Source organism: Papaver somniferum, chromosome 9, assembly GCF_003573695.1.
Source record: "Papaver somniferum cultivar HN1 chromosome 9, ASM357369v1, whole genome shotgun sequence".
NCBI classification, from domain to species: Eukaryota; Viridiplantae; Streptophyta; class Magnoliopsida; order Ranunculales; family Papaveraceae; genus Papaver; species Papaver somniferum.
The window spans coordinates 199562587-199634675 of record NC_039366.1 but is presented as its reverse complement, the minus strand read 5'-3'; the positions used below and the strand labels follow the sequence as shown (position 1 = coordinate 199634675).

The following is a 72089-nucleotide window of genomic DNA, read 5'->3' as shown; positions in this document are numbered from 1 at the left end:
AACCATGAAAAAAACAGATTACATACAAACATGCAGTCTTACTTGTTTGTAGATTATGAAAACAAATTGATCACTAAATCCATTCCGATGAAATTTGTGAATCAAAATCAGTAACCATAGGAGTAATGAAACAACAGATGCAAATTTAAAAAAATAAAATGAATCACATACACAACAAAAAATGAACAAAAGTAGTTGTTAGCATCATTAACATATAACGAAATCAAGCTAAAAGCTACTTACAAGAATTAATACCTGTAAAAAAATCTTAAGATGGATCAAGTCGAGATAGAAAACAAATCGAGCTGAATTAGAAAAATCAAAATAACTCTTTGAGACTGAATGGGATCCAAATCTCTATGTTTAACACCTAAACCAGAAGCAATAGCTTCATCTTGTGGCAAGTTGATTACAAAATTACAACCAACACCATTTTATCTAGAAACCCAATTTGATTATCCCCAATTCTTACCCTAGAATTTGGATCCCAAATAATACCAACCAACCACCACCACCACACATGCTACTGCACCATCACCACCATAATGAAAATCAAGTAAAAAAATAATAATTAATCAAGTCAATACAGATGAAAATACGGAATTGAAGAAGAAGATGATCAATTACCTGAAACAGTTACCGATCCAGAGAAGAATAACATCCAAAATTAGGGTTTATAAAAGGAATCAAGTTAACGTTTATTGATTGTTAATATTAGGTATTGAAGATTACTTCTTCGTTGGTTCATCACTAGATTTAAATTTTGTTGTTGCATCAGGTGAAAAAAAGATCTAAATCGATTGTTGAGGAGGTGGTAGTGGTGTTGTTTATGGTGGATTTGGTGGAAGCACATGAGGTGACACTGGAACTGATGGCAGAGCTGGAGATGGTGGCGGAATTAGAGATGGTGTTGGAGTGGAGGTGGTGGCGACGATGAAGATGGTTGCGGTGAGGTTTATTGATTTTTCTTTCTAGAAATGATGATGAAGAAGTATCGAGTACCAGATCTGGGAGGGTATATTTGGTAGTAATGATAAAATAAATTTCCCTTTTAAAATGTGAAGGATATAATTAAAGTTGATAAGGATAATACCGCCTCCCAATTTCCACTATCCATCATACAGCCTCCCAATCTGTGTTATCTGGGTTAGGTACTTTAGTGCTGTGATGAAAGAGTTACCCCTTACCTTTGATTTGTCTGCACGTGATGCTTCTCCGTGGCAATGTTACAGGACTAAACATGCGCAAGGCTACTTGCTGGCTGTTCCAGTTGACGGTCTTAATAAGAAGATAAGTCCAAGACAATTCAGCGTGGTTATGTGTTATAGACTGGGTATACTACTTTTTGAGGATGGGAGTACTTGTCCTTGTTCTGGTAGAGACATGGATATTTTTGGAGATCACGCTCTACATTGTGTCAAGGAGGTTGGGCTTAAGTTTCGTCATGATCTCGTTCGTGACTTGTTGGCTGACATGTGTTACCGTGCAGGTGTTCCATCCAGAAAGGAAGTCGACTTGGGTCTCCTCTCCAATAATGGCTTGGACTTAAGACCCGCGGAAATTTTAGTTTTTAACTGGATTGATAGGCGTGATGTGTGCATGGACGTGACATGTGTCTCTCCCTTTACGGGTAATGAAGTATATGCTTTTACCCCACGGCAGGCCCTTGCCAATGTTGTTGATCGCAAAAATGTTAAATATCTTGAGAAATGCACGAAATGTGGGCTTGGTTTAGGAGTCTTTACCTTCATTACTTTAGGTGAGGTCGGTGAAGACACTATCAAATTCCTAAAGAGACTTCGTAATTATACGGCTACTAATGATGCAAATGTCAAAGTTGAAGATTTTATTTTCCATAGACTAGTGTCATCCAAAAAACGGTTGGGACTCAGTTTGTTGCTAGACTCCCTTCCAATTTCTTGTTAATTGATAATATATCTAACAGTATAAGCCTGCATAGGCATTAAGAAAAGGGAAATGCTATTCTAAGTCCCACTCACCGCCCTACTCAGCGCCCAAAGGACATTTTTCTTCGCCTCACGTTTTAAAAACACTTTAAATAAGAAATTCTGCAAGACGAAACGAAACGAAACCTAACACTTTCAGAAAAAAGAAATTTTAGGGGAAAACCAAACCATCAAGAAGAATTAGGGTAAAAGCATGGAGATGAAGACTAAGGATTATTCCGAACACGATCTAGATCACGCTTTTGATCCTAATGATTCCGAGGTAAGCATAATATTAAAATTCATACTTGTCTTTTACATTTTCTTATCTCTTTCTTTTGATTTTATACCATTTTTTTTTTTTTTTTGGTTTTTATAGGATATCACTAGATGGGAAGTATTATTATTGAAATTAACACAATTTCAACCTGACGCCGAATCGAAGACCAATGCCATATTAGGTATATAACTTTTTTTTGATGGAGTTATACAAGCACGAACAGTCTCTCAACATTGAATTGAGTCAAACTGATAGTTTTTTACATTGTTTGATTTTGTATAATTACTATGATTTTGTAGCGGCTATATCCAAACTTGAGCAATCACTGGTTAAAGATCCATTTAACCCCAATACAGTATGGTGGTTGGGTAACGCGTATAAGGAGCGTGGATTAATGACTCCTTACTACAATGTAGCTGCAATTTATTTTGATAGAGCGATTGAATTTTATGAACTAGCATTAATGGAGGTATCAATTGTTTATCTTTATCAGTGCATAGTTTTAATGTTATTGCGAGTGTGCTTTGAGAAAATTGAGTTGTTGTGTGTTTTATTTTGTAGTAACCAGAGGATCAAATATATCTCAAGTCTTTGGAATCAACTGCTGAGGTAAAGACATGTTTAGCCCAACAGGCAGCAGGAGCAGAAAACTCTTCCACTTCATATGAAGAGGTATAACTTCAGTAACTTCAAGAACAAATAAGCCTCACTTGATATTGATTACGGATTCACCTTTTGAACTATAGCTAGAATGCCTATTTGTTGGATTGCATCTGTTTTCAATATTATTAGTGCAGCTTTCAGATATGCCCATGCATTCAGCTTGCTTAGATATCATTAAACATCACTCAATATGGGAAGTTAAGAATGGTCAATCTATAAGTGCACGTAATGATAACTGGATTCAAAATGCTTCTTCTCCTTTATGGATATCCTATCCTAACCCTGATCATAATGTTGATTTCTTTATAGACCAGCACAACATGAGCTGGAATTCCAGCCTCATTGAGTCTTTCTTTACTAGAAAAAATAGTCAAAAAATTATGAACATGCGAATCCCTGAAACAGGAAAGGACAGACTAGTCTGGCCTTGTAGTAATTCTGTAATTCTGTCAACAGCTCCCTTGTGCCAATTTACAACTCTATCCGGAATACTCATGTTTTACCTCAGATTCAAATCTTTAGAAGTGTTTTGAAAATATAATATCATTCGAGTGTTTACTAGTTAGATTTATTCCTAATCAGAACAAACTCTGCATGCAGCATGTGTAATGATATAACCTAGATGAATCTATTGAGCATATCATCTTACATTGTGGTTTTTCAACATCTGTTTGGTATATGGTTCAGCATGGTTCTTCAAGACTCCGGTAGCAATATCTCTATAAAAGATTGGATTACTAAATGGTTAACTAATGGCAGTAGCTCAGAACAAATAGGTACTCTTATTTTTACAACTGCTTGGTTTATATGGAAGGGGAGGTGTTCTAATATTTTTCAAGATAAACAAGTAAACTATGTATCTGTGGCCAGAAATGCTATTAGAATGCACTCTTGATTTTACAACCGTCTTATCTTCTGAGATTTCTCACTCTCATCAGACTATTAACGCAGAAAATGAAACTCAAGATCATCTTCCTTCTGATTGTTCCATTGTCTATTGTGATGCATCTTTTGACCCAACTACTAATAAATCTGGGATTGGTATTGTCATGAATGATATAACAGGAAACTACAAAGGTTGCAGAATAGTATCCGGACAAGTAAGAGAAGCAGAGGAAGTGGAAAGTCTTGCGTTTTTTGAAGCTGTGAGATGGATCAAAACTCAAGGCCTTTCAACTGTCTGCTTAAGAGGAGATGCAAAAAAAAGTAGTTTCTTCTTTGACCTTCTTTAAACTAATGACCAGATTAGCTGGTTTAATGAAACAGTTCTAGATGATTGTCTGTCGTTATTAGTCTTTGTCTTTCTTTAAAGTTGCTTTTATTGGTAGGGATCTTAATGGTGTAGCTGTTTAGTAGGAAGTTCAATGTCACAGGTGGATGGGTCAAGTCTGTACCCCCATTTCATACCGTAAACTCTTTTATTTTGGAATCTCCCAGTTATGCCCGTGCATTATTTTTTTAGTTTGAATTGTTCTTCATATAGAAATCATGCATGGGTTGTATTTTCAAGAAATCAGGTTTCTCTATCCTCGGGAATCAGGAAGAATGATTTGCAAGGCCGTCAGATTAATTGGTGTTAGAAATATATAATGTGACTCAGCCGGGGATCACCCTTTGGCCTTTTCCCTTTTTTTTTGTTTTTTTTGTTGTTGTATGGTTCGTTATACACCTATTTTTTTCCTTTTGTTTGGATTTTAACACTTGTCCTTATAAAGATGTCAACTTCGCCGATATATTAGCATCATCATGTTTACACCTTCATTGAATTTTTTATCCAATAAATAAGCTTCAAATATTTTACCGTCATTTGATAATGTATAAGTTACAAAAAAAATATTATTTCTTGTTTATGTCATCCAATGAAAATATTTTTAATATACGTTATAGGAAATAGATTTTTATTATAACTTTTTTTAATTGCATGGGTTTATATTGATAGTGATTACTGATAGTGATTATTGTTTGTTTTCCTTAAATTTGCATAGTATAAGTTTTCTAATTTCTTATAAAATCCCAAATACGGTGGATTGATAAAATATTTTATTTTATTATCTTGGCGCAATTTTATTTGGGAAATTTATTTTTAGATCAGATATATGGTCAAAGTATTGCCATTCGGATTATCATGGACGCTACAACTTGGAAGGTCGTTTCTTTCATCGGTCTTTATTTTTATCGTAAGTATAAGTAGAGGTGGAATTGTGACAAGTATCAATTGAATTGCTGGTGAGCAATAAACGAATGGGAATCTGACGACTAATATTATCGGTGAAACAATGAAAGTTTCCCATGAATGAAAATGCGGCAAGACTAACAATTGTTACAATTATGCATGTGAAACTTGCAAGGATCGTTTCCTTTTGGCCTTCCTTTGCAATAGGAAAAACTTATGATGATGGTTGAGAAATTGATTTGACACCATGTTATGCAGGTATCATCCTGGTCAACGACCTGGAAGTTGTGCCTATAGGTTAGACGGTGTGAGATCCCGTGTTTCTAGATCATGGATTGTCGAACATCAAATCCAACTCGTATGATGTTGCATGCATATTTCTGATTTTGGGTATTTATAAGTAAATCTAAAGTTATGGTGTGTTTGGATGCAGAAATTACATTTTATAGGGATTTATAATCGCATGGTATTTGGAACTCTGGGATTTAAACAAATTCCATGCGTGTTTGGTAACCAAATAAAAAATCCTGGAAATATGATAAATCCCCTATTTGAAAATCCCTGTCTTGTTTGGCATCTCATTTAAAATCCTAGGATTACGAGAAAATTCTAGTTTTGAATCCTTCGTGTTGTTTGGTTAATTTTTTCGTATAAAAAAATCAAAAACTGATGAAATAGAGACTAGAGCCGATCTCGATCTAAATGAAGCTTCAAACAGAAACTCCCTAGCTAGATGAAAGTAACATCTCAATCGTAGCTCATCATACAAAGAAGTTAAAAAAGATAAGTCATGATCATAGTATGACATAAAATTGCAAATTAGAGAACAAAATTTTAACCAAAACGAAAAGATAATTATGAGAAAATATTATCATCGAATAATCAAAATCTTAATCCATAAATTCAAGACAAAATAAATAATCAAAATCTTAATCCATAAGTTCAAAACAAAATAAATAGTAGCATAAGTGACTAAAGAATAAATGATGTACGACTTATTTTCTATCCAACCTTTTCGTCGTAACATTCCTAATAGAAAGAAGCTAATAAGAGATCAATTTGTCTTTGTAGATATCTTTATAGATGAAAGTAGCATCTCAACCACTAAAAATTGCTTGCCGGAACATTCAAATTCATCTGTAGCCATGTTTTCGATCATCAAAACTCAAAGCCAAGAAGTTTCTTGTTTCAATGTCCAGTAGCAACCAGTTGATTGCATCTAATCTGGTATAGGTATTCAAGTTAAGTTCTTCCAATGCCTTCTTGCATTCTTCCAATCATGATTTAACCATTTTATTTCTCTTATCCATAGCACTTGAAACACATCCAATTTATTTATGTAATCCATTTATTTCTTGGCCCAAAGTTGCAGCAATCGAACGCGTGCGCTGTTTATTAAGATATTCAAAATTGTTACCTGGTTGGCTTGACAAGAACGCATATTGCCTGGTTTAGCTATGTCCATTCCTCCTGCTGACATATATCGGCCAAAAATTATTCCTCTACCCATTCCTCCAGCAGATGTAGCTCCTCCTACTGGCGTATATGGACTTTTATCATGTCCGTCGTCATCAAAATCATCCAAGTTAAATGATGCATGGGTAAAGGTTCATTATCTTCAGTCAGCATTCTAGTGATAGTTTCCTTCATGCCCATAGAAGGTTCATCTCCCAATACTTCAACCATCTCATTATACAAGTCCACTAACTTGTTCTTCAAATGTTCCAAATTTGGTCTCACCTGCATTCAGTGAATAATTTATATGGACAGTCGATCAAACAAATAATTATATGCAAAATAAAAACTAGCAACAAAATTAATAACACTGGACCAATAGAGTAATACCAAATGGAAACAGATATGGTGGACACACCTGAACACACCATTATGAAATAGAGCATTTTATCTACGTTACTTACACAATGAATTTACATAGAGATGTGTCCCTAAACAAGGATTTCGTCTTCTCAGATTGACACAATGATTCAATACCAAGGCGATCAAAGTGTAACCGAACTACAATCGATAAGTCTTCACTATCACCATAAAAAGACTTCGGAAGAAGATGCAACCTCATTCATCCATGGTGGGAACAAACTCCTTCAACATATATATTTCTGCTAAGCAGATGAACACCCCTGGGATACACTTGGGGACTTGATCTTGCTGGAAAGATCAATTCATATCGATTTCAATAAATGTGATCCGCATAACAAGTCAATCTAACCTGATGTGATGCCATGAAACGTCATCGACGGAACCTCTCTACATCACAAACCTTGAACGGAACCTCTCTACATCACAAACCTTGCACGACTAAGGAACTTACTCTCCTCACCGATCACATCCAGAATCGATACTGCCGCTGCTATCTGGTGCAACAACATCGATTCCCTGACAAAGCCACTTTACAGTAAAGTTATATTGTTCAAGAGAATTTGGGTTGAACTCCCAGTACACCTTCTTCTTCACAAGGCTCAATCCACCAACTAATTCGTGAATGATCATTGAATGGAGGATCAAAGGCTACGTCGATTACCATGGTTTAGCTTTTCTGGTCTCTGGAGCAACTCCATCCATGGTCTCAGCATCAACAAGGATCTCTGGAGTGAAATCAATTGTGCTTTCAACATCGACAACGGTCTTAAGAGCAATATCCTCAACCGGCTTCATTAATTTTCCATTCACTACGAAATATTACTAGATGGATCATACTTCTCCCAGCACCAATGATTTATACCAAGATGGGTAGACGCGAAAACATGAGACTCTTCCCAAATATTTCATGGCAGAAAGGCACAAGCCAAAGTCTTCTACAAGATATTCTCATCACCTCTACAGATTTGATACAACACACTTCAGGTCATTGATGCAGAAAAAAGTACCAATGGTTTAGGATTAGGGAAATGCTTCCATAACGAAAGATGTTCTTCTATATCTCTTCTACAACATACCAAAAGGGTGCATCAATCGTACATACGAGCTGAGAGATATGGCCTCTACACTCAATATCCAAAGTTGATGGCGTGCAAGCAGAAATTTCTAGATGAGATTCATAACACTCATAGTCGCTCGACGACCACTTAGTAAGCTCATCTATCGATATTTTATTCTACCTTGCGCAAAGCAGCAACTTGGAGCAATTGATGAAGAATCTAAGAACGGGTCATATGTCGTTCTCTCTGTATGTACGTTCGCTTCAACTTATTCAAGATTCAGGATAAACAAGCTAAACTTTTCCTGAAGAAGAATCATGATGGTTAAGGCATATGGACGTTCGTACACTTTATTCAACAAGAGACAAGCAAAATTTCCAATATTCATAAAACCGAAATACTAGAATAATTTACACCTACAAAAAATCAAAATATGTTCAACTACTACAAGATTGGTAAAACTTAATTTTCAGAATCGTCATCATCTTCACGATCGGAACCTTCTTCAAGTTATTCTTCAGAATCATATTCAGAGTTTTCCTCAGAAATCTTTTCGAGATGATCTTCAGGATACTCATATGATGCATCTAAGTAGTCATCCTCCTCACATTCATCTTGGAAATCGATATCGGCCAATCATTCAGCCATTATACCAGGTGGATATGGCTCGACTCTACGTCCAACGGGTTCGTAAACGCGTTCAATGACCGTTGTCGTATGCATCAAAAATAATTACACTTTCTCACTCACAAAATGTATAATGAAGTACTAGGTAAGAAAGGATCGTTCCCACAGAGAGGTTATTGTTGTTTTTATGTTTTCAGATTCTTAAGTAACCAAGGGAGGTTTTTATGAAAGCAATAATAATTAAATAAAAACAAAGTCAAATAATAGAGAATAATCAAAAGTTCAGAATATTGGTCAAAGAATTCATCTTCAATCTTAAACAAATGCTTGCATATATGATTAGTATTACAATTTAATCTTTTTTTTATCAAAAGCCCTTGAGTACTAATAGAGCAAGATACTCCATCAAATTCATAAGTTCATCAACATCCACATTAGCGCTGCGGACGTGAATTCTACCTAAAGAATAACCTAACGCCTTGCACTAATTAATTTCAATTCCTATGAGCGTTAAGTTTTAGAAAAAGGAAAATCAATGCAATTGTCATACATTGCGCATAAAAATTCGGACAAAGGTTAAACACTACATATGATCACAAGAGTGTATCACTACAAACCGTAATCATATCATGCTACTCGTATTTAGGGTTATCGTTTGATGAAAACCCTAAAATAACAATGGATAAATATGTGAGTCCAATTAATTGGCCACTCAATTAAACAAACATATAAATCCTATCACAACACATCAATCATGTGATTATTAAAATAGTAGAAGTTTAAACGATAACCGAGAGAGAAATCTAATGCATAAATCAAACACAAATTGTAGATATAAGACTACATCCTTAACCAATAATTATAAAATTATCTACTCATAGCTATGGAGTTTATCAACATCAACATATTAATAACATTAATCAATAAAGAAAAAGAAAAATAAAAATAAACCAACGCAAACCCTAGAATATCCGACTCTCTCCAAGTAGAATAGAATATGTGTTATGTTATAAGAGTTGTAGAAGTCTTCTCTTTTATAGCTCTTCTTGTTTCCAAAATTAGGTCTAACAACTTGTTTGTTTGCAGCTGACTCAGCGTCTGGATCTGAGTCAACCCCTGACTCGGGCCGAGTCAGCAGCCAGACCGTTTGTTTTGCATTTTGAGTCAGATCTGACTCGACCTCTGACTCAGACATAACCCCTGACTCGGACCCATTTGAGTCAGGTAACAAAATACCCTTGACTCACGGGACCAAACCATTAACTCATGTTTTTTGAGTCAGATGAGTCAGATCTCACTCAAAACAAACATATCGAGTCAGATCCAGATGAGTCAGATGATTTCACTCAGATACAGATGACTCAGATCCAGACGACTCAGATGAGTAAGGACTAAACAAACATGATGTAAGTCTCCAAAAGCCCATACCAAAGTAGTCCACCAATCCCATGCGTGAGAAAAACCCATGTAAAAATTCTGTCCCAAAAACAACACCGGAAGTCCCAAAAAATTGGCCGGAAAGGTGGTCGGAAAACAGCTTCAGGTGACCAGCAAAGTCCACCAATCACCGGTCAAACTAGTAATATCATTGAGTCAACTCAGACAATCTGACTGAGTCAGTGCCGAGTCAACTGGTTTAATCAGTCATGAGTCAGTTAGCTGTTAGTCAGATAGATAATGTCTGAGTCAGATGCTAAATCGGGACTTGGTCCAAATCTGTCCAAGGCCATTGCACAGGTTGTACTGAATCTTGCACTATGATTGCGCAACACAGCTTGGGTTCGGCCATGATTACGCAACATCACTTCCATCATCTTCTTCTCAACACTTCCATCATTCAAACTGCAACATCACTTCAGCTTAGCCGTTCTCAGCTTCTACAACAGAAACCACCTGCAATTTGTAGCTCCATTCCACCAATACGAATTCCTTCATTCCTATCTCATCTGCAATATCATTTCAAACCTTTAATGCAATTCCCATACACACCGTCACATCTCAGTCATCAGCAGCACCAGTCTCTGTCAGTCCCAATCCATATCGTAATCTGCAATTCAACTCAAGCATTCTGAGATCATCAGTTTCAGATCTCAGTTTAAGTTTCCCTGTACCTAGCATATATCTAATGCAGTACTCACTTCTCTACCAGCTCAACCTGCAATGCCTTTTTAAGTTCTCACTACAACACATTATCAATCATTCAGCTGCTCCATACTGTCAAAGTCATTTGAAACTCTGACCAGCACAACCAACCAATCACAAGTACACAACCTCTTCCCCTGCATCACAATCAACCACAGTAGATCGACCGAATCTACCACTATTGAACCAGAGCCCATCCAAAGACCAACATAGGCTCAACAAACCATCCAACAGACTGCAGCAACAAACTTCCTCTTTGTAGCTCATAGAATCACCACAAATTCCGACTGCAGCTGCAACTAAACTTGAGCTACAACCTCAGGCTGTTTTAATAATAGCAATATTAATTAGATGATTTGTTGGAAACATTATTGGTATTATGAACTCGTGCATTGAAATCTAAATTGGATGATTTGTTGGAAACATTGTTTGCATTGTGAGATTATTTGTTGAATATGCTATTCCTCAAACTCATGTTGTATTCTCTTGTCGTATGTTCTCTTTTATTTATTGATTATCTTCTGTATATTTTGAGAATGAGAATGCATTATAGTGAATTGTCATCCCACCCCAATTCACATTCTTGCTGATTTCTCGGAAGTTGGAAATAAGAAGTTAGCTCATTGATTGTTTTATTCTAGTATTGCTTTAAATGTAATTTGATTTAAAATGTTTGGTTGAAAATATTATTAAGGATGATTAGTGTATTTATATGAATAAATCCATCTTCTTTAAAATCTATGCATCTGTCTCGTTCCGACCCGTAACGCCTTGAGTTCGGATATCCATATGGTTTTGACCCTGGTCTGGAACTTGAAGTGTTACATGGTGACTGGAGGCATGGATGGAAGACTGGTTTCCAGTAGTTTCCGACTGTGACCGAATATATGGTTGTCAGTCGTGCCAGCCGGTAAACATGGATGTCTGTCAAGGCTGATGGTAGTGGAGGGGGGTCATGGACGCCGATTAATTTAGATGGTAGTATGTCGACCGGGCCAAATGAAACAAATTTGTAAATCGGGCCGATGAACCAGGTATGATAGAATGGGCCGACAAACTGGGTCTGACATAATGGAACAAAGAACTGGACCCAACAGATTGGGCCAACATACTTGGATGGCAGCAAGATGGCGGTTCGGACATCAATCTAGCCCAACATGGGGCTATTTTACACATGGTGCAAACAAACACAATAAAAATCGCCTAGTTGTTCTCCAAAATCCCATGACAAAAGGACATTTGGTGGCAGCTTAGACGATAATAGATTATAAATGAAAGAAAATTCATTGTTGTCCGCAATAAGCTTGTTGTAAAGCTTCTTAGAGGTGAAATTGTCATTGAAAGAATCTACGTCATTCGACAAATTATAAGTTCCTGATATCATGCTTCAATTCTAATAAGTCTGTGATTTCTGTTGGATTTATTCTTCTTTGAAATTCAAACTTCCACCCCTCGTCTGTCACCAGGTTCTTAACAGAAGTACTTTTTGTGGCTACTAATTTTGAATAGCTGTGGGAATTTCAGCCTTAACGGTTAGTTAAAAAAGCCACTGGTCGTGCCAAAATATTTTTGTATCACCGTTGTTTTCATTCAAGGTGACAAGCAACTAAAAATCCCTTTTGATTTTCAAGATAGACAACCAGATACTTCTTTCAATAAGTATAGTCAAGTGACCCAAGTCTCATGTGATTATGAATAAAGGATCAGTGTGTGTTTTCTCTTGAATGATTCTCTCCCACAATGCATTTTTTTCCTTTGCATATATCCAAAGCCATTTGGATAACAAAGATTTATTAACTGCCGATGAGGAAAAGTTTTTCAACGACAGGTTTGTTAAGAAGGGCTTTTTAATAAAGGGATCATGTTTTTGTAATATATTTCAGAAATTGGTCGTTATTTTGAATCTTTATATAAAGTGGCCGAGATTGACATTTTCCATCCTGTTTTTTTCTTTCAAAAAATAGGTAACAACCATTATATGCGCACGTGTCAGTTAACCTGCTTAGTAAAAGATAAGTTAACCCTCAACTGAGTAACTCACATAATTACTCGACTGAGCAAACAAACAAGAACTCAAACTGGCACTGGTATTTATTAACTAACACAAAATTTACAACAACAACAACCAGTGCCTGAAAACTGGTAATAAAAGAAAAACTGAGTGGAAGCTAAAAAAAAAACATCATAGTGTGCCACACACAAAAAGAACTCAAATACAGTGACACATAATCATTATGCAAATCATTGATAGTGTGTCGTGGTGCCATTTGGTGAGCTCCAAATTCAGACATACTCCGCATGGATGCATAAATGATTTATCATAATTAACGAAACCCATGAACCAAAAATCATGACTGTCGACCGTGTTAATATGGATGTACCTCTTTGATGCTTTTAGGTTCACTGGATTCACAATACTCACCATCGCTAATGGTACATTACCTGTTCGATCTATACCAAAATAAATCAAAACAAAAATAAGCGTCACTGAAGTTCACCAATACCAAGTATATAAATAAAAGTGAAATGATATTAGATTTTTCATTATGTACCTAGCGTAAGTAATCTGTATTTTGTGAGACTAATTTCTTAAAACCGAGACATTCAATCTAAGATATAACTGAGCTTCTGGAAAAGTTAGATGGTCTGCTTATCCCTGCCTAAAAATTACAAATTTTCCTACATACCACAATTGATTTTAGCACATCCTCTTGTGTTTAAACTGGAGCGTGAAATTCTGAAACTAACATTGAAACATAAGTATCCCAAATATACCCTAGTTAACCAATAATTGATAAAACAAATAATTAATCACAAAAATTACACCCTAATGAAACAAATAGCATCTGAGTTTCAATTAAACCCTAATTACAAAAGGGGAAAAACCGAAACCCAAATAAATACCCCACAAAAATTAAAATTGAAACTTAAATAACCCAAATAAACCCTAATTACAAAAGGGGAAAAAATAGAAACCCTAGAAATACAAACCAATCGATCAATTAACTATCAAAACATTGATTTTCATCATATATTAAGTCACGGGTTGGGTTAACTTCACCTGGATTGAGAATATTTTGTTCCTCATCTCCACTTTATCAAAACTGTCTCTGAAACCCTAAATATCCAGAATTTGTCTTCACTAACATTTACGTCTTCACTTTGGTTCTTCACTAACATCTACGTCTTCAACAAAAACGACTTCTTCTCTAATAATCAGTTGCTCTAGTTTCAACAGAACAAAGAAAAAGTTTGAAAGAGAAAGAAAGAACAAGAGACTGAAAAAAATGAAAAGAGACTGAAAAATATGAGAGAGATTGTCTTTGAAGTGGGTACGGTTATGATGGTAATTTCCCCGACTGAGTTTGACTTATTCAACACCTCTGAACAATCTGGTGGGTCCAAGTTTGAAATCTAACAGAAATTTCATTTTATAAAAGAATTTAAAATTTTTGTCGGTTTATTAATTATATGGTAGGAATTTGGTCGCTTTGTAAACTTTCCCTTGTTCCAAAGACCCTATTGGGATATTAACTCATTAACTTATTGAGGAACATATTCAATATTACTATCGGATTGCTGAATATTATAAATGTTAGGGATCCAATAAATCGAACCATATGTTAGTAGATTTACCTTCTTTTGTTTGCCATATATAATTGTCTTTTATCAATTCTAAGCATTTTTTTATGCTAGTCCAAATCTAGGATAAATTAGATTTTGTTGGTGAATCAAATAGATGGGTATTGTGAAAATATTTTGCTTTTAAAAGTTTAACCCATAAACTATTTGGTTTTAGAAGGAGTCTACTAGCAAGCTTGGTTAACAAAGATATGTTAAAATTATGAGGTTTTTTATTCCCAAATCTCCTTGAGATTTTGGTTTACAAACGTTTTCCCAAGCTTAAGTAAAAAAAAATTCCTTGTTTTTTTATCCTTGTTTCACCAAAAATTTCGTTGAATATGATCTAATTTATCCAAAATTGTTTTCGGTAAAGCAACACATTACATTTGATATGAAGGGTAGGATTGTAAAATGGATTGGATAAGAAGTGCTCTACCTGCCTGAGAAAGAAGTTTGGATTTCCAACCTCAAAGAGAATTATAGTATTTTTAAAAAAGGGATTCAAAATCTTTTCTCTTTTACCAAAGAATAAAGGGGTACCAAGATTTTTATCATTTTTCGTTAATAAGGGGACCTTTAGAATTTTAGCAATTATTTTACTGTGTTTATCGTGGATCCTGGGACTGAGATAAATACCAGATTTTTTTAAGATTAACCATTTGACACCTTATTTGCCCAAAAATATTAAGAATTTCAAGGATATTTTTTGTATCTCTTAAGTCAACTCTAGTGAAAAGAAAACAATCATCGGTAAAAAATAGATGAAAATATTTGTTGTATTTTTATTAATTTTTAATACCAGACAATTTGCGTTGCTTAATTACTTTCTTTATAAGTCTAGAAAGAATTTTCATGCAGATTAGGAAGAGATAAGGCGCGAGAGGGTTACCCTGCCTAATTCCTCTGGAAAATAGTAAATTTAAGACCATGAGAGCCGTTAAGGAGAATAAAAAATGAGGGGGTAGAGACGCATTGCATTATAAAACGTACCCAAAATTGGTTAAAACCAATGCAAGTAAAGCATTTTCTAAAATTTCCACTCCAAATGATCAAAAGATTAAAAAGGGTCTAATAATTAAAGTTAATAATTCTTTTATTGCTTTTGAGGTTTTCGTAGAGTGAATAAGTTCATGGCCGATTATAATGTTATCGGTGATTTATCTACCTGAAAGAAAGGCATATTGATTTGGAGATATAAATATTAGGAAAGGTTTTAATCTATTAGCTAATATTTTATAGATAACATTTTAAGCTAATAGGTATATAATCCGTCATAGTTTGAGGAGTATGTGTTTTGGGGATTAACGTTATATAAGTAGAGTGAAGCTCTTGGGAAAGGTTACCAAGTTTTAAAAAATCTTGGACTTGGTTAGTAATATCTGTACCAAATATTTTCTTATTAGCTTATAAAAAACGGGTTGAAAGCCATCAGGTCCCGAAGCACCCCAAGGATTCATGTTTTATATAGTATTCCAAATTTCCTCTTTCTTTGAGATTTGAATAATTGTATCATTTTCAGCTTGTGTTATACATGGTTTGATAAATTCAGAAATGTTAATATTATTACCAGAAAATTCAGAAGTACCAATATTAGAGAAAGAAGGGAATTAATTTGATCTCTCATGAAGCCAGAGTCTCGAAGGGTCTCTAAGAGAATCTATTGAGTTAACTCTTTTTCAATTTGAAGTTGTGGCATGAAAATATTCTGTATTTTTGTCAAATTCCATAAAACATTTATCCTGGATAATTGACGGTAGTAATTATCTGTTTTATTTTATACCATTTAGCTAATTCATCTCGAATCTCCTTTAATTTTTTTTATCCAAAACACGTTTTGGGGTTATGCATTTTATGCAAATATCTATGTGCTTAACAGCTTAACCGCGCACGAGCTCTTCGTACGTGTTGATAACGTGCAACAATTTCTCGCTTTCTTGCTATTTAAACCGTTAGTATCATATAACGAAATAAAACATAAAATTATTACTAAATAATTGCAATTCTCACATTTCTCATACTTACCAACAAATACAATTTAACATAAGTATTCTGCTAACATATACACCTTAATTGGTATAAGGTTCAATTTAATTGCATAAATTGAAACTATATCATTTTATGATGTCGTTTTTTTCCGCAAATTCATCAATTAAAATCGACTATAATAACACTTAACCGCACATGAGCTTTTCGGCTGTTAACGTGTTGTATTTTTTACATCAAATATCCATGTAGTTAACCATTTGTATTACCAATTAACGTTACAGGAATATACATAGGTGTGCATAGTATACTGAAAAAAGAAGTATGAGGAGAAAATGAGTTTTTTTTATTTCCCTTTAACATTTTCTTGTCTTCCAAACAGAGAAATACAAAAGCTATATATATATATATACAATAATTATATTCAACCCACTTTAAATCCCACAGTCAATCATAAACCTCCAGAAAAATTGTTTCTAGAAGACACAGAATCCAAAGCACTTCCAAGCACTCATTCTTCTCTGAATAAACAATCTTATACGCTTTCTACTGAACTTGTTGTTTCTACGAAGTTGTTGATCTTCAAACCCCAAAAATAATCAAAGCGATATATGAGTCGAAGTCTTTAATATCAACATTTTGGGATCTAGAGTCTGATTAATTTATGAGATGTAAATTTGGTGTAAAAAAATAAAAAAATTCAAAACCATTGTGAAATTGACGGTAGCCATTTGATGTAAGGTGGCTAAAAATAATTATAGGCATATGTCACTGTTGTATAGTGGTGAAGTCGTCGGGTGATGATACCAGTGATCTGAGTTTGAAACTCGTCCGCATCAGGGTGTGGGGATTTTTCTTTCTTTATTTCTTTTTCTAACTACCCAGGCTTGTAGGTAGTAAACTTTCATACAACCTTTGGAATTTAACCCAATTTTTTAAGGTGCAATAACGTATTGAGTTACATGTCAATCATTAAGAGTCCAATTTTGTGCGCACTCCTTTAAAAAGTGTGCACGTAACAAAACAATTTGATTGGTCTTCAAAACAAACGATTATCTCAATCTTACTAAATCAGATATTATTTTATTTTTATTTAATTCAAACCGAAGAAAGGAAATATTAGCAAATCTGTATGAAGTTTTCAGAAAAGGAAATGGAGTAATCAGTATTAGGGGAAGGATACATAATTAACCAGTCGTGGCGTGTATTACATCTCATTTATCCTTCTTCCATGGTGTTTGTGGGGAAAACCGATCTGAAGGTTATTTTGGGAAAGTCAGTGAACAAAGGCTTCAGACGTCAATCATTAAAATATTTGTGTTGTACAAGTACTTTTAGATTCAAGAGATTAATCTATACAAGGCCTGGATTAAACCAAGCTATGGTCGTTCCAGTCTTGCTTCAGTCACAAAATTGGGAAGGAGAAAGGTTGGTCTTCAGGGAGGAAGTGAGAGGAGTATGATGTTTGAGTGACTAACTATGGTGATAATGTTCGAGTTTCAATAAATTCAAAATTGTTATGTTCCGTTGTTGTTGTTTTTTTGGGTTGAAAACTTTTATATTCCCATAAACTTATCTCTGTTCAATTGATGAACTTGTCATTTTATACCATAGCTATTGTAACTACTCGACTCTTTGATTTGGAAGAAATTGTCGATGATTGAGTAGTGTTGTAGTGGAAAAGTTGGAAAAGGTGTTGCAACCGCTCTCTACTTCGACTGAGGTTGAATGGTTAGTTGCCCAACCTCCCGCTCTTCTAATCTACTGCATCTCGACATTTCCAGAAACTTCTCTTAAGTGGGAAACTGCTGCACCACATGTCATAGACCGTCATACCAATACCCTAATGTTATCCCCCCATTTGTGACAGTTGATGTCTTATGTAATATAGTGTTGAATAACACTAAATACTATGTCGAGTCACCTGCTTGAATAAGTATATTGACTGCAGACTTATTTTATATTTGACTTGCTAATGGGTCTAACAAAATAAATATTGTCGTGACTTTCTTGACTAGCTAAGGAGTCAAGTCGGACTGAAATAGAATGAATATGTCATGCTCGACTAACTTATGAGTCTTCCAGGTTAGAATAACATTAATATGAATATTATTTGTATATGAGTGTTAGTGTGGCTACTTGTGTCAACCTTGCGTTGACATGTTTTTTTTATGAAAATCTATGTGTATGCTGCCGAATATAAAATATTATGTTTTAAAACCCTATTCATAAATATGAGTGATGGAGTCCTAGTTTAGTTAGGATTTTAATAAAACCTAATAGATATTCACGTGACCATATATGGGAGTTTGTGTCAATTTGATAAAAAGATTGGAAATGGTCACTATTAAAAAACCAAAAATGTCATTGCCTTTTATTCTAATTATTATAACTCCTTATGTATCCTATTTTTCAGGGGTATAATTGGTCACCAAACCAGAATATAACATATCTAAAAATCTGTGTCTTGGAATTTTACAAATTTTATCTCGTTGGAAAGATTATAGAAAAATCTACACAATGAGTACAAACAACAATATCAAATTTAGAGTTTTTACGAAAAATTCGGAGGTGTTATATCCTTTCAGGCACAATTTTCTAAAATTGAATGGATATCCATTATGCAAACCACCACAAAGGATGAATAACACATTATTGCGGCCATATTTTATTTTATGCATCAACTAATTTTTCGTTGCAACTAATAAAACGATGTACTCCCTCCATTTCAAGAAAAGTTATACTTTCACTTTAGGCATAATTTTTGAAAATTGTGCCTAAAGTCATTATGCAAATTACCACCAAAGGATGCATAACACATTATGCCGCCATATTTTGGTTTATGCATCAACTAATTTTCCGTTGCAACTAATAATACGATGTACTCCTTTCGTAAATATGAATGGTTTTAATCATAAATATGAATGGTTTTTGGGAGTTCAGCTCGTGGAGTTTTTCCCATTAATGATACTCACATTAGCTCTATACTGGCGTGCAATATGTCTAAAAGCCTTTGAGATTTGGTCCAAATTCAGGGAACCTCTGGCAGTAAAATGACCGCACCAGTGCTATTATGCTATCTGCACAACGACGAGAATCCATTGATTTAAATCGGATATGTTGATAAGACATATATGTAGAGAGAGAGGCGTATGTGATATGTGCCTATGTTTATAATAGAGACAAATATCCGCTAGTTCTCAGATAAATATCTTGGGATGTAATTTACTGTTTTATCCTTGTCAAAAACCCACCATCTACACATGGTTCTTAAAAAATCTAAATTCTTACATTACTTAATCATTTTACAGAAGTAACATAAGTGCATTTTTAAATCAGAAAGATGTGTACAAAATTGATTTCGTGAGTGCTATACTAATAACTTATAAATTAATCCATGAATAAGAACCATGAATCACGAATGAACATATTAGGAGGACCTAATCCATGAATTACATATACAATCCATCTTCTCAAACTTTCAAGCACATGAGTAATAAATCTGGATTTATGCGCAAATTCTAAAAGCACGAAAGGAGAGGAAAAAACTCATTGTCGGTCGTCTTTGGATTAGGATTCATTTTTAGATTTAAATAAAATAAAACCTAAATTTAATAATATGAGATAATGGTGTAGTTATAGGAACCAATCAAATTAGTTTATTATGTGCACCCTCTTTAAAGGAGTGTGCATAAAATTGGACAAGTCATATCCTTAACACCCTTTTATTACTCGGTTTCGGAGTCGATGGGTTTTCCATCGTCAGAAACTTCTACATAATCTTGCTATAAAATGCTTATGAGTAGTCATCCAACTTCTTCTGAGTTTAGTTCTTTTCCTTGGATGAAATTATGGTCATTTTCATATATTCTGCCAAAAATCTTAATCTTTATTTGGTAGGTATTGAATAATGGATTAGCAGTTAAGACGAATTTATCTAGATTTCTGCCTACCATTCCTACAACATGTTCACTATGTGGGGAATATGAAGAATCAATTCTCACTTACTTTTTCTTTGTGAAAAAGCAAGGCTAGTTTTTGATGTTGTACGATTATTTTCTGTGCTGGAGCTTCAAGAATTCAATGTGATGCATATTATTAGGATGTGGATGGAAGATAATTCAACTCAAGAGTTTATCAAAAGAATGTGTGTGCTTTGGAATATATGGAAAACTAGGAATGATATAGTCTTCTCCCAAGGAATTTTTTGTATTAACCGCATTTAATGAAAATTAATCAGGATTTACAGTTGTGCATGGAGAATATCTCAGGAAATGATGCTAATCAAGATAGAATAGTGCAGAATTGGTCTCCGCCTGATCAGCCGTTTATTAAGATAAATGTAGACGCGACAATTATCCCCAATAATGATGCAGCAGGTGCAGTGACTCAGAATTACAATGGTAGATTCTCGGGTTGTGCTTCTAGCACATTCAAATGTATTTCTCCTCTTCTGGCTGAAATGATAGCTTGCAGACTTGGTATGGATCTAGGTTTAAAGAATAACTTCCCAAATGTTATTATAGAGGGGGATGCAGCAAATGTGACTGCGGCTATTCTAGGTGACCCAAGAGATATTTCTTGGTCCATTCGTCCTGAGGTTCTGAAAATAAAAGATTTGATTGCCTTATTTGGTGTCATTAAATTTCAGTGTGTTCGCAAAAGTGCAAATCATCTGGCACACGAATTATACCAACATGCTTTTCATGACAATGTAAATAATTGGTGGAATGCTAATTCTCCACCTCTTTGTATCTATGCAAACCTCATTTTTGAGGTAGTTCAATAAATCGGGTTCTTTTTGAGCCCTTTTACCCTTCAAAAAAAATGATGCATGGGGATTCTTCAGAAGATAAGGTTTCATTCCCCATTCTCTGGTTTTGATGGATGCTCTGATGGAGTTCGAGGAAGAGGCTACACCAAGGTTTCATTACTAACACATCTGCGTGATAAGCATTACCCCAATAAAGAGTGCAAAGCTGTCTGCCGCAGAAGAATCAACAACATCATCAAAGTTTACAAAAAACTGGGAAGATGTATTGCGTCAATTGAAGATGTGGATTTGTACAGATTGTATGCATTTACAGGCTTGGAGGAGTTCATGCAGGTTACATCAAGGAGACGTAACTAGAGGTCCATTCAATGGAGTTAATGTTGACTTCCTGATTCATAATATTCCCTGCCCTGTAGATGCATCCTCCAGCGACAGTCCAACTCCGACCATTCCTATATCTGATCCCCAGTCATGTTTAAGCTTGGAGTTACTGGATAATGTGCTTCGTCAACAAATCAAAACTGTGTCCATTATACCAGCTAAATGTAAACTTTTATTTGCTAGAAACTTCAACTTGGATATACAGAAGGTCATGCATAACCCTAAGGATACCACATTATGGATTCAAATTTTGTTATTCCCTATCTATGTGCTTCGTACCTACATCCCAAAGAGTAGCCAAGAGGAACAATCAGATAATAGAAAAAAACTATAGATAGCATCCATCAATTGTACCTTGTCGATGTGGTCTGAAAATCAACGGTGTATCAATTTGGTTCATCGAATTTTGGAGGAGCATAAAGCTTGGCAGGAGCAGCTGCTGAAGATCAAGAAGAAAAAACATGATAATCAAGAGGACAAGAACTTGCGACTCTGTCGTTAGAAGATGAATTATGGTATGTACACAGCAGCAATCCGTACACTAACATCCAGTAGAGTTTCTCCTGCCAACTCTGGTACATTGGAAGAACTACGACGCAAGCATCCGTAGGCTGCACCACCTGCAGTCCCTACTGAACCTCCCACCCAAGCTGCGCTTACAGCCTCTAAGGAGTTGGTCTTGAGTAAAATCAATAGCTTCCTTAAGGGAATATCATGCGGGAGAGATGGTCTACGTGCTCAGCACTTGATTGATGCGATAAGTGGCTCTGCAACTGTTGTTTCGTACGAATTGATCACCTCTATCACAAGTATCATTAAAATTTGGTTGGTCGTCTTATGCCCTTCGGAGCTGAGTGTTTTTATTTCTTCTGCGTCACTCATGCCCCTAGTCAAATCAGGTGGGGGATTACGTCATATTTCCGTAAGAACGGTATGGAGGCGTTTAGTGTTAAAAGTCGCAGCTGCTCATGTGGGTAAGGAGATGGAATCATATTTTGGAGACTATCAATCCTGTATCGGTGTGGCTTGTAGTGGTGAGGCTATTCTCCACTATGTCAATTGTATGTTGGAAGTTCACGGATGCTCCAATACACGTACCATGCTGCTTGTCGACTTCTCGAACGCCTTCAACTTGGTGAACCGTACTTATATGTTGAAGGAGATTAGAATGCAATGTCCTTCTATCTCGTATTGGGTGGATTTTTGTTATTCAACTCCAGCAAAGATGTAATATATGGACAAAACTTTAGTTTCTGCGCAATGAGTGCAACAAGGGGATCCCCTCAGTCCTCTCATGTTTTCCTTAACACTCCATCCTCTCATACATAGTATTGCTAAGAAGTGCCAGTTGGAACTCCAGGCCTGGTACTTGGATGACGCGACCTTGATTGGTGACAGTCTCATCGTGGCTAAAGACTTGGAGATAGTTCAACAAGAAGGTACGGCACTAGGTCTACATCTCAATGTTGCCAACACAAAGATTTATTGACCTACAGTCGACGATAGAGGCTTGTTGCTAGGTGTTTTTCCAGATGACATTAGCAGACCCTCATATGACGCAAAATTGTTAGGTGGACCAGTGAGTATGAATGACCAGTTCTGTAGAGAGTTCGTGGTTAAAATAGTTCAGAAAAATACAAGTTTAAGGGATGCTATCAAGAAGATTAAAGACCTAAAATGTGAGATCCTTCTTATGCGCAATTGCACGGGGGTTTCTAGGCTTTATTTCTCTATGAGTACGGCCAAGCCAGCACATTTGAGTGAAGCTCAGTCTTTGTTTGATGAGGTTTTGATGACATATGTTCAACACCTGGTCATGGGAGATGTCCCAGGTTTTGGTAAGCTTCAACTAAGGTTAGTTACCTAACTATTCATCATGGTGGTGGTGGTGTTTATACTATGTATGATACTATGCAATATGGCTATGTTGCGTATAGATTGCAAACTATTGGGCAACAAAATAATATCTTGCGTCACTCAGATGTGTCTGGTGTTAGTCATAGTATGGTGATGCTATAAGTGCTTAAAATCAAGTATGTGGTATTGTTGATTCACCACTTAGTATCCATCATACCGCCTCCCAATCTATGCGTTCCCTGGGTTAGATACTTTAGTGCTGTGACGAAAGAGCTACCCCTTAACTTTAATTTGTCTGCACGTGATGCTGCTCTGTGGCAATGTAACAAGACTAAACATGCGCAAGGCTACTTGGTGGCTGTTCTAGTTGATGGTTTTAATCAGAAGATAGGCCCAAGACAATTCAGTGCGGTTATGTGTTATACACTGGGTATACTACTTTTTGAGGAGGGGAGTACTTGTCCTTGTTGTGGTAGAGACATGATATTTTGGAGATCACGCTCTACATTGTGTCAAGGAGGTTTGGCTTAAGTTTCGTCATGATCTCGTTTGTGACACGTTCGCTGACATGTGTTACCGTGCAGGTGTTCCATCCATAAAGGAAGTCGACTTGGGTCTCTTATCCAATAATGGCTTGGACTTAAGACCAGCGGACATTCTAGTTTTTAACTGGATTGATAGGCGTGATGTGTGCATGGATGTGACATGTATCTCTCCCTTCACGGGTTATGGAGTACATGTTTTTAGGCAGGCCCTTGCCAATGCTGCTGATCACAAAAATGTTAGATATCTTGAGAAATGCACGGAACGTGGGCTTGGTTTAGGAGTCTTTGCCTTCACTACTTTAGGTGAGGTCGTGAAGACACTATCAAATTCCTAAAGAGGCTTCGTAATTATACGGATACTAATGATGCAATTATCAAAATTGAAGATTTTATTTTCCATAGACTAGTGTCATCCAAAAAATGGTTGGGCTAGACTCCCTTTTATTACTCGGTTTCGGAGTCGTTGGGTTTTCCACCGTCAGAAACTTCTACACATAATAATAAAAACACTTTAAATAAGAAATTCTGCAAGATGAAACGAACCGAAACCTAACACTTTCAGAAAAAGGAAATTTTAGGAGAAAACCAAACCATCAAGAAGAATTAGGGTAAAAGCATGGAGATGAAGACTAAGGATTATTCTGAACACGATCTAGATCACACTTTTGATCCTAATGATTCCGATGTAAGCATAATATTAAAATTCATACTTGTCTTTTACAGTTTCTTATCTCTTTCTTTTGATTTTATACGAAATTTTTTTTTTTTTTATAGGATATCACTAGATGGGGAGTATTATTATTGAAATTAACACAATTTCAACCTGACGCCGAATCGAAGACCAATGCCATATTAGGTATATAATTTTTTTTTGATGGAGTTATACAAGCACGAACAGTCTCTCAGCATTGAATTGAGTCAAACTGATAGTTTTTTACATTGTTTGATTTTGTATAATTACTATGATTTTGTAGCGGCTATATCCAAACTTGAGCAATCACTGGTTAAAGATCCATTTAACCCCAATACAGTATGGTGGTTGGGTAACGCGTATAAGGAGCGTGGATTAATGACTCCTGACTACAATGTAGCTGCAATTTATTTTGATAGAGCGATTGAATTTTATGAACTAGCATTAATGGAGGTATCAATTGTTTATCTTTATCAGTGCATAGTTTTAATGTTATTGCGAGTGTGCTTTGAGAAAATTGAGTTGTTGTGTGTTTTATTTTGTAGGAACCAGAGGATCAAATATATCTCAAGTCTTTGGAATCAACTGCTGAGGTAAAGACATGTTTAGCCCAACACGCAGCAGGAGCAGAAAACTCTTCCACTTCATATGAAGAGGTATAACTTCAGTAACTTCAAGAACAAATAAGCCTCACTTGATATTGATTACGGATTCACCTTTTGAACTATAGCTAGAATGCCTATTTGTTGGATTGCATCTGTTTTCAATATTATTAGTGCAGCTTTCAGATATGCCCATGCATTCAGCTTGCTTAGATATCATTAAACATCACTCAATATGGGAAGTTAAGAATGGTCAATCTATAAGTGCATGTAATGATAACTGGATTCAAAATGCTTCTTCTCCTTTATGGATATCCTATCCTAACCCTGATCATAATGTTGCTTTCTTTATAGACCAGCACAACATGAGCTGGAATTCCAGCCTCATTGAGTCTTTCTTTACTAGAAAAAATAGTCAAAAAATTATGAACATGCGAATCCCTGAAACAGGAAAGGATAGTCTGGTCTTGTAGTAATTCTGTAATTTTGTCAACAGCTCCCTTGTGCCAATTTACAACTCTATCCGGAATACTCATGTTTTACCTCAGATTCAAATCTTTGGAAGTGTTTTGAAAATATAATATCATTAGAGTGTTTACTAGTTAGATTTATTCCTAATCAGAACAAACTCTGCATGCATCATGTGTAATGATATAACCTAGATGAATCTATTGAGCATATCATCTTACATTGTGGTTTTTCAACATCTGTTTGGTATATGGTTCAGCATGGTTCTTCAAGACTCCGGTAGCAATATCTCTATAAAAGATTGGATTACTAAATGGTTAACTAATGGCAGTAGCTCAGAACAAATAGGTACTCTTATTTTTACAACTGCTTGGTTTATATGGAAGGGGAGGTGTTCTAATATTTTTCAAGATAAACAAGTAAACTATGTATCTGTGGCCAGAAATGCTATTAGAATGCACTCTTGATTTTACAACCTCCTTATCTTCTGAGATTTCTCACTCTCATCAGACTATTACCGCAGAAACTGAAAATCAAGATCATCTTCCTTCTGATTGTTCCATTGTCTATTGTGATGCATCTTTTGACCCAACTACTAATAAATCTGGGATTGGTATTGTCATGACTGATATAACAGGAAACTACAAAGGCTGCAGAATAGTATCCGGACAAGTAAGAGAAGCAGAGGAAGCGGAAAGTCTTGCGTTTTTTGAAGCTGTGAGATGGATCAAAACTCAAGGCCTTTCAACTGTCTTCTTAAGAGGAGATGCAAAAAAAAGTAGTTTCTTCTTTGACCTTCTTTAAACTAATGACCAGATTAGCTGGTTTAATGAAACAGTTCTAGATGATTGTCTGTCGTTATTAGTCTTTGTCTTTCTTTAAAGTTGCTTTTATTGGTAGGGATCTTAATGGTGTAGCTGTTTAGTAGGAAGTTCAATGTCACAGGTGGATGGGTCAAGTCTGTACCCCCATTTCATACCGTTAACTCTTTTATTTTGGAATCTCCCAGTTATGCCCGTGCATTATTTTTTAGGTTGAATTGTTCTTCATATTGAAATCATGCATGGTTTGTATTTTCAGGAAATCAGGTTTCTCCATCCTCGGGAATCAGGAAGAATGATTTGCAAGGCCATCAGATTTACTGGTGTTAGAAATGTATAAAGTATTTCCATTCGGATTATCATGGACGCTACAACTTGGAAGGTCGTTTCTTTCATTATGGCAAGTATTGCCACAAGTAGAGGTGGAATTGTGGCAAGTATCAATTGAATTTCTGGTGAGCAATAAACGAATGGGAATCTGACAACTAATATTATCGGTGAAACAATGAAAGTTTCCCATGAAACTAATATTATCGGTGAAACAATTGAAAATGCGGCAAGACTAATAATTGTTACAATTATGCATGTGAAACTTGCAAGGATCGTTTCCTTTTGTGCCTATAGGTTAGACGGTGTGAGATCCCGTGTTGAGAAATTGATCTGACACCATGTTATGTAGGTATCATCCTGGTCAACGACCTAGAAGTTGTGCCTATAGGTTAGACGGTGTGAGATCCCGTGTTTCTAGATCATGGATTGTCGAACCTAAAATCCAACTCGTATGATGTTGGATGCGTATTTCTGATTTTGGGTATTTATAACTAAATCTAAAGTTATGGTGTGTTTGGATGCAGAAATTACATTTTCGAGGGATTTATAATCGCATGGAATTTGGAATTCTGGGATTTTAAACAAATTCCACGCGTGTTTGGTAACCAAATAAAAAATCTTGGAAGTATGATAAATCCCCTATTTGAAATTCCCTGTCTTGTTTGGCATCTCACTTAAAATCCTAGGATTATGAGAAAATTCTAGTTTTGAATCCTTCGTGTTGTTTGGTTAATTTTTTCGTATAAAAAAAAATCAAAAACTGATGAAATAGAGACTAGAGCCGATCTCGATCTAAATGAAGCTTCTTCAAACAGAAACTCCATCGCTAGCTGAAAGTAGCATCTCAATCTTAGCTCATCATACAAAGAAGTTAAAAAAGATAAGTCATGATCATAGTATGACATAAAATTGCAAATTAGAGAACAAAATTTTAACCAAAACGAAAAGATAATTATAAGAAACTATTATCATCGAATAATCAAAATCTTAATCCATAGATTCAAGACAAAATAAATAATAAAAATCTTAATCCATAAGTTCAAAACAAAATTAATATTAGCATAAGTGACTAAAGAATAACTGATGTACGACTTATTTTTTATCCAACCTTTTCGTCGTAACATTCCTAATAGAAAGAAGCTAATAAGAGATCAATTTGTCTTCATAGATATCTTTATAGCTGAAAGTAGCATCTCAACTACTAAAAATCTCTTGCCGGAACATTCAAATTCATATGTAGCCATGTTTTCGGTCATCAAAACTCAAAGCCCAAGAAGTTCCTTGTTTCAATGTCCAGTAGCAACCAGTTGATTGCATCTAATCTGGTATAGGTATTCAAGTTACGTTCTTCCAATGCCTTCTTGCATTCTTCCAATCATGATTTAACCATTTCATTTCTCTTATCCATAACACTTGAAACACGTCCAATTTCTTTATGTAATACATTTATTTATTGTCCCAAAGTTGCAGCAATCGAACGCGTACGCTGTTTATTAAGATGTTCAAAATTGTTACCTGGTTGGCTTGACAAGAACGCATATTGTCTGGTTTAGCTCTGTCCATTCCTCCTGCTGACATATATCGGCCAAAAATTATTCCTCTACCCATTCCTCCAGCATATGTAGCTCCTCCTACTAGCGTATATGGACTTTTATCATGTCCTTCATCATCAAAATCATCCAAGTTAAATGATGCATGGGTAAAGGTTCATTATCTTCAGTCAGCATTCTAGTGATAGTTTCCTTCATGCCCATAGCAGGTTCATCTCCCAATACTTCAACCATCTCATTATACAAGTCCACTAACTTGTTCTTCAAATGTTCCAAATTTGGTCTCACCTGCATTCAGTGAATAATTTTTATGGACAGTCGATCAAACAAATAATTATATGCAAAATAAAAACTAGCAACAAAATTAATAACACCGGACCAATAGAGTAATACCAAATGGAAACAGACATGGTGGACACACCATTATAAAATAGAGCATTTTATCTACGTTACTGACACAATGAATTGACATAGAGATGTGTCCCTAAACAAGGATTTCGGCTTCTCAGATTGACACAATGATTCAATACCAAGGCGATTAAAGTGTAACTGAACTACAATCGATAAGTCTTCACTATCACCATAAAAAGACTTCTGAAGAAGATGCAACGTCATTCATCCATGGAGGGAACAAACTCCTTCAACATATATATTTCTGCTAAGCAGATGAACACCCCTGGGATACACTAGGGGTCATGATCTTGTTGGAAAGATCAATTCATATCGATTTCAATAAATGTGATCCGCATAACAAGTCAATCTAACCTGATGTGATGCCATGAAACGTCATCGACGGAACCTCTCTACATCACAAACCTTGAACGAAACCTCTCTACATCACAAACTTGCACGACCAAAGAACTTATTCTCCTCAACGATCACATCCAGAATCGATATTGCCTCTGCTATCTGCTGCAACAACATTGATTCCCTGACAAATCCACTTCACAGTAAAGTTATATTGTTCAGGAGAATTTGGGTTGAACTCCCAGTACACCTTCTTCTTCACAGTGCTCAACCCACCAATTAATTCGTGAATGATCATTTAATGGAGGACCAAAGGCTACGTCGATTATCATGGTTTAGCTTTTCTGGTCTCTGGAGAAACTCCATCCATGGTCTCAGCATCAAAAAGGATCTCTGGAGTGAATCAATCGTGATCTCAACATCGACAACGTTCTTAAGAGCAATATCCTCAACCGGCTTCATCAATTGTCCATTCTCTACGAAATGTTACTAGATGGATCATACTACTCCCAGCACAAGCCAAAGTCTTCTACAAGATGTTCTCATCACCTCTACAGATGCGATACAACATACTTCAGGTCATTTATTCAGAAAAAATTACCAATGGTTGAGGAATAGGGCAATGCTTCCTTAATGAAAGATGTTCTTCTATGTCTCTTCTACAACATACCAAAAGGGTGCATTAATCGTACATACTGATGAGTGCCAAATATTGTATATATTTATCCCTTTTTGTTGGCATTTAACTCATCTTTTGATCATTAATTCTACATTTTATCCCATATTCTGTATTTTCATTGTTTTCAAGAATAAATATTTTTATTAATTAATTTTGCATTTTTAGGTAATAAATAAAGTTCGGATGACTTGCGGAGCAAAAAGAGCAGAAAAGTAGTGAAAAGCCGGGAGAAATCACGCAAGGAAGCCGCGAAGAATGGTGCGCACAACCTCATTTTCTACACACAAAAACGCCTCCGTTCTCAGCCATCAGATCAGTTCTCAGAAGCATCCGACGGTCGCTCCTTCATAGAGCATCAAAATCTGAAGTCTCTGCCAAGCACCACAGCGCTGAAATTCCAAGCCTTCAGATTAGATGGTAGTTGAATCCAACGGTCGCTCCCTTGCTGTTCATCAAATCCCGATACTTCCGCTTAACACTACAACACCTAACCCCATCTAGAGCCGTTAACTTCGTTGTATCAAAAAATCTGACGGTCGCTACCAACCTCTTCAGGAGGAACCATCCGATCCACCTGATAGACACATTTTTGTGTCTAATTTGTCCTCAATGTCCGTATTGTTGGCACTCGATTTTGTACTAATTTTGTTATTTTATGTATTTGTAGATATTTTTTGGAAATAAATATTTTTGGAAAATTCGGCTCGAAAAGTTGATTTTGGCACCCGGAGGACAAGTGTTATTCGGACTCTCGCTTTTGGATAAGGGGTAACCTAATTACTAAGGGGCACCCCCAGGTCACCCCCAAGGCAGCTGCTATTCGCACACAAGTTCTGGTTAGGGGGAGGACATCTTCTTCCCAAATTCAAAAAAACAAAATTGGCGGGAAAAAATTGTTATCAACTGGCAGATTTAGGGTTGGAAGTTTGGACGGGATTAAAGGAGATTCAATGGCCCAAATTAAATGGGTTTGTTCCTAGGGCCTATATAGAGCTGGTATGGGTGTTGGATTCGGTCAAAATTGGTTAGATAACCGGTGGTAATCAAATCAGGGAAGATATTCTAAAATAAGAAAAATATTCTATTCTTGGAATTCTTGGATGGAAGAGACGTGCATGGGTTGATTTTATTGGCTGGAAACAATCCCTACAGCTCAAGTATGACGCGTGAGAAGAGATAAAACATGGAATAATCCGTAACAAATCAGAGAATTAAAGAAAAAAATATCGGGAATATTTTCATTCACTGCCGAGTAATGGGAAGATTTTTTGGATTAATGGAGGAGATTCAATGATTCAATTACGTATAAATATGTTCCTAATGTGCTACAGAGAGGCTGTCGAGAGTTTGGGGAGGTTTGGAGGCGAGCAGAGAGGCGTAGGAGGAGTTGCAGAGAAGTTACCTGCTGCTGCTGCTGCCATTAACACGCCTGAAGAACACGAAGAACGGACTGGCAGAAGCAGTCGTTTATCAACAGCAACATCGACTGTCCTCTGTGGGTCGTAGTTCTTCAACGACAACAGCAACTCAGCTCTGTCGTTGATTCTGGACGCCATCTGTGGGTCGCAGAGTTCTGTTTTTCATCAATTTCTTGTATTTCTCTTCATTGTAAAACACTTTTGAGCATCAATGAAATATTTTGAGAGCATTTTTACTATGATGAGATAAACCCCAACACTGGGACGATGGAGGAGGCCAAACTTCATACTTGGGGTAATTTTATTTAATTCTATATTTACTTTTTGCACCAATTTTAATTGAATTAAGATTTTAATTAATTATTTGTGATTTCATTTGATGGTTTATGCTTAGTCCTAGGGATTTTTGATATTCCATGCTTAAGAAATACAAGTAATATTTTATAAAATCTACTTTGGCAAAGAATAGAGTTAATCTTCATTTTGTTTTAAATTATAATTGCCTAGAATTAATTTCTGAACCACTTGAAAATGAAAAATGGCCGAATCTTTAGTCCCAGTACCTCTCTACCATTTTGTCAATATTTGTATATATATTTATTTTCTAAAAAATTATCCTTCACAAGTCCGAGAGTTTGAACCTCATTACTACAACCACCGAAAAATATTTAAAAGACACTACTTATTTAGATAAGGTTCAATCATTTTCGTACTATGATGATGAGGATAGCAGTGATGAAGAATCTGAAATTTGTAGGCATAGTGATCAGGAGTCTAGTAATCCAATTGAGTTGTATAGTGATTATATTATTTCTAGTTCAAATCCAAATAATTTTTATGATTATTCACCTATTCAAAAGGACGAGGATTTGATTAGGGATACCACCGTTTTAGACGACGTAGTATTTCCTGTTTACGAAGCCGATAGTGGTTTAGAGGAACGGGTTCATTTCGAAAATACTGTTTTAGAGTCTAGCGACTTAGAAACAATAGTCTTGGAAGAAAAAGATAGACCCGTAGAGATGAGTAAAGATGCACTACCTGATAATAACTTAGAAGAATCTCTTGAATATTTTAAGGACTCTGAAGATACGGAAATTCAAGAAATAATTAGAGGTCTATCTAGAGACACTGAAAACTCTAAGTTTGGGGGTGATTATCACTTCCCTAGTGCCTTACCTTTAACTCTCAGAAAGTCCCTACACTTAGGACTTGATATCTGTGCCTTGACCATTTTACAAGATTACCTTCATACTCGTTTTCCCGAGCCTAATGATGTCCATGAAGGAGTTCAGTCGTTAGAAACCCATCCTCTGGTTGATGTGGTTTGCCCAGGCTATGATCCCCAGATTGACTTTGTTTTCCCACCAAATAGTTTTCTTCCAACTGTGGGAACGTTTATATTCCAAATGTGTCGAATATTAAGTTGTGAGACTAGACCTAAATGCTTTAGGAAATTAGAATCGACACATTTGCTTAAGAATGACCACTACTCTCATTGTGGTCAAATTTGTAAGTCAAATCTTATTGGCTTAGAGGATCCTCAGTTATTTAGGTTATTATTGTGCGCTTCTAAGATCATATTTGAGTTTTTCCAGACTCTAGGACCTAATAATTTGGATCCAACCTATGAGGAAATGCATCCGAGGAAAATATTTTATTTAGACCCTTTCATAGAACCTGAACCTGAACCACAATTAGATATAAATATCTTAAAACTAGATAAGGGCATGTTATTCTTGTTCACTTTCTTGGGTTATTGTAGTTTCCTTTGGTCATCTCTTTTTCGTTTTAAAGACCCACAGTTATTTCGACTGTTACTTTATGGTTCGAGTTGACTAATCCTTTCCTAAGTCTGGCTGAAGACTTTAAACTTAGCACTTCTTGGGAGGTAACCCAATATTCTTGCGACACGGTAATATCCTTCCTTATCTCTTTTGCTTCAAGTGGTAACAGTTTCTCCTTGTTCATGCTTTTAGTTTCATCTTTAGAACATTGAGGACAATGTTAGATTTAAGTTTGGGGGTATGGGAGAAACTTTTTAGTTGCATAATAAATAAACTCCAGAGCCTAGAAATTTACGCCTATTAAGGATAGCACTAACCAATCTAAGTGGATGGAAACATTTTTGTTTTAGGATTGAGGAACCAATCTGACTAGATGGAAACATCTATAGAGTCTATTCATAAAAGCACAGAGCTCAGGTGTTAGAAATAACATGATAGTTTCGCCATATCTTGTCGAGTCCTTTTCACTTTCTATTTTTAGTTTCTTTTATTTCAAGTGATTTGGTGGGGCACACGATTCAAGTTGTTACCTTTGCTAGGGTGAAATAGAGTGACTGAGTTACCTTTTCAAAAAAAAAAAAAAAAAAAAAAAAAAAATATTATTAGACCGGACCAGTTAGACCAATCGGAATAAGTATTAACACTTGGATAGCAATATGCGTGTGTTCTCCCTGTTTCCGTCGCCTAAGCAAGCGTGGAATGCAGGACCCGTGGGAACTATCGTGTAATCTGCTGACAAGAAGCATGCGCTTGGATCCAAAAGATCTATTCATGCCGTTAAGTTAAAAAAAATAAAAAAAATGATTATTGTTATGTGTAGTCAACTGCTGGTTCCCTTGTATTTGCCAGTTTGTTGATCTAGATTTAAGTTATTGACCACTGGTTCCCTTGTATATGCCAGTGTGTTAATATTAGTCAGACCGGTATCTCAGTCATTTAGGTTAGGTTCATCTTGGCAGAGGCCTTCAGACAGATATGGGAAACACCGTTCGCTTTTCAACCATCTACATTTTTCTTTTTCCATCTTCTTAATCTTTTCATGTGATTAGTCTGACTCCGAGTGTGATGTCCATCGTGAAACTATCTTAGTAGAGCTCTGTCACTTATATGAATTTTAGTATGCTTGAGTGCAAACTCGTGTACAGCAATTGGAATTTCGCATCAGGGCTTCCTCTTAAAGTCAATAATTGTATGCCAACCAAGGAGGTTCTTTAGTGCTTTCCAAGGTTCTGCGTAGATAGCTAGGGTCTGGAGTATTGGTTTTTGTGGGTACACCTCTGATAAACCCACCCGAGATTAACTCGGTCACTTTTCAAGAATAAATTTTGCTCGAGGACTAGCAAATAATAAGTTTGGGGGTATTTGATAGACACATTTTTGTGTCTAATTTGTCCTCAATGTCCGTATTGTTGGCACTCGATTTTGTACTAATTTTGTTATTTTATGTATTTGTAGATATTTTTTGGAAATAAATATTTTGGAAAATTCGGCTCGAAAAGTTGATTTTGGCACCCGGAGGACAAGTGTTATTCGGACTCTCGCTTTTGGATAAGGGGTAACCTAATTACTAAGGGCACCCCCAGGTCACCCCCAAGGCAGCTGCTATTCGCACACAAGTTCCGGTTAGGGGGAGGACATCTTCTTCCCAAATTCAAAAAAAACAAAATTGGCGGGAAAAAATTGTTATCAACTGGCAGATTTAGGGTTGGAAGTTTGGACGGGATTAAAGGAGATTCAATGGCCCAAATTAAATGGGTTTGTTCCTAGGCCTATATAGAGCTGGTATGGGTGTTGGATTCGGTCAAAATTGGTTAGATAACCGTGGTAATCAAATCAGGGAAGATATTCTAAAATAAGAAAATATTCTATTCTTGATTCTTGGATGGAAGAGACGTGCATGGGTTGATTTTATTGGCTGGAACCAATCCCTACAGCTCAAGGATGACGCGTGAAGAGATAAAACATGGAACATCCGTAACAATCAGAGAATTAACGAAAAAATATCGGGATATTTTCATTCACTGCCGAGTAATGGGAAGATTTTTTTGGATTAATGGAGGAGATTCAATGGTTTTCGTTATTTATGTCCTCCTGTGCTCAGAGAGGCCTGTCGTTTTGGGGAGGTTTGGAGGCGAGCAGAGAGGCGTGGAGGGTTGCAGAGAAGTTACCTGCTGCTGCTGCTGCCATTAACACGCCTGAAGAACACGAAGAACGGACTGGCAGAAGCAGTCGTTTATCAACAGCAACATCGACTGTCCTCTGTGGGTCGTAGTTCTTCAACGACAACAGCAACTCAGCTCTGTCGTTGATTCTGGACGCCATCTGTGGGTCGCAGAGTTCTGTTTTTCATCAATTTCTTGTATTTCTCTTCATTGTAAAACACTTTTGAGCATCAATGAAATATTTTGAGAGCATTTTTACTATGATGAGATAAACCCCAACACTGGGACGACGGAGGAGGCCAAACTTCATACTTGGGGTAATTTATTTAATTCTATATTTACTTTTTGCACCAATTTTAATTGAATTAAGATTTTAATTAATTATTTGTGATTTCATTTGATGGTTTATGCTTAGTCCTAGGGATTTTTGATATGCCATGCTTAAGAAATACAAGTAATATTTTATAAAATCTACTTTGGCAAAGAATAGAGTTAATCTTCATTTTGTTTTAAATTATAATTGCCTAGAATTAATTTCTGAACCACTTGAAAATGAAAAATGGCCGAATCTTTAGTCCCAGTACCTCTCTACCATTTTGTCAATATTTGTATATATATTTATTTTCTAAAAAATTATCCTTCACAAGTCCGAGAGTTTGAACCTCATTACTACAACCACCGAAAAATATTTAATTAAATCACCACCTACCAGCTTCACATCCCACGGCCCATCTCACGAAACATCACCTCTTGATGAACCCGCCTCACACCAGAACATCCCATACCCTAAAACTATCGAACCAACCTCATTCTTCCTCTTCCCTTCTCTTTCTTTTCCTTCTCCTTCACCCGACAGTTGCAGAGCTCTGCAACTGCAACTCCTGCCCCTGCCATGCCGCCAACACCATCACCTCCACAGTTCTGCCACCACCACCTTCCCAAAACCGACCGCCTCGACCATAACCTCAACTTCTCTCTTCCTCGGTTGTAGCTTCTCCATCAGACGCTAAAACCTAGAAAGACAGAACTAGGGTTCCATCAGAAGACAACATTGAGGCGTGTTTCAGGAGCAGAAGAAGAAGATAAAGCATGGGTATGAGCTTAATCGCAGAGGGGACAACGAAATCAGTGAGTAATTTTGGGAATTTGAGAAAACCCTAATTTCAATTTAGGGTTTCGAAAATTTAGGGTTTGTTGTAAACTATAAATATGGATGTTGTTGCTACTGTTAGGGTGTTCTTGGACTAGCCAAGTTTCCACCCAATTTGGGTTAGGTTAATTTAATTCCAATTTTAATTTCACTGTTTATTTTTAGGGTTCTTGTTTTGCAATTTCATTTCCTGTTTAATCATGTATGTGTTCTGTTAAAATTGTTGTTCATGATAATGTGTGTTGTTTACATGTGTGTTACTGTTTTGCATTCTAAATGTGTTCCTGTTTAATTTTAATGTCATGTTAGTGCCATGTTTAGCTCAACTGTTGTTTTAATTCACTGTTAGTTTAATGGAATGCTAGGCTAGAAACCTTTGAAGCACTGAATTGATTGAGTAATGGAAGAAATCAGTGCTCATAGCAAGCTGATTACTTGCCATTCCATTTGTATGCTTAGGGTGCATTGTGTTGATTGAGTAGTGGGGAGAAACTAGTGCTCACTAGTGACAATGAGCAAGCTAGTTCTCTTCCCACTCTAGAAGAATGCCTTAGCTTTGCTCTGTTAGCTTCTCCACATCCCCTGCCCTTGGCCTTAGGCCTTGGTTTGTTTTGTCATCTTTCTTTGCTGTCTAGTATTTGCTTTGTTTAGTTCTTGCATTGTTCTCTGCTTGTTTTCTTTATTGTCTTCACTGTTTTGTTCACTGCCATCTTTTCTTTCTCACTTGCCTTGCACTGCTGCATTGCTTTTCTCCCTTGCTGTTGCTGCTGTCTTCTTGGCCTTGAGCTGCTGTGCACTGCTTGTGCAGCTGCTGCTGCAACCCATCTGCCCTGCAACTCTCCTGTTGCCTTTTCCTTCCACTGCTGCTGCTGCTGCATTGAGCCCAAAAGCCTCAGAAGCCCATAAGTCCAAAGCCTGGGTTTTTAACCATTGGCCCTTTACAAACCAAAGCCCAGGTCTAATCAAAAGACCACAGTCCACTGTTAGCTCAATCCCATTGAGCCCAAAAGCCCAAAACAAGGTTTAAGACCTAAAGCCCATAGTCCACATTTCTGAGCCCAAGCTCAGTTCAATCCATTTCAAAATCATTCAAAGGCCCAAAACAGTTCTCATCATTACAAACAAACTCAAAGGCCCAAAGCACAATCATAACCCATTGGTTACCAAAATCCATTGGTACCCAAAGCCCAACAATAGCAAATTTAGAACCCAAAATAGCTAGAACACTTCAAACACACCCAGTCTCTGTGGATCGACCCGTACTTGCACGAGCTACAACTGACGACCGTGCACTTGCAGTATTACTGTAGGCCCGCGTTTTTATTGCGCTTAATTTTATACATATCTCCGGACCCACCAAGTTTTTGGCGCCGTTGCCGGGGATAATTTTTAGGACCTTTTAGAAGCCTACCAAGTTTTTGGCGCCGCTGCCGGGGATTGGTGCTGTGTTTTTCGTGTGTTTTTCTTAGCTATTTTGCATTTCACTTCATAGCATTTGCATCTGCATCTGCTTCACTTCATTTGCTGTTGGACCTGCTGTTCTGAACCTGTTTTTCCTCTGCTGGGACGCCACCAAGGAAAAGAACCAAAACCCAACTGGGTTTTTGCAACAATATCAGAGCAGCTGGGCTGTGCTAAAAAGGTAAGCCTAAACCCATTCCATTGAGAGAACCCAACCTGTGGGCTTCCAAATTTCTTTAATTGTGGGCTTGTAATAATTAACCCAATTTTTTGGGCTTTTTATTTTTCTATTTTGGGTTTGTAATTAATTATTTTTGGGCTTGTTTGTTTAATTTGTGGGCTTGTATTTATTTTGTGTGGGCTTGTTTAAATTCTTCCATTGGACTTGTATTTTGTATTCTGGGTTTAAACCCAGCTGAGCTTATAACTGATTGTGGGCTTGCTTCCACTCAAGAGTGGACCTCGAAACCAAAGTTTTAAAACAAACGTCGGGCCTTAACCAACTGGGCCAAATTAAACTTTCAAAATTAAAACTTAGTGTTTCGTGAGCCGCAGCCTTCCTTCCATTCCATTAGAGGACAAACAGTGGGCTTGCTCCCATTCAAAAACCAAATTTTATTTTCTTTTTTTGAAAAAAAAAAAAAAATTTCTTTTTTTTCCCAAAAAAAACCAAAATTTTCTTTTGCTCCCATTTTAAACCAAATTTCTTTTATATCCCACCAAAACCAAATTTTTCCCAAAAATCCAAACCCATCAAAACCAAATTTTTGAAAACCCATTAAAACCAAATAGTGGGCTTTGTGTCTTTTCAAAATGGGCCAACCTCGTGCTCTCCATGAATACATGTATCCGTCAATAAAATTCCATTATATGTATTGTATTACCTCAAACCAATAACCCTTTTAAAATAAATGCAAGCATGATACAAATACTTCCTATATTTCGAGGGTTCGATTCTGAGAACCCCTATACTCATGTAAGAGAGTTTGAACAAATTTGTCGGACTATGCAACCTGATCATATGTCCGAAGACTCTCTGAAATTGCGTTTGTTTACATTTTCTTTAAAGGAAAGGGCCAAAACATGGTTTTACGGTTTGAGACCACAATCAATCAACACTTGGGACAACTCACAATCATTTTTCCAAAAATTTTTCCACATCATAGGACCATCGCTATTCGTCAAAGTATCAATTGTTTTGTCCAATTGGATGAGGAAACTGTTTTTCACTATTTTGAACGTTTTAATGATTTGTTGAGTGAATGTCCGCACCATGGAATTGAGAAGTGGAGACTTGTCGTCATCCTCTATGAGGGACTAGACTTTAAATCTCGAACCATGGTTGAGTCTATGTGTAATGGTGAGTTTATTGATAAATCTGTGGATGATGCATGGAATTTTTTAGCCGAGATTGCAGAGAAAACCCATCAATGGGAATCCGTTAGGGAAACAGGAACAACACCACATGATATGAGTCACCCTCATGAATTAGAGTTTTATTCTTGTAATAGCTCCGACCTTAGGATTGAAAATTATCCTAGATTGCAAAATCCTATCATGATGATGATGATTATGATGTTATGTTAGAAGAACATGTCTATACTGAAAATGTTATGGAACCTTTGGGTTCAAATACATTAGGCTTCTCTGCCCCGACCTTAATGCATGATATTTCTTCTAGTATTCCATGTGATGTTTCCCCTGATGTGCCGATACACGAGAATAAATCTGTTGATGATGTTGATAATTCTGATTGTGATCTTGCCAATTGATTGATGATTGTGAGCATGATGTGACATGTGTAGATGAGTTAGAAGATTTTGATTTGATTGATAATGATATGCCTATTCTTCTACCTAAGTCACAATCTGATGGCCTTCCACCCAACCTAGATTTGGTTTGTACCATATTGTAAACCATTTTTCTGAAAATTCCTAATCTAGGTTGGAACTGTGTGCTTCCCAAGTCCTCTTGGACTATTTTGCTTCAAAATATAACACTTTTAAGAGCCACAGTTGGAATGCATTTCTTTGCCCATCCCGAAAACAGTCCATTATGAGTTAGACCTTTTGAATCCTGAACCCTAAAATTAAAAGATTTTGTGCTTAAAAGTAAACCTGTTGAAAAATTTTGGTTTAGGGGTGATTCATTCGGTTTTTCACTCTCACTCCCATTTAAGTCCAATTTTAGTGTTTTGAAACTTTCTTTGTCTCTACACTTTTCTTTTGGGTTGATCCTCAACTCTTTAGATTGTTAGTGTATGGTGAATTTTTTGTATATAATCCAGTAGATAAAATTTCTTAAAAACCCTTTTGTTCCTTTTGTATATATTTTGCTAATCCAATATGATCTCGGTGAAATATGTTGGATTTTTGCCTTGAATAACGGAGTTTTAATTCTGCTTTCGCCGAAATCGGGTATTCTCTCTCCTTATTCTACTCAGCATGTCCCTTTCCATATGTTGCATTTTAATCCTTTCCATATTTTGAAACATTGAGGACAATGTTTAGTTTAGGTTTGGGGGTATAGAGTAGATACCACGATAATATGCCATAAATATGCCATAATTGAAAACAAAACTCCATCTTTTTGAAAAAATTGAAAAATTCCAAAAAAATTAAAAATCAAAATTCAAAAAAATTAAAAATGAAAAATCATAAAAATGGAGCTCATTTACCTTGAAATGTTGACTCTTGTGCAAATATGTATAATTATTAGGAGTCTTAGTCTAGATATTTAGGCACCCTGATTCTAGCACAATTCACATAGTGATAAGAAATTTGCACGCGCACGATCTACCAATACATGTATGGCCTCGATCTTCAAGGTGTTTGATAGGAAGTTACGATTGCCAATCACTTTAGAATACTGAACGAAACTTGACTAGCTTGTTCTTTGGTTGGTTGGGATAGAAGGTGGAGGTTACATTAAGAAAAACAACCATCGAATTTAACTGGGTGCATCAAAAAGGGCTACCTCTTGCAAAGTGTCATGTAATTTTTGTTTCCTTTTGTATTTATCAAAAGTGTTTCCTAGTTCAAAAAAAATAAATAAATAAATAAATAAATAAATAAATATATCAGAAAAATACAAAAAAATCAAGTATTTATCAATTCCATCATCTCTTGTTCCAAAAATAAAAAGAGAATAGTCAATGTAAATAAGAGTCATGTAAAGAGTCATTTTGTTGTTTTTTGTAATAAGCAAGGAGGGTGTATGCCATTGATGTACAACGCGAGTAATTATGAAATACCTCCAACTCATTCACAATTCTCGTAAAGTCCGGACAGCTAGCTAGATTTCGACCTCAGTTTTTAGCCTGAGAAACTATCTCTTGGTGATTAGTAGTCATAACTTCAGATCTTCCTTTACACATGTGTAGATACACTTTACACTCTTATCACATGTCTTTTTTTGTTATCAGTGCTAGGATTGTGCCTTCGATAGCTAGATTGACATCTCCATTTTGCTGTGAGCTTAACTGTTTTGCACATGTCACATTTGATGGAATCTGAGCTCATATTTTGTCCTTAGGTTTTGTAGGCACACTTCTGGTAAACCTTCACGAGACTTCAACTCGTCCACTAGGGACACTTAGTGGTTTAAAAGGCTTAGTGCATACGCTAAATGCATTCGAGAGACCAGCGACAGTGGTATAGTTAGGATTTCCTTAGTTTGTTTTACTTGAGGACAAGTAAAATTCAGGTTTGGGGGTATTTGATGAGTGCCAAATATTGTATATTTATCCCTTTTGTTGGCATTTAACTCATCTTTTGATCATTAATTCTACATTTTATCCCATATTCTGTATTTTCATTGTTTTCAAGAATAAATATTTTTATTAATTAATTTTGCATTTTTAGGTAATAAATAAAGTTCGGATGACTTGCGGAGCAAAAAGAGCAGAAAAGTAGTGAAAAGCCGGGAGAAATCACGCAAGGAAGCCGCGAAGAATGGTGCGCACAACCTCATTTTCTACACACAAAAACGCCTCCGTTCTCAGCCATCAGATCAGTTCTCAGAAGCATCCGACGGTCGCTCCTTCATAGAGCATCAAAATCTGAAGTCTCTGCCAAGCACCACAGCGCTTAAATTCCAAGCCTTCAGATTAGATGGTAGTTGAATCCAACGGTCGCTTCCTTGCTGTTCATCAAATCCCGATACTTCCGCTTAACACTACAACACCTAAGCCCATCTAGAGCCGTTAACTTCGTTGTATCAAAAAATCTGACGGTCGCTACCAACCTCTTCAGGAGGAACCATCCGATCCACCTACCAGCTTCACATCCCACGGCCCATCTCACGAAACATCACCTCTTGATGAACCCGCCTCACACCAGAACATCCCATACCCTAAAACTATCGAACCAACCTCATTCTTCCTCTTCCCTTCTCTTTCTTTTCCTTCTCCTTCACCCGACAGTTGCAGAGCTCTGCAACTGCAACTCCTGCCCCTGCCATGCCGCCAACACCATCACCTCCACAGTTCTGCCACCACCACCTTCCCAAAACCGACCGCCTCGACCATAACCTCAACTTCTCTCTTCCTCGGTTGTAGCTTCTCCATCAGACGCTAAAACCTAGAAAGACAGAACTAGGGTTCCATCAGAAGACAACATTGAGGCGTGTTTCAGGAGCAGAAGAAGAAGATAAAGCATGGGTATGAGCTTAATCGCAGAGGGGACAACGAAATCAGTGAGTAATTTTGGGAATTTGAGAAAACCCTAATTTCAATTTAGGGTTTCGAAAATTTAGGGTTTGTTGTAAACTATAAATATGGATGTTGTTGCTACTGTTAGGGGTGTTCTTGGACTAGCCAAGTTTCCACCCAATTTGGGTTAGGTTAATTTAATTCCAATTTTAATTTCACTGTTTATTTTTAGGGTTCTTGTTTTGCAATTTTCATTTCCTGTTTAATCATGTATGTGTTCTGTTAAAATTGTTGTTCATGATAATGTGTGTTGTTTACATGTGTGTTACTGTTTTGCATTCTAAATGTGTTCCTGTTTAATTTTAATGTCATGTTAGTGCCATGTTTAGCTCAACTGTTGTTTTTAATTCACTGTTAGTTTAATGGAATGCTAGGCTAGAAACCTTTGAAGCACTGAATTGATTGAGTAATGGAAGAAATCAGTGCTCATAGCAAGCTGATTATCTTGCCATTCCATTTGTATGCTTAGGGTGCATTGTGTTGATTGAGTAGTGGGGAGAAACTAGTGCTCACTAGTGACAATGAGCAAGCTAGTTCTCTTCCCACTCTAGAAGAATGCCTTAGCTTTGCTCTGTTAGCTTCTCCACATCCCCTGCCCTTGGCCTTAGGCCTTGGTTTGTTTTGTCATCTTTCTTTGCTGTCTAGTATTTGCTTTGTTTAGTTCTTGCATTGTTCTCTGCTTGTTTTCTTTATTGTCTTCACTGTTTTGTTCACTGCCATCTTTTCTTTCTCACTTGCCTTGCACTGCTGCATTGCTTTTCTCCCTTGCTGTTGCTGCTGTCTTCTTGGCCTTGAGCTGCTGTGCACTGCTTGTGCAGCTGCTGCTGCAACCCATCTGCCCTGCAACTCTCCTGTTGCCTTTTCCTTCCACTGCTGTTGCTGCTGCATTGAGCCCAAAAGCCTCAGAAGCCCATAAGTCCAAAGCCTGGGTTTTTAACCATTGGCCCTTTACAAACCAAAGCCCAGGTCTAATCAAAAGACCACAGTCCACTGTTAGCTCAATCCCATTGAGCCCAAAAGCCCAAAACAAGGTTTAAGACCTAAAGCCCATAGTCCACATTTCTGAGCCCAAGCTCAGTTCAATCCATTTCAAAATCATTCAAAGGCCCAAAACAGTTCTCATCATTACAAACAAACTCAAAGGCCCAAAGCACAATCATAACCCATTGGTTACCAAAATCCATTGGTACCCAAAGCCCAACAATAGCAAATTTAGAACCCAAAATAGCTAGAACACTTCAAACACACCCAGTCTCTGTGGATCGACCCGTACTTGCACGAGCTACAACTGACGACCGTGCACTTGCGGTATTACTGTAGGCCCGCGTTTTTATTGCGCTTAATTTTATACATATCTCCGGACCCACCAAGTTTTTGGCCGGGGATAATTTTTAGACCTTTTAGAAGCCTGCCACATACGAGCTGAGAGATACGGCCTCTATACTCAACTTCCAAAGTTGATGGCGTGCAAGCAGAAATTTCTAGACGAGATTCATAAGACTCATAGTCGCTCGACGACCACTTAGTAAGCTCATCTATCGATATTTTATTCTTCCTTGCGCAAAGAAGCAACTTGGAGCAATTGATGAAGAATCTTAGGATGGGTCATATGTCGTTCTCTCTGTATGGACATTCGCTTCAACTTATTCAAGATTCAGGATAAACAAGCTAAACTTTTCCTGAAGAAGAATCATGATGGTTAAGGCATATGGACGTTCGTACACTTCATTCAATAAGAGACAAGCAAAGTTTCCAATATTCATAAAACTGAAATACTATAACAATTTAAACCTACAAAAAATCAAAAAATGTTCAACTACTACAAGATTAGTAAAACTTAATTGTCAGAATCATCATCATCTTCACGATCGGAACCTTCTTCAAGTTATTCTTCAGAATCATATTCAGAGTTTTCCTCAGAAATCTTTTCGAGATGATCTTCAGGATCCTCATATGATGCATCTAAGTAGTCATCCTCCTCACATTCATCTTGGAAATCGATATCGGCCAACCGTTCAGCCCTTATACCAGGTGGATATGGCTCGAATCTACGTCCAACGGGTTCCCAGACGGGTTCAATGATCGTTGTCGTATGCGCCAAAAATAATTACACTTTCTCACTCACAAAATATATAATGAAGTACTAGGTAAGAAAGGATCGTTCCCACAGAGAGGCTATTGTTGTTATTTTCAGATTCTTAAGTAACCAAGGGAGGTTTTTATGAAAGCAATAATAATTAAATAAAAAGCAAAGTCAAATAATAGAGAATAATCAAAAGTTCAGAATATTGGTCAAGGAATTCATCTTCAATCTTAAACAAATGCTTGCATATATGATTAGAATTACAATTTAATCTCTTTTTTATCAAAATACCTTGAGTACCAATAGAGCAAGATACTCCATCAAATTCATAAGTTCATCAACATCCACATTAGCGCTGCGGACGTGAATTCTACCTAAAGAATAACCTAACGCCTTGCACTAATTAAGTTCAAATCCTATGAGCGTTAAGTTTTAAAAAAAGGCAAATCAATGCAATTGTCATACATTGCGCATAAAAATTCGGACAAAGGTTAAACACTACATATGATCACAAGAGTGTATCACTACAAACCGTAATCATATCATGCTACTCGTATTTAGGGTTATCGTTCGATGAAAACCCTAAAATAGATATGGATAAATATGTGAGTCCAATTAAATTTCCACTCAATTAAACAAACATCTAAATCCTATCACAATTTGTCAATCATGTGATTATTAAAATAGTAGAAGTTTAAACGATAACCGAGAGAGAAAACTAATGCATAAATCAAAAATAAATTGTAGATATAAGACTACATCCTTAACCAATAATTAAAAAATTATCTACTCATAGCTATGGAGTTTATAAACATCAACATATTAATAATATTAATCAATAAAGAAAAAGAAAAATAAAAATTAACCAACGCAAACCCTAGAATATCTGACTCTCTCCAAGTAGAATAGAATATATGTTATGTTATAAAAGTTGTAGAAGTCTTCTCTTTTATAGCTCTTCTTGTTTCCAAAATTAGGTCTAAGTATCCAAAAGCCCATACCAAAGTAGTCCACCAATCCCATGTGTGAGAAAAACCCATGTAAAAATTATTTCCCAAAACGTCGCCAGAAGTCCCAAAAATTGGCCGGAAAGTTGATCGGAAAACAGCTTCAGGTGACCAGCGAAGTTCACCGATCACCGGTCAAACTAGTAAGGTTATCGAGTCAACTCAGACAATCTGACTGAGTCAGTGCCGAGTCAAATGGTTGAATCAGTCATAAGTCAGTTAGCTGTTAGTCAGATAGATAATGTCTGAGTCAGATGCTAAATCGGCTTACTTGGTCCAAATCTGGCCAAAGCCATTGCACAGGCTGTACTGAAACTTGCACCATGATTGCGCAACACAGCTTGGGTCCGGCCATGATTGCGCAACATCACTTCCATCATCTTCTTCTCAACACTTCCATCATTCAAACTGCAGCATCACTTCAGCTTAGCCATCTCAGCTTCTACAACACAAACCACCTGCAATTTGTAGCTCCATTCCACCAATACGAATTCCTCCATTCCTATCTCAGCTGCAGTATCATTTCAAACCTTCACCGCAATTCCCATACAAACTGTCACATCTCAGTCATCAGCAGCACCAGTCTCTGTCAGTCCCAATCCTTATCGTAATCTGCAATTCAAGCATTCTGAGCTCATCAGTTTCAGATCTCAGTTTAAGCTTCCCTGTACCTAGCATATATCTAATTCAGTACTCACTTCTCTACCAGCTCAACCTGCAATGCCCCTTTAAGTTCTCACTGCAACACATCATCAATCATTCAGCTGCTCCATACTGTCAAAGTCATTTGAAACTCTGACCAGCACAACCAACCACTCGCAAGCACACAAACTCCTCCCCTGCATCACAATCAACCACAGCAGATCGACCAAATCCACCACTATTGCACCAGAGCCCATCTAAAGACCAACATAGGCTCAACAAACCATCCACCAGACTGTAGCAACAAACTTCCTCTTTGTAGCTCATAAAATCACCACAAATTCCGACTGCAACTGCAACTCAACTTGAGTCACAACCTCAGGCTATTTCAATAATAGCAATAATTATGCAACTCATTCATTCAATTTAATTCTTAAATATTGCCTAGATAAGTAGATTTTCAAAATACTAGTTGTTATTCTCAAGCATGGAACATCAAGAACCCTAAGCTAAGCATGCACCATCAAGTGAAAAAACAAATACTTAATAAAAATCATTATTTCAACTTTTATTCAATGCAAATAATCATAAAGTATTGCAAAAATTAATTTAAATTGAGTTTACCACATAATAATTGGAAAAATATCTTCCTCCGTCAGAGATTGGGTCTAGCTTCTCATGTTGGAAACACGCTCAAAATATGAATTCATTGCTGAAAACTATTGAAGAACGATACAATGATACAAACCAAGAAATAAATTAAACCAAGAATTTGCAATGCTTTTCAGTTTTTGCAAACCCAATGATACAAAGAACGATATATGAAACTGTTGAAGTTACTGTTTGGATGTCGCTGGAAAACTGTTGCAAAACATGTGAATATGCGACAGTTATTTAACGACTGTCTTGGACAGGTATTATTCTTCGTGTGTTCTTCACATGCAGCAACAGAAAAAAAATTCCTGCACTCGTGATTCCTTCCTCGGCAGCTCTCTAGACTTCCCCAAAACTCTCGACCTTTTTTTTGTAACTCCCAGCATGGCAACACCCTTTATATATTCAACAGGGCCAAAAATACTCGACAATAACTCCATATGATCTTCTTTCCTTTCTCAGGAATAATTTCTTTTTATTTTTATCCACGAGAATAATTCCATTATGCATGCAATCTTCAATTATAGCACAAAATTCCGAGTATTTCTCACATAAATAACTTTCCCTGTTTTCCGAGAATCAATACAAATCTTCTTTTTTTATGATTACAACACAATTATCTTCCATGTTTTGTAATAACAGGACAATACCAATCAATTCCATTGAGAATATCCCGTGAATATCTCTTCAAATTCAATTGAGAAAAATCACGCAGGTGATGAAATTATTTTCCTGCCAAAATAATCTTCAAAAGGGGAAGAAGAAGGTTACCCCTTATCCAGTGGTCGCCCCTTATCCATTTTTGGAGTCCGAATAATAAATGTCCTTGGGTGCCTTTAGTAATTTTTCTGAGTCGATTTTTCCAAAAATGTTTATTTACCAAGAACACCTATTATCTGCTATTCCTCGAGAAAATCTAACCTAGAAAATAAAACACAAACTCACTGTCGCATGCATCGAGATTGCATTTAGCAAATGCAACAAGCCTTTAAACCCCTAGGTGGCCTTGGTGGCCGAGTTATTGTCTCGGGAGGGTTTACAAGAGGTGTACCCACAAAACCTTTAGTCCAAAGTCTGTCTACCTAGACAGAATCTAGGAATGACACCAATCAATCTCCTTGGTTGGCATACTCTCATTGACTACAGGAGGAAATACCCTGTTGCGAAATCCCAATTTTTGTACACGAGTTTGCACTCACATACTAAAATTCGTTATAAGTCACAAAGCTCTACTCAGATAGCCGCATCCATACTCGGAATCAAACTAATCACATGGAAATATTTAAGAAGATGGATAAAGAGAAAAATGTAAAGTTCTAGGCGTTGACTAAGGTGAACGGTGTTTCCCATATCTGTCTGAAGGCCACTGGAAAGATGAACCTATCCTAATGGACTGAAATATTGGTCTGACTAATATCAACATAACTGGCATATACTAGGGAACCAGTGGTCGACAAACCTAATTCTAGATCAACTCAGCTGACATATACAAGGGAACCAGCGGTCGATTTTATTGAATAATTTATTCTGGTTGGTCTACAGATCTGGTCTCTCTTTTTTTGAAAGATTTTTTTTTTTGAAAGTAGCTCAGTCACTCTATTTTACCATATCAGTGGTAACAATTCGATGCGTGTGCCCACCAAATCACTTAGATAAACATATTTTCAAAAACAAAATAAAATAAAAAGAAGGTGAAAAGGACTCAACAAAAAATGGCGAAACTACCATGTTATTTCTAACACCTGAGCTCTATGCTTTTATGAATAGACTCTTATTTGTGGGTTCCTCAACTCCTAGAACCAAGACGTTTCCATCCACTTAGATTGGTTATTGTCATCCTTAATTGGCACATGGTTTGTAGACTCTAGAGTTTCTTTATTGCAACAAAAATTAAAAGTTTTTTCCTCACACCCAAACTTAAATCTAACATTATCCTCAATGTTTCAAATGAAGTGCATTACCAAAAGTATAGTAACATGAGGAAGAGAAAAGTTGGAAAGATAGTACCTGCGCAAAGTGTAACAATCCTTCTGTGGAGAATAAGGAAAAATAATATACAACATACAAACCGCCTTGATGGTCAGTCAAGTGTAAACAGGGACTTCCTCAACATCACCTGTATAAAAAGGTTCTGAAAAGGGTTTCAATCTCTGATTATTAACCTTCGAAGAACTACTACCATCCGGTGTCTCAATATCAACAGCTCCATGAGGAAAAACAGTGCGAACTTTTTGACCTGGAGAAAATGACTTTCTTAAAATATTTCTATCATGCACAAGTTTCATTTTTTTTCTTATACTCCTTAGCACTATCATATGCATCTCTATGAATCTCATCCAACTCATCGAGCTGGAGCTTCCTATGAGCTCCTGCCTTGTCAAGTGAAAATTTTAGCTGCTTAACAGCTCAATATGCTCTATGTTCTAACTCAACAGGTAAGTGACATGCCTTGCCATACACAAGTCAATAAGGTGACATTCCAATTGGGGTTTTAAACAATGTACGGTAAGCCCATAAGGCATCAAAAAGCCTCGACGACCAGTATTTCCGATTAGCATTAACTGTTTTTCTAATATACGTTTTATCTCCTTATTAGAAACCTCTACCTGACCACTAGTCTGCGGATGATACGGGGTAGCTACCATATGTGTAATACCATATTTCTTCATCAAAAGCCTAAAAGGTCCATTACAAAAGTGCGATCCTCCATCACTAATTACATCTCGTGGTGCACCAAAACGTGTAAGTATGTTATCTTTCAAAAGCTCTATCACATCCAAGTGACAGGTCTCTAAGAACTGGACTTCCTCATGGACAGTATATGGAGAATCGGGTAACAGAGTTTGAAGAAACTCAATTAAAACCTTAGAGGTACAAATCTCGAGTCCCAAGTTAGGGACTTCAATTAGGGATACTTGACGATCGCCAAAATCATCATTACCTCCAAACTTACGGTGAAAAATACCCTCAAATGGACCAATATCTATGGGGTGGATTCTAGGGTCCATAAAGTCAGCATAATAACTAGTTTCTTTTGGGGACTGGTCATCTAAACGAACAACATTATCATATAATGGATTATCAAAGAAAGTATCTAGCATAGGATCATCAACTAAGGTGTTCATCATGGTCACCTCCTCCGAATCACTAAAGGGTTCATCAAATAATGGATTATCAAACACACTGCATACTAACAGATCAGGAGCTAAAGTGCTAATCATGTTCACCACTTCTAAATCATCTATTTCAGGAGACTTAATAACATTAAAGACATTTATCTCAGTAGTCATATTACCAAAATATATTCATAAGTCCGATTCTATAATTGATGACAGCGTTAGATGTGGCTAAGAATAAGCGACATAGAATCACCGGGATTTGAGCACTTGGGTCATGAACAGGTTGGGTATCTATAACAAAAAAATCCACTGGGTATATGAACCTATCAACCTCAATAAGAACATCTTCTATGACACCATGAGGGACTTTGACAGACCTATCATCTAACTGAAGTGTCATTTTGGTTGGTTTCATACCAAGACCTAGATGGGTATAAACTTAGTATGGTAGTAAGTTAACACTAGCTCCTAATTCAAGCAATTCCTTATCAACTACGTGACTACCAATCACACAAGATATGGTGGGGCATCCATGGTCCTTATACTTATGGGGTGTTTGGTTCAGAAGAATTGAACTTACTTGACCAGCTAAAAAGGATTTTTTATGGATATTAAGATTATGCTTTCGTGTACATAGATCTTTAAGGAACTTCGCATAAGCAGGCATTTGCCTAATTGCTTCTAATAACGGAATGTTGGTGTTCACCTGCTTGAACGTTTCCATTATCTCATTGAAAGTCGACTCCTTCTTTGTTGGGGATAATAATTGTGGATATGGGTCTCTAGGCACAAAGGTAGTTTTATCAGGAATTTCTTGGGACTCCTTAGAGATTTTTCAGTTTCCTCATCTATGGGCTCCTCCTCTTAGGAATTATAAGGTGGAACTACATTATTTCCACTAAGCATGGCTACCTTATTGTCTACCGTTTTACCGCTCCTAAGGGTTGTTATCGAGTTCACATAGTTTGATGATTTCTCACCAGCTAAAGATATTTGATGGACTCCCCTATTATTGGGTTGTGGTTGAGTAGGAAACTTTCCTTTTTCTCTCAAAGTCTCATTTATCTTAATAACATGGGTTTTCAACTCGGAAATAGCTTGAGAGTTAGCCTAACCTATTCTATTATTTTCTTATAAACCTTGAGCAATAGATTGCTGAAATTGCAGAGTATTACGAGTTAACAAGGCGAGAGACTCTTCTAAACTCATGATCTTATTATATGAGGGGTTCTGAACTGTGTCAGAGATGAAGGATTCTGAGAGTTTCTAAACTGACCTTGATTCTGGCCCTTATACCAAGAAAGGTTTGGATGGTTTTTCCAGCCAGGGTTATAGGTTTCTGAATAAGGGTCAAACTTATGACGATTATCAAATCTAGTGTTATTATAAAGAGCATTGGCTTGCTCTTCAATAGTCTGGCCTTCCCAAAAGGGCTTTATTATACCATTAGTTTGAATCAGTTCTAAAGCTTCTAACCTCTTAGCTATGGCTGCTATTTTGGCATCTGATTCAAAACATCAATCTACCCTATTGACATTCCCTCTACTTAGAAGATTTTTTTTTTTTTGAGGTTCCCTAATATTTTCCCATTATTGGGTCTTATCGGCGATTTCATTCAAAAATGTCATCGCCTGATCAACAGTTTTATTTTCAAACCCACCAGTACACAAAGACTCAACCATGGTAGTTGTTGAATAATCTAAACCCTCATAAAGGATCTGAACTAGCCTAACCTTCTCTAAACCGTATGAGGACATTGAGATAACAAGTAATTGAACCTTTCCAAATACCTATATATAGATTCTCCCTCTTTTTGAGTAAAAATATAGATTTGCGTTCTAATAGACGATGTTCTATGCCTAGGGAAAAACTTTGTAAAAAGGCAGATGTAAGTTGGTCATAGGTTTCAATTGACTCAGAAGGTAAACTATATAGACAAGATTTGGCTTTATCTCTTAGGGAAAAGGGGAATAACCTAAATTTTAAAGCATCATCGTCTAGATTTTTAATTCGTAGGGTACTGCAAATTTCCTCGAATTCCCTAATATGAAAATAGGGGTTTTCATTTTTTTTCAATAAAAATACGGGGAGCATATGTATGGTCCAAGGTTTTAGTTCATAATTTGCCTCAGTTTCAGCTAACTTGATGCAAGACGGACGAGAGGTCCTAGTTGGGTTCAACAAAGATTTCAAAGTTGCCATTTCTGGCACTACCAAAGGACTAGGACTAGTTTCTTCACTAAGTGTCAAGTTTTCAAAGTTGAAATTTCTGAAAACAGAGCTCTCAAAAGAGGAATCTTCGAGATTCTTGCTTCCACAGGAAGAACTAGTAGGTTTTTCACTAATCAAACGACCTAGAGTGTCTCTTGTCCAATACCGGTCTCTAATAACCTCTGACATACACTAAAAGAAAAAAAACTATAAAAAAAATCCTAAAAGGAAGGGAAGTTCTAAGAAAACACACACAAGGATGACTCCACCAAAATAAGCCTATTGATTCTAGCAAACAAAAAGCATGATGGCTCCCTTAGATTGTTTCTAGACCAGCTTATATTCTTCCGAAAGGGAATTCGTTACAATTTCAGAAAACCTCTCTGGAATAAATCTGAATTAAAGTAAGTTAAATAGAGACAAGGGAATATTAATGGAGCTTGAATACCCCCACCTTACCTGCAACGTTTCCCTGGGTTACAAGGCGGCACGCTCAACTTACAGTAATCATCATGAACTTCGATTTAAGCTTAATAGAGCAACCAATATGTCTTTTGAACGACTTTCTATAAAGCTCGTTACACTATCGGTCTCGTTCTAGTAGGTTACGTGATCCTAAGGCGGGCAAGAAGAGAACAGTGATGAAATCCGAACCCTTATCTTGATTCGGCCAGGCCTTTCCCTTTACTAGAAAATTAAAACCGTATTCAGGTCCTCAACATATATTCACCTTAAGGCAGACAGTAAAACCACTTGCAGGGGATTCGTGGGTTGATCGAAGTTTACCTCCCGTACCATACGGGCGAAGAACCGTTGCAGTCGACTCAGGCCACTGACTCCTGTGTCAACGTATGAACCCAAGGGGCAGAGACAATATTGTAATTGTCCTCCTTCCCTGCAAATAGTTTATATTTAATACTACCCTTCCTTAGGGTTTAAAAGAATAACGTCCAAAATGTCCAAAAAGTCCAAAAATAAAAAAAAAATTACAAAAATAACCTCAAACCTTAATACAATTTCCTAAAAATAACAAAACCCTAAAAAAATAACTAAAATAAAACTTTGTCTTCTTTTCCGTTCTTTTCGCTTTAAGCTTTCACTCCAAGTCTTTATGAAATCACCAAATTTCTTGGCTCACCTTTCTTTTCGATTCCAAAACCTGTAGACAAAAGATAAATACCCAAAAACGTAAAACAGAACAAAATAAATAAATAATAAAACTAATAATCAAAACTAAATCTAAAAAGTAAAATAAATCTAAAATCCTAAGAACAAATCTGCGTCGGCGGCACCAAAAATTTGATGTGTTTTTAAAGTTGCAGAAAATAGGTTCAAACTCTCGGACTTGTGAAGGATGATTTTTATATTCAAATTATAAAACTAAAATAGAAAATTAAATTAAAATTGTTTTCAAGAGTATAGATAAAACTGAGACAAAGGATTCTACCATTAACCAATTATCAGGGATTCAATAATAACAATAATTATGCAACTCATACAGTCAATCTGATTCTTAAATATTTCCTAGATAAGTAGATTTTAAATACTAGTTGTTAGTCTCAACCATGGAACATCATAGAGCCCTAAGATAAACATCAAGTGAAAACACAAATAGTTAATAAAAATCATTATTTCAATTTTTATTCAACGCAAATAATCATAAAGAATTGAAAAATTAATTTAAATATAATCTACCACATAATAATTGGAAAAATAGCTTCCTCCGTCGCCCCAAAGATTGGGTCTAGCTTCTCATGTTGGAAACACGCTAAAAATATGAATTCATTGATCAAAAGTGCTTACAAATGATGAAAATGAGAGAAATCAAATAAACCAGGAATTTGCAATGCTTTTCAGTTGTTGCAAACCATGATTGCACAACACATCTTGGGTCCGGCTGATAGACGCATTTATATGTCTAATGTATCTCAATTGTATATATTGTTAGTGCTCGATTTTGTACTTATTTGGTTAGTTTATGTATTTGTAGGTGTTTTTGGAAAAATAAGCTTTTGCGGCGAAATTGGCTCGGAATGTGGCATTTGAACCTCTGTAGATAACGTACCAGAAGCACCCCAAATGTATGTTGGAGACACCCCTGAAATTTCCCGGAGGAACCCCGAAGAAGTGTTGAAAACATCCCAGAAAAATTACTAAAGGCACCCAAGGGACGAGTGTTATGCGGACTCTGACAGTTTGGATAAGGGGTAACCCCTTCTCAAAATTTGAATTCCCGAAATTGGCGGGAGGGTATACATACACTCTGTCAAAGTTTCGATGATTTTTTAGAGGTGCTTGAGTTAGACTAAACCTCTGAAACTAAATGGGTATTTTCCTTGGACCTAGAAAAATCTATTAGGAGTGATTTCATCGACCCAATTTGGCTAGAACTCGAGATAATTCAAAACAGAGCTTTTAGGGTTACGAGTGACCTATGGAGATATTTTGGAAATTTAGTGCGATTTAAGGGATGAGATAGATTTTCTAAGATAGGTATATACCTATTAAATAGTTTGGATCGACTGGTACAGCTCAGACACGCGTAAATAGATTAGGAAAGAAGATTTGGCCGTAACTTCCAAGGGAAGAAAAGAGAGAATTTCAACAAGATTAAATATCTCTCTTATATATAAATAGAGGGGGTTGAGCTCATAGAAGGGATGTTGAGAGTTTGGGGGGCTGAGAAGGCTTGAGGAGGCGAGAATCGGAGATTACAGGAAGCTCGTTTTTGCTGTTGCTGCCGCCGGAGAAGAAGAGGAACATAAGACACACAGAGCAGTAGCAAATAAATATCGTTGTTCAACAACAGACCATATTTCGTTTTCCAACAGCAGTAAAAGTTTATCGTTCATTAACAACACTTCATTGTAACGGTGACTTCCGTAACGCCAGAAAAGCGTTGCAGATTCGTTGTATTATTATTCTCCTTCAATAAAAACACCTTTTGAGCTATGTTTCTATCTTTTGAGCGTGTTTTTGATATGAGGAGCTAAACCCCAACACTGGGACGACGTAGGAAGCCATATTTCATGAGTGTGGTAATTATATTTAATTCTTTTATGACTACTTGCACTTTTATTAATCGTTTTATGATTTTTCTTAATTGGTTGTGATGTCGTATGATGATGTATGCTTGGTCTAAGTGCTTTTGATCCGTCATGCTAGTGATTTACAATCAATCTTCTAAAAATCTACCCTGGCAAAAATAAGAGTCAATATTATTTGAGCTATAATTCTTTGGAATAAATATATGAATTGCGTGAATGAATTTATGGTGGAATCCCGAGTCTTAGTACCTCTCGATACTGTGACGATCTTTTGTATATATTTTTTATTATTAAGTTTGAAATCCAATCTTTACAAGTCCGAGCAACGAACTTTTTACTTACATTAAAAAACTACATCAATCTTTGGCGCCGCTTCCGGGGAATTTGCAACGCTTTTCGGTTGTTGCAAACCATGATTGCGCAACACAGCTTGGGTCCGGCCATGATTGCGCAACATCACTTCCATCATTCAAACTGCAACATCACTTCAGCTTATCCATTCTCATGTTGGAAACACGCTCAAAATATGAATTCATTGATCAAAAGTGCTTACAAATGATGAAAATGAGAGAAATCAAATAAACCAGGAATTTGCAACGCTTTTCAGTTGTTGCAAGCCATGATTGCGCAACATAGCTTGGGTCCGGCCATGATTGCGCAACATCACTTCCATCATCTTCTTCTCAACACTTCCATCATTCAAACTGCAGCATCACTTCAACTTAGCCATTCTCAGCTTCTACAACACAAACCACCTGCAATTTGTAGCTCCATTCCACCAATACGAATTCCTCCAATCATATCTCAGCTGCAGTATCATTTCAAACCTTCGCCGCAATTCCTATACAAATTGTCACATCTCAGTCATCAGCAGCACCAGTCTCTCTCAGTCCCAATCCTTATCGTAATCTGCAATTCAACTCAAGCATTCTGAGCTCATCAGTTTCAGATCTCTGTTTAAGCTTCCCTGTACCTAGCATATATCTAATTCAGTACTCACTTATCTGCCAGCTCAACCTGCAATGCCCCTTTAAGTTCTCACTGCAACATGTCATCAATCATTCAGCTGCTCCATACTGTCGAAGTCATTTGCAACTCTGACCAGCACAACCAACCACTCGCAAGGACATAACCTCCTCCCCTGCATCACAATCAACCACAACAGATCGACCGAATCCACCATAATTGCAGCAGAGCCCATCCAAAGAAAATAATTTCATGCACTCGTGATTTCTTCCTCTGCAGCTCTCTAAACTTCCCCAAAACTCTCGACCTTTTTTCTATAACTCCCAGCACGTCGTCACCCTTTATATACTCAACAGGGCAAAAAATACTCGACAATAACTCCATATGATCTTACGTCCTTTCTCGGGAATAATTCCTTTTTATTTTTAGCCACGAGAATAATTCCATTATGCATGCGTTAAATCTCTGCTAACACACTCCTACACGTTCCAGAAGCAATCAAACCCTTTGTTGTCTCACACAACCTTTAATTATAAAACAAAATTCCGAGTATTTCTCACATAAATAACTTGCCCTGTTTTCCGAGAATCAATACAAATCTTCTTTTTTTATGATTACAACACAATTATCTTCCATGTTTGGTAATAAAAGGACAATACCAATCAATTCCATTGAGAATATCCCATGAATATCTCTTCAAATTCAATTGAGAAAAATAACGCAGGCGATGAAAATATTTTCCCGCCAAAATAATCTTCAAAAGGGGAAGAAGAAGGTTACCCCTTATCCAGTGGTCGCCCCTTATCCATTTTTAGAGTCCGAATAACAAATTCCCTTGGTTTCCTTTAGTAATTTTTATAAGCCGATTTTTCCCAAAATGTTTATTTGCCAAGAACACCTACACACACATAAAAACATAATATTAATACACAATCAAGCACTAACAATATATACAATCGGGGCAAATTAGACACAAAAATGTGTCTATAAAATACGCCCAAACTTATTATTTGCTAGTCCTCGAGAAAATCTAACCTAGAAAATAAAACACGAACTCATTATCGCAGGCATCTCGATTTCATTTAGCGAATGCAACAAGCCTTTAAACCCCTAGGTGGCCCTAGTGGCCGAGTTATAGTCTCGGGAGGGTTTACAAGAGGTGTACCCACAAAACCTTTACTCCAAAGTCTGTCTACCTATACAGAATCTAGGAATGACACTAATCAATATCCTTGGTTGGCATACTCTCATTGACTACAGGAGGAAATACCCTGTTGTGAAATTCCAATTGTTGTACACGAGTTTGTACTCACATACTAAAATTTATATATAAGTCACAAAGCTCTACTCAGATAGCAGCATTCATACTCGGAATCAAACTAATCACATGAAAATATTTAAGAAGATGGATAAAGAGAAAAATGTAGAGTTTTAGGCGTTGACTAAGGTGAACGGTGTTTCACATATCTGTTTGAAGGCCACTGGAAAGATGAACCTATCCTAATGGAATGAAATACTGGTCTGACTAATATCAACGCAACTGGCATATACTAGGGAACCAGTGGTCGAAAAACCTAATTCTAGATCAACTCAGCTGACATATACAAGGGAACCAGCAGTCGATTTTATTGAATAATTTATTCCGGCTTGTCTACTGATCTGGTCTCAATTTTTTTTTTTTGAAAGATTTTTTGTTCGAAAGTAGCTCAGTCACTCTATTCACCCTAGTAGTGGTAACAATTCGATGCGTGTGCCCACCAAATCACTTAGAGAAACATATTTTCAAAAACAAAATAAAATAAAAAGAAGGTGAAAAGGACTCAAAAAAATTGGCAAAACTACCATGTTATTTCTAACACCTGAGCTCTGTGCTTTTATGAATAGACTCTTATTTTTGGGTTCCTCAACTCCTACAACCAATATGTTTCCATCTACTTAGATTGGTTATTGTCATCCTTAATTGGCACATATTTTCTAGACTCTGGAGTTTCTTTATTGCAACAAAAATTAAAAGTTTCTTCCTCACCCCCAAACTTAAATCTAACATTATCCTCAATGTTTCAAATGAAGTGCATTACCAAAAGTATAGTAACATGAGGAAAAGAAAAGTTGGAAAGAAAGTACCTGGCAAAGTGTAACAATCCTTCTGTAGAGAATAGGGAAAATAGTATACAACATACAAACCGCCTTGATGGTCAATCAAGGGTAAACAGGGACTTCCTCAAAATCACCTGTAAAAAAAGGTTCTGAAAAGGGTTTCAATCTCTGACCGTTAACCTTCGAAGAACTACTACCATCTTGTGTCCCAATCTCAACTCAGCTGGCATATAGAAGGGAAGCAACGGTCTATTTATTGAACAACAATAATAATAATTTTTTTTTAAATCAACAACATGATTATATCTTTCGGATCTAATCGCATTATTCTTGTCAGTATATTACATGGAAATTCCCATGGATCCTGCATTCCACGCTTGTTTAGACGACGGAGACAGGGAGAACACACATATTGCTACCCAAGTGTTAATTTTTTTTATTTTTTTTACAATTGGTCTGACTGGTCTGGTCTTTTTATTTTATTTTTTTAGTAACTCAATCACTCTACTCCATCCGGCCAGTGGTAACAATTCGATGCGTGTACCCCACCAAATCACTTAGAGAAACATAAATACAAAAATAAAACAGAAAGTAATAAGATGACTCTGAGAAACGGTGAAACTACCATGTTATTTCTAACACCTGAACTTTTTCCTTTTATGAATAAACTCTGATTTTAGGTTTCTCAACTCCTACAACCAAGATGTTTTCATCCACTTAGATTGGTTAATGTCATCCATAATTTGCACAAGTTTCTAGGCTCTGGAGAGTTTTTTAATTATTATATTTGAATTAAAAACTAAATAAAAGTTTTCCCCTCACCCCCAAACTTAAGTCTGACATTGTCATCAATGTTTCAAATTAAAGTGCAGTACCAAAAATATAAGTAACAAAAGGAATTAGTAGAGAAAGGAATCAGAAAGATATTACCTGGGCGAAGCGCGGTAATCCTTCCATGGGGAACAAGAAAATAAAAATAAAATTCCACTAATGTACAACGACAGGAGGGTCCTCCGGAGGGATCACCATGTAGGAAAAGTATGGGTTGCATCCATTGAGAGCTAAGTTTAGTGTCTTCAGGCAGACGTCGGTAGAATTAATCACCACATAAAATCATGCAATAGTCGAAACCTATGTGGGTCATCAAAACCGAATAAATCTACCACAAATAAAAGTAACGCCAAGAAAATGAACAAATAAAGCACACCCTTCTTTAGTTTCCTGTTTAAGACAACTACATCTAGTTGTGGTTCGGGTTCAGGCTCTACAAAAGGGTATAGGTAAAATATTTTCATTGGTTGCGTTTCCTCAAAGGTAGGATCCGGAGGATCGCGTTGTAGATTCTGCAAAAACTCAGTTAAGAACTTGGATGCACATAATAATAATCTGAATAATTACGGATCCTCTAAGTCAATCAGATTTTACTCACACAATTAACCACAATGAAATTGGTTGTCATTCTTAAGTAAATGTGTCGACGATTCTAATTTCCTAAAATAATTAGGTTGAGTTCTAAAAACTATATAATGACACATTTCAAATTGAGATACTTCCACATTTGGTTAATAAAATCTTGGGGGGACAACAAAGTCAATTATGGTATCATGGACCAGATTAACCACATCAACCAGAGGATGGGTTTTTATCAACTGAGTTTCTTTTCGGACATAACTAAGTTCAGGAAAACGTGCATGAAGATAGTCTATAAAGATGGTAGAGGCACATACGTCAAGTCCCAAATTATGGACCTTTATAAGAGTCAAAGGTAAATCACAGGGATAATGATATTCACCCCCAAACTTAGAGTTGTCAATATCCTTGGATAAACTAGTCACAATTTCCTTAATTTTTAAATTATAAGATTAAAATGATCTTTTATTTCTTCTAGGTTGTAATCATGTGGTTATACATTTCTATAATCCTCAACAGAGACTATTGTTTCCGAACCGCTAGACTCTAGAACACTAGTCTCAGGACAAACTCTTTCCTCTAAACCATCATCGGCTTCATAATCACAATGATATACTACACCGTCTAAAATTATAGTATCTCTAGTCAAATCCACTTCGTTTTGAATAGTTGAATAATCATTAATATTAATAGGATCTAAACTGGAAACAACATTATTCTCAGGTAGCTCAGTTAGGGTAACAATTCCCTCGTCATTATGACTACATACTTCAAAATATTCATCGATACTATCCTCATCATCATACCAATAAGAAGATGGTTGAACCTTGTTAAACATGCAATATTTTTAGATCTAACCTCATCCTCTAATTAGGTGGATAATTATATGAATTATCAATGGTAAGACTGGAAACACTATTTTGGAATTCAAGTTCATTATGAGCAATAGCCTTAGGTGCATTTTGGTCCTCATACTTATTAAGAGTCCCACACAGTTTATCCATTCTTATTTTAGATTCATATATAGTTTTAGTGAACTTCTTAGTGATTACTATAAAGAAAGACTTGTCAATTGAAACTGTCTGAGTGCATCTTCTAAGGAATGAGTTCTATTCATTAGGAATTGGTTGCAACTGTTTGATTAAATCCTCTAAAGATGGAGAAATCTCATATTGCTCATTTACCCGTTCGTATGACTGGTAGACATGCGAATAATAATTAGGATCATCGTGGTATGAACCATAACCTTCAGAAGGTCGGTAGCGGTCCCAAGTATTATCCACACTATGGCCATAGTACGGATATTTTCCATTAAAATACTCAGTCGGATAATCATTATATTGGTCATTATAATGCTAGTTCGATTTTTTTTTGGTGCATGTGTAATTGCACGATCGACTAAAATTGCGTAAGCTCAGGTTACCTTAGCAAAATATACTTGTAGTCAAAGACTGATCAAAGATACGAAGCTAAGGTTTATGGAATTTCGACTGATAACGCCTGGAGGGTTCAATGGTACTTTTACAAGTGTTTTCCTAAAATTCGGTGCCGGAAGATGCAATTGGTGTTTGCACGTGTATTTATTTTCATAAAATAAAATAAAATAATATATATAATTGTTGATGGTGGTTCTTAGACAAGGGGTAAAATCATAAAACCTTACATATAGCATGACGTCACCGATGACGCTAAACACATTTATTAGAGCATTTAACGCACTCATGTAAAAATTACCAGGGTACCCTTTTTCAAATACTAAATTAGGGTTTCGACACACAAAACCCTAAGTCTACACATACCGCACAACCATTGTGCAAAAGCATGGCAAGCATGCCGGGATGCACGTACCACCATGCAATACATAGCAATTGCACGCACCGTGCAATCAATGTGCAAAGCATGGCAACCATCCCCAAAATTCCAAAACGCGCAATCATTGCGTTTCATGGCAACCATGCCAAAATCCCAAACGCGCAATCATTGCCACACGCGCCATTGGCACATGTCGTGCAACTCTCGTAACCTGGCATGCCATGCCGTGCAAACCCTAGGGACAAAGTCGCCACACCCGCTATTAGCACATGCCAAGCAACCCTTGCAACTTAGGTCATGCCAAGCCGTGCAAACCCTAGGGCCAAAGCCGCCACACGCGCCCTTGGCACATGCCGTGCAACTATTGCAACCTGGCATGCGAATCCGTGCAAACCTAGGGCCAAAGCCATCGCACACGTCATTCGCACATGCCGCGCAATCCTTGCACACGCCATCTAACCTAGGGCCAAAGCCGCCACATGCGCCATTGGCACATGCCGTGCAACCCTTGCACACGCCATCTAACCTAGGGACAAAGCCGCCACACGCGCCATTGGAACATGTCGTGCAACCCTTGCACACGCCATCTAACCTAGGGTCAAAGCCGCCACACGCGCCATTGGCACATGTCGTGCAACCCTTGCAACTTGGAATGCCAAGCCGTGCAAACCCTAAGGCCAAATCCGCCGCACGCGCCATTGGCACATGCCAAGAAACCTCGCAACTTAGGGCATGCCAACACGTGCAAACCCTATGGCAAAAGCCGCCACACGCGCCATTGGCACATGCCGTGCAACTCTTGCAACCTGGCATGCCAAGCCGTGCAAACCCTAGGGCCAAAGCCGCCACACGCTCCATTGGCACATACCATGCAACCCTTGTACACGCCATCTAATCTAGGGCCAAAGCCGCCACACGCGCCATTGGCACTTGTCGTGCAACCCTTATAACTTGGCATGCCAAGCCGTGTAAACCTAGGGCCAAATACGCCACACGCGCCATTGGCACATGCCGTGCAACCCTTGCACACGCCATCTAACCTAGGGCCAAATCCTCCACACGCGACATTGGCACATGCCGTGAAACCCTTGCACACGCTATTTAACATAGGGCCAAATCCACCACACGCGCCACTGGCATATGCCAAGCAACACGTGCAACCGGGCATGCCAAGCGGCGCAAACCAAGACCAAAGCCGCCACACGCGCCATTGGCACATGTCGTACAACCCTTGCACACGCCATCTAACCAAGGGCCAAACACACCACATGCGCCATTGGCACATGCCAAGCAACGTTTGCAACCGGGCATGCCAAGCGGTGCAAACCAAGGCCAAAACCGCCACACGCGCCATTGGCACATGCCAAGCAACGCTTGCAACCTGATATGCCAAGTCGTGCAAACCAAGACCAAAGCCGCCACACGCGCCATTGGCACATGCCATGCAACCCTTGCAACCTAGCATGCCAAGCCGTGCAAACCCAGGGCCAAGGCATGCCACACATGCCATTGGCACATGTCGTGCAACATTTGCACTTTAAACATCGCCACTTGCACCCGACATGCAACCTAAGGCCAAGGCATACCGCACATGCCTTGCAACACTTGCACTATTGGCATTGCCACTACTAAGACCAAAGCATGCCAAACATGCCGTGCAACACTTGCACTATTGGCATTGCAACTTGCACCCGACATTTAACCTAAGGCCAAGGAATACCACACATTCCATTGGCACATGCCGTGCAACACTTGCATTATTGGCATTGCCACTTGCACCCGACGTGCAACCTAAGGCCAAGGCACGCCACACATGCCATTGGAACATGCCGTGCAACCCTTGCACTTTGGCGTGCCGCGCCTACATCAAAGGCCACGATTCCTCTTAATATACAAAATCTCGACCGTCGAAGGTCGCCATTGAGGCGGCAAGTCTCTCAAGCTCAACTTATCAAACACCAACGACATGCTACATGTTTTCCACGAAAACACTCGAGACATCAAAGACGTATGTCACGAACTGGGGGATGCTCATTAGGGTTTTGGTTTGGCGGTCTACAACGTGCGGCATAAAAAAATTCCTGTTTCAAGATAGTGGCATAAGAATAAAATGGTTAGTAAATGCAGGGAGTAATGGTGAAACGCTCTTCCATTATGGAACATCAATTCCATCAAATTCCATCAATACCAGGCGTTACCACCTCTTCCCATTTAACTCATCTGTTTCTTTTCTTACGAGGCCAGAGTATGTTTCACTTAGACTTGTATAAATATGTCTTACCTATTTCCACGGAAAAACAAGGTTTTAGTCCGGGATAAATACAACACTCAGAAAGGCAACTTTGCTAGCTTTCTCAAAGCTTTCACCTTCTGATACAAGTCAAGTACTACTCTTCCAGAACTATTCTGGTCTCAACACTCTCTTCGCTTCCCTCCCTAAACCAGCCCTTCTCCTCCTCTTTGTGACCGAAGCAAATCCGGAATGGTCATTTCTTGATTTAGGCAAGATTTGTATAGATTGATCTCTCAAACCTAAAGTACTCCCGTGCAGTACATTTGTTTATGGTTAAGATCTATTTCTCATTCACCTACCGAAATTACCAAAATCAGCAGAGACGGTTTTCACCCATAAACAATTGGCAACCACAGTGGGAGATCAATCTCTTAGTTGCAAAGTTGATTTACAGTTCCAACATTACTTTTCCGGTTCTTTTCTTTCAGCATGGTAGAACTAAGGTCTGGATCCGCGACAAACTCTGGAAACACCAACATGGAAACTTCTCTCGGCGCTGGTGGTTCTTCCAATGGCACAACCACATCACTTGCTGACCTTAGCAACACAGAAAGCATCCCTTCAAGCGCTAAACCACCAGTCACCAGAGCCAGAGCTTCTTCCACTCCGAATGCTCCTACACAATCCGCTAACCCGAGCGGTACGGAAGATGCTCCTCGAAGCATTACACCACCAGTCACCAAAGCTCGAGACGCCGCTAATGCCCCTAATGCTTCAGCAAGCGCGACACCTCCAACTACCACCCGAAAAACGTCTACTCCACCACCAGGGCGAGAAACCATAGGAGGCAGACCTTATATCACCATTCCGATATGATGGAGAAACAAGAAGTTCTTTCTAGAGCCCAGACAGACATGGTCTCAACCCAGAAAGAGATGCTTGTTTTTCTCAAATCCCTAACGGAACGACTGCCACAGGAGTTACGACAACCGAAATCGAGAACAGACACTCCCAACAACCTTGAGGCCAACACCTCAACCCTGCGGGGACTACACTAACCAGATTCAAGGACAGACACTCCAACGACCATGGGGCCGGCACCTCAGCAGAGCGCACTGACACAAGCAAAGAAATTCGTGTTTGAGCCTCAATAGCAAGAAACCATCCATCCAACTTTGTCACACGAGAATATTTAGAGCGACTTCACCAAAGCCGATTCAAAAACGATGAGACGGATACACATCAGCACCAACCTCTTTACCCAATTGAGATCCAGAGAATTCCCCTCCCAAGAGGATACTCGTCTCCTCAATACGCTTTATACGATGAAAACGGTAATTCCCGAGAACATATCTCGCGATTCCTGGAGGCCTTGGGCGAACACGAGTACAACCACGTTCTCCGCTTATGGGAATTTTCGAAGTCACTTACTGGAAGAGCATACACGTGGTACAGCAGTATCACACCAGGCAGCATCCACAATTGGGGTGAAATGATTACGTCATTCTACAGAAAGTATTTCTCCGTGTCTGAACAAGTCACTCTCTCACATCTAGGGAGAATGTTCCAACAAAATAACAAAAATCCAAATGATTTCGTCAAGAGATTTAGGGTCCAAGCATTGGACTGCCACGATCCGGATGCGACCGAACATCAATTGGTGAATTCATGCGTCAATGGCATGACTCCCATCTACCACGCCTTACTGGAGAACCTGCGATTCCATACGTTCTCCGAACTTCATGAAGCCGCCAAACGATCAGCCACGACGGCACCGGCTCTATTAGAAAGAACTAGACCATCCATAGGCCAAGATGGGCGTGAAGTCCGGAGAAGCGCGCGCCTCCTTAACAAGCCATACAACACCGACCCCTCATATGTAAGCATGATGGAAGAAAGAGGGAAGAGGAAGGCCCCAATGATGGATCGGCACCCTAAGCGCGCGGCCCCGGCACGACGGGCAACTCCGCCGCGGAAGGCTACGAATAAGGCTCCCGGATCTCATCATGAAGCAAGGGAGGATGACCTAGACTTCCCGTTTCCAATCGAGGAAGTAATCAAACTTTTAGAAGCATGGGTTCAAGATGATTTCATCAGACTGCCACCTCTCAGACGTCCACCAACCGAGGCCGAGATGGAAAATCCCAAGTACTGCCACTACCATAGGTTCGTCCATCACCCAACCAGCGACTGCAACAAGCTAAAGCACATTTTCAAGGAAAAGGTAGAAACAGGAGAGCTTCGGCTAGAGAACGGGGGAGTACATAGAGACCCACTCTCTGTAAGGAGTTGTGGAATCTCTAGGGACTCCGTGCATGAAACCGTGCAATCCATGATGCAACACATATACGAAATCCTCTATTTCTCCAGGGCACAACGCCAAGACATTTTCGCGGCCCTCAACCACATAGTATCTGGAAAGCGGCTTCTTCCTGCTACAGAAGCCACACCAAAGGCGCAAGTCTTCCTCAATGATGCTACTGAGAAGCACAGCTGGGGACTCCTAGCTACAGTCAATTTGAAGGACACTGAGTTCAGCAACACACTAATCGATGCGGCCTCAGGATTCAACATGGTTACTTTCAAGACCCTGAAAGCAGCAGGAATAACGAATCAAGAGGTTGTCCATTCCCCATCAATTATCAAAGACCTTGAGGGAAGAAACCTAAACGCACCCGGCTAAATCAATCTTGAAGCCAACGTGGGAAATGTTGCAACACCATGGGAGGTTCCACGTTGTTAAGGAATTAAGTTACGATATGGTCCTGGGACGCCCGTGGATACTCGACAACAAGACAAAACTAGGGACATCCCCTCTGCCCGTGTCAACGCTCGAAAGAGTATCCAACAAACCATCCAACCTACTGCTGTGTCAACAACCCACTGACGAAACTCGATTGCCTGGAGAAAGGCTTACGGCGCAAGCTCATGAACTCCAAACTCAAGACTGAACAACCCTCTATACAGTCAATCATTCCTCATCATAACCCGTCATGGGGACTCAACACGATTACCGAGCACGATGCCGTCAAGAGGTGTGAATGGAACGCTGGGAATTTCAAGCACTTCGCCAGGGACTTGAAAATCCCCCTCGAAGATGACGAAAACAAGAACCGAGCAATTGCACAACAACCAAACCCGTTCCAGATCGGAGATATGGTGGTCAGAGATACCTCGTTTCAAGTCGGAAAAATAACAGCGGATATGACGGTTCGAAAGAGCCCTCCTGAAGGAAAAGGGGATGGACCATATCTGGTGGCCGACATCCTTCTAGGCGGTTATTACAAGCTCATCAACATGTAAAAACTGGAAGGTGTGGTGGTTCAATCACGATGGATCGAACCCTGCAGTACCTGAAATGTCACACTACCTCACTCTCCGACATCCACTCTTTAATATTTCCTTCAGCAATTTCCCTTTTCACCATATAATTATATTCCCCCGAGATAAATGCACCACTTGAATTTTTCCAGCAGGGTACCAGTTTTCTATTATTAAGCAATCTTATCTTTCCCCTCCAGAAAAATCTCTGAATCTCAAAAAAAAAAAACATTATCCGTCCGAACCTAACCAGAAATCATAACCATGCCAAGAAGACCATTTTCAGTCAACTGGAAGCTCTAAAAAGAATAACACAGAAAGCAAAGCAATCTTTTCCGGTAAAAGTCTCTGTTTTATAAGTATTATTCAATATGAAGCCACAAGAGGTGCACTAACCAGCAAAATATCAAGTTCAGCATGAATACAAAAAAAGTGGATTTGCAAAACATCAAAACAACTAAGCAACAGGAAGAAGCAGTAAAAGAAGAAAATTATTCGCCGGCAAAGGCTCGAATCTCTGGCCCCCCTATCGAAGCTTCTTCAGATACTTTCCCCAACAATCCTTCGGGAAACAAAGATTCCACAAGAAAGGCGTATCAACAGTAACAGCCTCCATGTCCCACTTGGACACAGTCTCAGCAGCAGCGATATCCAATCTCTTCCTGGCTTCCACTCCAGCGGTCGAATCGATATACGCCACCATGATTTCCCCAGTATCACCAGCAAATTTTTTGCCGCACGTCCCAGAGATTTTCTCAGCAGCCTTTTGGGGAAGATTCCCTGACTTACCCATGTCGGAATCCATGGAAGTCTGGGCATTTACCTGTGCCTCGCATGGGTAGACAGAAGGAATATCCTGGATGATTTCTCTGATTTCGCAAAACAGAGACCCAATCCTGTCCAATTATTCCTCATGGGAAGAAGACCGGCCTTCGCCAACTCCATAACATCTCTCCAAAGATCTGACGGTGCCATCATTGCGAGGAGACGCCATCATGGCATCGAGAGAAGAACATGTTTTACCTTACCTGCACCAACTGTATATGTATTACACAAACCTTAAAAAGGAGGAGGGAGAATAATGCGCTTCTATAGGCGTAACATTTCCAGATTTTAAAAAAGGAAAGAATTCTCTGTCAAAGACGTGAAAAAGGGCGGTCGGGCCCCCAGTCGTCAGCCATGCCTTCCTCACCGCTCCCGCCATGCTTCCCTTGCCAACACCATTCCATCCACGCCTTTCCATACATGCGCCTTCTTTCCAGCACCGACCTTGCCAGGGACGGCCTTGCCAGCACTAAACACTGACCACTGCCAACATCGCGCCAACCTTACCAATTCACACCATCTACACCAATCTGCATTCTCCATTGCCAACGCCACGATCTGTCAAGTGGCCCACACCCATTCCAAGCTTATTAATGCCAACAATTCCCTTTCATGCCAAAGTCTATGCGAGCAGCTCCGCCTCGCGTTCTAAAGCCTGGCCCCGAAGACACAGAATCATACTGGTATCTGTGCAAAGCTACGGGATGCAAGGTTTGCGAATTCTACTTACATCTCGAAAAAGGTCAGACATATCTCTCCATCCCTCTTTCACAACCTACTGTCTCAGTTCTATCCTCGTTCGTTACCATCTTATGCTTACCTCGCAACAAGGCCCCTGTTCCAAGCTAAGCAGGGGACTTAATGTTGATGGTGGTTTTTAGACAAGGGATAAAATCGTAAAACCTTACGTATAGCATGACGTCACCGGTGACGCTAAGCACATTTATTAGAGCATTTAACGCTCCCATGTAAAAATTACCAGGGTACCCTTTTTCAAATACTAAATTAGGGTTTCGACACACAAAACCCTAAGTCTACACATACCGCACAACCATTGTGCAAAAGCATGGAAAGCATGCCGGAATGCACGTAGCGTGCAACCACCACGCAATACATAACAATTACACGCACCATGCAATCATTGAGCAAAGCATGGCAACCATCCCCAAAATTCCAAAACGCGAAATCATTGTGTTTCATGGCAACCATGCCAAAATCCCAAACGCACAATCATTGCCACACGCGCCATTGGCACATGTCGTGCAACTCTTGCAACCTGGCATGCCAATCCGTGCGAACCCTAGGGCCAAAGCCGCCACACGCGCCATTGGCACATGCCAAGCAACCCTTGCAACTTAGGGCATTCCAAGCCGTGCAAACTAGGGCCAAAGCAGCCACATGCGCCATTGGCACATGCCGTGCAACTCTTGCAACCTGGCATGCCAAGCCGTGCAAACCTAGGGCCAAAGCCGCCACACGCGTCATTGGCACATGCCGTGCAAACCTTGCACACGCTATCTAACCTAGGGCCAAAGCCGCTACACGCGCCATTGGCACATGCTGTGCAACCCTTGCACACGCCATCTAACCTAGGGCCAAAGCCTCCACACGCGTCATTGGCACATGCCAAGCAACCCTTGCAACTTAGGGCATGCCAAGCCGTGAAAACCTTAGGGAAAAAGCCGCCACACGCACCATTGGCACATGCCGTGCAACCCTTGCACACGCCATCTAACCTAGGTCCAAAGCCGCCACATGCGCAATTGGCACATGCCGTGCAACCCTTGCAACTTGGCATGCCAAGTCGTGCAAACCTAGGGCCAAAGCCGCCACAAGGGCCATTGGCACATGCCGTGCAACCCTTGCACACGCCATCTAACCTTGGGCCAAAGCCGCCACACGCGCCATTGGCACATGTCATGCAACCCTTGCACACACCATCTAACCTAGGGCCAAAGCCGCTACATGCGCCATTGGCTCATGTCGTGCAACCCTTGCACACGCCATCTAACCTAGGGCCATAGCCACCACACGCGCCATTGGCACGTACCAAGCAACGGTTTCAACCAGGCATGCCAAGCCGTCCAAACCAAGGCCAAAGCCTCCACACACGCCATTGGCACATGCCATGCAACCCTTGCAACCTAGCATGCCAAGTCGTGCAAACCCAGGGCCAAGGCATGCCACACATGCCATTGGCGCATGTCGTGAAACACTTTCACTTTAAACATCGCCACTTACATGCCAAGTCGTGCAAACCCAGGGCCAAGGCATACAACACATGCCAATGGCACATGTCGTGCAACACTTGCATTATTGGCATTGCCACTTGCACCCGATGTGCAACCTAAGACCAAGGCACGCCACACATGCCTTGCAACACTTGCACTATTGGCATTGCCACTTGCACCCGACGTGCAACCTAAGGCCAAGGTATACCACACATACCATTGGCACATGCCGTGCAACACTTGCACTATTTGCATTGCCACTTGCACCCGACGTGCAACCTAAGGCCAAGGCACGCCACACATGCCATTGGCACATGTCGTGCAACCCTTGCACTTTGGTGTGCCGCGCCTACATCAAAGGCCAAGATTCCTCTTAAGATACAAAATATCGACCGTCGAAGGTCGCCATTGAGGCGGCAAGTCTCTCAAGCTTAACTTATTAAATACCAGTGACATGCTACATGTTTTCCACGAAAACACTAGAGACATCAAAAACGTATGTTACAAACTGGGGAATGCTCATTAGGGTTTTGGTTTGGCGGTCTACAGCGTGCAAAATACACAAATGCACATTTCAAGATAGTGTTATAAGAATAAAACGGTTAGTAAATGCAGGGAGTAATGGTGAAACGCCCTTCCATTATGGAACATCAATTCCATCAAATTCCATCAATACCAGGCGTTACCACCTCTTCCCATTTAACTCATCCGTTTCTTTTCTTACGAGGCCAGAGTACGTTTCACTTAGACTTGTATAAATAGGTCTTACCTATTTCCACCGAAAAACAAGTTTTGGGTCATGGAGAAATACAACACTCAGAAAGGCAATTTTGATAGCTTTCTCAAAGCTTTCACCTTCTGATACAAGTCAAGTACTACTCTTCCAGAACTGTTCTGGTCTCAACACTCTCTTCGCTTCCCTCCCTAAACCAGCCCTTCTCCTTCTCTTTGTGACCGAAGCAAATCCGGAACGGCCATTTCTTGGTTTAGGACAGATTTTTATAGATTGATCTCTCGAATCTAACGTACTCCCTGCAGTTCATTTGTTTAGGGTTTAGATCTATTTCTCATTCACCTACCGAAATTACCAAAATCAGCAGAAACGGTTTTCACCCATAAACAACAATAAAAATAGTTACAAAATTAAAAAGAATCCTAAACAAAATATGTACAAAGAGAATAAAATCAAAAGAATCAAAACATTTCCTAAAATAAATATTTACAAAAAGAAACAAAAAATAAAAATAAATAGAAACCGGGATACTTTTATTTCCGATTTAAATTCGAAATATCCTGCACACCAAAAATAAAACATACCAAAAGAGTAAAATATAATAAAATAAAGAAGAAAAATAAAGAAGAAAAATATTTACGAAAAAAGATCTAAAACCTAACCTAAAGAAAGTCTGCGTCGGCAGCGCCAAAAACTGATGCAGTTTTACAAATGGTAAGAAAGAAGAAGGTTCGATGCTCGGACTTTTAGAAAGGTTTGGGTTTAAGAATTAACTAACTAAAATATTAAAAATTACGAAAATACAAATAAAATATTGTCATAAGTTGAAGAGATAGGTCTAGGGTTTCCGATTCCACTATTTCTAACGGTTGTAAATTTAATATTTATTTTCTCTAATTTACTTCCAAAACTACACAAGGCCATTTTGAACCCAATCTCATGCCATGGAAAATTTATCGTTAATGAAATATCAATTTGACTCAAGTAGATAATCTAAGGCCTAATTTTCCTTCGCTTATAAAAAATCGATCGCCTAAGACAATCCAAAACATTTATTATGAAGCACTTAGAGAAGAGAAAATTTCTAGACAATTCAAACTAATCGGAGAGTAATAACTAAAATAAAATTAAATATCAAAATTTACATGCTAGAAGTAGTTTCCTCCTCAACCCTAGAAATCAAATTTAGC

General features: G+C 38.1%; 1 protein-coding gene and 2 long non-coding RNA genes across 6 annotated transcripts in view; 2 read left to right on the top strand and 1 right to left on the bottom strand.

Moving 5' to 3' along the window:
• The window catches only part of LOC113310791, a 3210-nt gene extending 2073 nt beyond the window's left edge, over nucleotides 1-1137 (bottom strand). Inside the window, exons 1-2 of one of the 3 annotated variants that reach the window (XR_003341389.1) lie at nucleotides 628-1137; nucleotides 473-526 (exon numbers count right to left, since the gene is read on the bottom strand). This is a non-coding gene — a long non-coding RNA (uncharacterized LOC113310791). The other 2 variants (XR_003341388.1, XR_003341390.1) reach the window with 2 other exon arrangements.
• A 923-nt stretch (nucleotides 1138-2060) lies between these two features.
• Nucleotides 2061-4573, top strand: LOC113309347 (mitochondrial import receptor subunit TOM20-like). Of its 2 annotated transcripts, XR_003340536.1 has the most exons (6): nucleotides 2061-2229; nucleotides 2326-2407; nucleotides 2526-2695; nucleotides 2788-2898; nucleotides 3577-3665; nucleotides 3955-4573. XR_003340536.1 is itself a non-coding variant. In XM_026557767.1 (5 exons), the coding sequence occupies exons 1-4, from the start codon at nucleotides 2161-2163 to the stop codon at nucleotides 2788-2790; spliced, it is 324 nt and encodes a 107-aa protein (XP_026413552.1). In that variant the 5' UTR covers nucleotides 2061-2160; the 3' UTR covers nucleotides 2791-2898; nucleotides 3955-4573. The 2 variants fall into 2 exon arrangements, 1 of the variants encoding a protein (XP_026413552.1); XM_026557767.1 differs by lacking the exon at nucleotides 3577-3665.
• A 21316-nt stretch (nucleotides 4574-25889) lies between these two features.
• Nucleotides 25890-26411, top strand: LOC113309349. Its single transcript, XR_003340537.1, has 2 exons — nucleotides 25890-26040; nucleotides 26330-26411. It is a non-coding gene; the product is annotated as an uncharacterized LOC113309349 (long non-coding RNA).
• The last annotated feature ends 45678 nt before the right edge of the window (nucleotides 26412-72089 follow it).

What these genes read in the sequence shown, in the direction of transcription:
- LOC113309347 (XM_026557767.1), top strand. Translation starts at nt 2,161, where the DNA reads ATGGAGATGAAGACTAAGGATTATTCCGAACACGATCTAGATCACGCT. An exon ending in TTGATCCTAATGATTCCGAG is followed by an intron (nt 2,230 to 2,325) that starts GTAAGCATAATA and finishes TGGTTTTTATAG; the next exon opens with GATATCACTAGATGGGAAGT. An exon ending in GAAGACCAATGCCATATTAG is followed by an intron (nt 2,408 to 2,525) that starts GTATATAACTTT and finishes ATGATTTTGTAG; the next exon opens with CGGCTATATCCAAACTTGAG.